The sequence below is a fragment of the Silene latifolia genome, chromosome 9, assembly GCF_048544455.1.
Source record: "Silene latifolia isolate original U9 population chromosome 9, ASM4854445v1, whole genome shotgun sequence".
NCBI classification, from domain to species: Eukaryota; Viridiplantae; Streptophyta; class Magnoliopsida; order Caryophyllales; family Caryophyllaceae; genus Silene; species Silene latifolia.
Genome location: NC_133534.1, coordinates 110,924,639 through 110,996,727, shown reverse-complemented (window position 1 = coordinate 110,996,727; position 72,089 = coordinate 110,924,639). Strand labels below are relative to the sequence as shown.

Genomic DNA, 72,089 nt, shown 5'->3' with positions numbered 1-72,089 from the left:
CAAAATTCCACCGCTTTGCTCCCAAGAACGGAACATGGTGAATCCTCCTGAAATCTTGCTAATAGGACCTGTAGGACCTATCGAAACAACACTAAACAGAAGATAAGAACCGCCTCAAGGTACTCAGCCTTCCCTTGAGGCTAAAGACAGACCAAAATAAAAACAACTAAAACTAGCGCTACCTCCCCAAGAACGGCGCCAAAATTTGATACCCGTCGTTGTGAGTACCAAAAATAATATTTATAATTCCGAGCTAAACTAACAGAAGCTAGTGGTAGCACGAGTCGAACCACGGGGAGGAAGGGAATTTCATTGTCTAAATCGGGTCTAAGGTAACAATTGTGGGGGTTTAATTGGTTTTGGTCTGTAGCTAAGAGAAATAAAAGACAATAAAATAAATAACGGATTAAACAGATAAAGAAAGGTACTAGGAGGGTCGGTTCACTATAGTTTCGGCGGCAGCATACTAAACAGGTCTAAATCAAAACACATGAGGCGGGAAATAAAGAGGTCCTCTCGGTCCACTCTTAACAAATAGCATCTTTCGATCTCGCTATAAGTCCCTAATATCACTAATACGACTCTCGTCCTGAAAAGTGACTTATAATCTAAACTTTACCTATCTTTCGATCTCGGCATAATTTAGTCATTTTAATTGGTGATCTAACAACTGTCCCTATCTCTCGATCTAATGGGTCATTCATATCCTAAACATTCAACTAGTCGTGTGCACTCGATTAGTCGAATAAAGAATTAAAACAATTAAAACGAAAGGAAAACCTCACGTGGTCATCGATCGACCAAGTATGGCGGTCGATCGATCGACATGCATCTTCAGTCCGTGTTTAATCTACGCCGCCTAATCTATAATTCCCCTACATCCTAGCACAAGCAATTTAGCTACTCATAACGGGAATGATAACAACAATAATATTAAGGAAATAAACAGAAGAATTCATGCTTGGATTAATGGAATAAACAATTAACATAAATGACAATTGCGGTTTCGGGAAAACTAACTAGCAATTTCTATACTATTAATGCAATAAAGATGAACTGAAATAAGAATAAGGGAATACCGAATTTGCGAAAGAATTGTAACGGAATGATTAAAGACCATAAACGGAAATCCAATGCGAAACAATATCCCGAACCCTAATTATTTGATATTCTAAACTGAATGAAAACTAGATGTAAAAACTTGATAAATTTCTGAATGTTCATGCTGCCTTTTATAGGAAAAGTACGCAGCTATTATTCCTAAACCTAATAACTCATGGGCTTGATAAATCTCGATCTTTTTAATTCTCGTATCAGCTCGTGGAGTGGTCGATCGACCATGTTGCTCAGTCGATCGACCAACCTATACTGAACAGTAGCTTCGATCCCGTGCTCGGTCGATCGACCACAAGCATCGATCGATCGACCAAGGTTGTTTGTCACAAAGAGTGCATTCTGACGAATTCTGCAGCGCGCACCGATCTTAAAACAGCTGCCATTTCTTCGTTCCTTGGTCAAATCAGGCGTTCTACGCGGCGTTGGAAAGCTAAGAGGATAATATTTCACCTCCAATTGGAATCACTCGATTATCAGCTCTAGAACTCGAGATATTGCCATCTGAAGCAGGCTGCAATATTGTGAAGTGCTTCTTCGCTTGTTAAACTCGTACGCACCCATGCTTTTGCTATCTTTAGGCCTTGAAACGCGCACCAAGCTCATTCCTCGAGTCAATACTTCATGTCAAATGCAATTTTAATTACTTAGGGACGGATTTGGCTTGATTTCTGCTCAATTCTTCATATTTCTGCAATAATAGACAAAAAACACGAAAGTAGAGGAAAATAGGGAAATAATGGCATATATTGCACATTTGAGCTCTGAAATGCGTGTAGAATAAAGTGTGAAACATCATATTTTGGACACGCATCAGCGAGCATAGTGGCGGCACTGAACACAAATACCCCATCCTAGGGATCTTTTTCCAAGGCATTCACTGTAACACCCCCATACTCCAAGTGCCTTACTGTGGACAGCGGGCCGCCCACGGGGGCGCTTGGTGAGAAACGAAACAAGCGTTTGCATTTTGTATGGAGTCGCCACCAATTTTTATAGGAAATTGGAACCGTTCGAATACCTCGTGTCATGTCAAGACACAAAGTAGTGACATGAACACTAAGCAATCGTTACCCTTAGCATTCTATGTCTAGAATGACTCTCGTGAATGCCAATGAACACGGGTGCTCACGGAGATCTGGAGTAAGGGGTGAGGGTACGTATTAGGAAGCTCTTTTGATCGAACACCTAATCCCGCCCGCCTCAATAGCGGCCTCTACTAATGATTAGGGAAGTTATTCGTACTCGATATATCGTCGGCTTATATGCATGCAATGCAACATCCAAGTTTTAATCCTAGCATATGAAGATTAACTAAGTCGGTTGACAATTAATTAGCATACAATAGGATCGAAATAGGAGTTAAGTTCAATTACATGCGAAACATACAAACAATAAAAGAAATACAATAATTATAAATTACAATAATGAAAATTACAGTAATTACATTGGAATAGGCGATTTATGTCGAAAATACCTTTAAAACGGATAATTTGAGAAAAAGAAATAAAAGAATGAAAACAAACAAATTAACGAACAAGAATTAGCGCGATATTACGGTTAATAGTTAGTTAATATGTAAACTAATTACACGACGTCAAGCGTAAACGAAGTTCGGGGACGAAATCATCTCGAACAGCGCAGCAGATCGCTAGCCCTCTGGAAGAGGCGCGGCGATTCTTTGCGTCTGTTCCAAGGGTGAGTTCTGGCTGTGAAGCCGGAACTGCAAATCGTTAATCTGAATTGATGAATTTAATGATGGATTCAATTATTTACTCGGATGGAAGTGATTAACATGTTATTTACATATGAATAGGTCATAAAAGCAGTAAAACATGGATGGGACGGATGCAAACGGATTATTACATGAAATTACGATGAAAATATTAATGAGTCCTCTATTGAAATAAGTCAATTAGGCTAAATACGACGGATATACAACGAATATGCGACGAACATGCGAATAAACAGATTAAACTATATCAATGACGAATTCCAGAAACTCAATATGAACAAATTGAATCTCTAAAATCCGGGTTTGAATTCAATGACGAAAACCCGCAAATATTGGATTATTTGGGATTTAAGTCGGATTTTAATGAACTAAACATGTTAATGATGATAATCAATATACATATGAATTATATACTATCATGATGAAGAATTAACAAACAAAACGAAACAAATAAAAGAATTTGACGAACAACAGAGGACGAACGAAGAAGAAAGGAAGCAGGAATTGCGGCAGCCTCACGAAGAGGCGCGGCAGAATCGCGCTCCTTCAAGAGGCGCGCGAGCTTTCTTGCGTCCTTTCTCGACGGTTATCTACTGGAAATCCGCAAAAACAGGTTTTAACAAAGGGTTTTAGAAATCGATTTTAACGGTATTTTCGACGTAAACCTTACAATGGATGATACGAAAAGTAAATACAATAAATAAAGAGAATTATACACCCTCAGACTTACATGTTGACGAAACGAGAAGAACTAAGATATCGATTAGTGATGCTCGACGCGAATGCAAAGAAAGTGCCCTCGTAAGAGGAAAACGATTGATTAATTAAGTTGATTGAGTGTAGTTGGTCAAATTGGTCGGTCATGCAACGGAGAGGCTGGTACCCGGAAAGATCCGAGCTTACGTGGTCGAAAGTTCAAGCACGTAGGCGCCAATAAGTAAGAACAAAGTCTAGAATGTAAAGGGAGAAGAGAAGGGCGGACACTCGCGTGAGAAATATGAGGAGCGAAGGCTCCTATTTATACTAATCACGTGAAGGAATTAGGGTTTCGGAGACTCTTTGGAAGTGAATCTCGGAAAGATATGAAAAAGATACGTAAGACATGCAAAGAAGGGCACGGAAAAGGCGCAGCCCATCTGCGTCTCTTGGAAGAGGCGCAAAGACTGGCTCTTTGCGTCTATTCCCGTGAGGTTTCCTCCTCGTTTGAAGAAAGATTTCCGCGTTTGAGTTATGGTAGGACGGAAATAATTCGATTATCTTATGAATATTACGGGATATTATTTGCCAAAAGATAAAATTTGTTAAATATGGAATAGAAATATCCGGAACATTCCAGAATATTCTGACTCGGGATTTAACGGTTATCAGAAAATGGAGACGGTTTTTGACCCGGACTCCGAATATACTCTAATTACTGCCAAAACAACCGTATCGGGACGTATATGACATCTAAGAGGTAGACATTTAAATATTTGAGCAATCACTTGACGATAATCTTACGAACTGTCACAAATCGTTCCGACTATCAAACATGCGGCCCAATCATCACCGGGTGGTTTGCGGGAGGTGCAGAAATGAGGTATCTACAGAGCCCCCACTTTGACTGAGGCTTGGACAAGGCGAAAGTCAAAGTATAGCCATCAGGTCAATCGAAGATTACAACCTGACGACTATGGCGACGCGAGGCGGTTCAAGGGTCCAACCAAGGACCTGTCGTCGGGAACATTTTAGAGTCTGTCGACTATCGGGGAGGGTCGTTTAAAGTCCATTAGACTACGTAAGGAAGCTCGCCAGCCATAAGAAGAAACCATACCTGAGATACCCCTGGGTGAAACGGAACTGAAGACGCTTCGACAAAACTCTTTGATCTGAAGATAACTTGGTGTCTGAAGGCATTAGGGGTCACAGGGATTATGAAGAAACTTCTTTCTCGAGATGCTTCCGGAGAATGACACCTTTGCCGAACTCCGTGAAGAATAAATATCGAAAGCAGCAGGACGTCGGTAGAAACTGCCGGGGAATCCGCTTGCGTCGGTCTCAAGCGAACTCTTGCAAAAACTTGAGGTTGAATCTGCTTGCGTCGGTCTCAAGCGAACTCTTGTTGGGAAATATATTGACGATTAGGAACATCTTGATCGCCATGGAAGAAATCTTGAGTGAGCAATACTGCAAAATACTGTTGCGCCGGGGACAAATATTTTGACGACTAGGAACATCTTGGTCGTCATGGAAGAAATCTTGAGTGAGCAATACTGCAAAATACTGCTGCGCTGGGGACAAATGAATAATAATATGCAACAGTCCGCTGCTGGCTGATAAAATGCGGGCCGGAACGAAAGAAAATCGCCGAATGGGCCAAAAGAGTAAAATAGCATCGAGGAAGAGGCGCACCAAAGATGGGCCCACAAATAACGAACTTATAATGAATTTTTGAAAATCCATGTGGAGGGAACAGAAGGAAGAGGCGCAGCAAGAGCTGCGTCTCTTGGAAGAGGCGCAGCGCCTGCTGCGTCTTTTCCCCAATTTGGCTTTCCTGCGTAAAAACGCGAAATCAGAGGGATTTGTGTTCATTATTTCGAAACACAATTCACTCATTTCTCTCTCAAATCTTCACCATTTCCACCAAGGTTTGATTCAAAAGCTTGCTTTAAATATGACTAATCGAGGTATGTGTCTTGATCTTGCAGTAATCTTCTTCATTCGTTGAATTTTGAGCCGCGAAAATTAGGGTTTTCGACCCTTTTGATCGAAAATTTGGGGCTTTTCCCCCAAATGGATTTGCCTTGCCAAATTGATGCTAGAAATGGATAGTAGGTGATGTTAGGAACATAATCATGCACTTGTTTCGAATTTTCATCAAGTTTTGAGCCTTTGAATGAATTTTGAGACGGTTTTACAGCTGAACCGTAATTTGCTTCTAAAATAGCCTTAGGATTGCCCATTGGCGATGAAATTTGATATTTGGGATCCTTGAACGATGGGTAAACTTCCTACCATCTCGTAATTTTGGTTTGTGACAACTTTTTCAGGACACCTTTCTAGGGCACAATCACCGTTATAACGAAATGCTGCCGAATTTTCGACTTGAACCCGGAACTAGGCTTTGACTTGGACTTGACTTGACCCAATTTATCACATGAGTGATCGGGTTGGTGGGGACGTGGCCAAGGATGGCACGGAAGGAGTGATTTCAGGGCCTTGAAGGCTCGAAAACTTTTTAACAAAGGCTTGTCGTCGCGTGACGCGGCCCGAATTTGCTTTAATGTTGCAGGTGATGAGGCTTCTACTTTTGGGAGGACTCCCATGGAGATAGACGCCGCTACTGTTGAGGAGGCTTTAGAGCAGGCTTTCACCGCTGCGGTGATGGCCGCTGGAGACGAGGCTCACAAGGAGGAGGCCGTCGAGGAGGAGGAGGCCCCGAGACGGGCCAACGTCGGGCGAGGAGGTCGTCAGCTGAGAGGAGCTCCTGCGTGGGCTGAGACCTGGGAGAGTAGACAACTTGTGTGGGCTGCAGAGGGTCACCTGTCCTACAGGACGGTGAAGAGCTTGGTAAATAAGAATTCACTACTCATTATTCATCCTCTTTCATTCTTTTTGTCCAAATTTCTTTCAAATTTCATTCAAAACTAAAGATAGCTTTGTTCCAAACCATAATAGGAGGCCGGGAACATCAGGTTGTTCTTGGGTTACACGACAGCGATGGAGCACTACGAGCAGCTGTCGGCGGAGGAGAGGGCCATGATCGGGCGTGGAGCGTTCGGTCCTCTGGTTCAGGTCTGGAGGGATATCGTGAAGAGGAAGTTGCGGGCTAACCTTAGCCTGGTCCGCGCTTTCTTGGATCGATTCTGGGATACGACTTCTACATTTCACCTACCTTTTGGTGAGGTGGGTGTCACTCTGGAGGATTACGGCATGATTTCTGGGCTGCCGTGTGGGACCGAGGAGATGGTGTGGCCGGAGACTGCTATGAGGGCGGATTCGGCCGAGGCGAGGAGATTGATCGGCTGGAACTTGTCGCCGAAGGCTGTTGCGATCTTCGGTTTGGTACCCAGACTTACGTTCGAGACTACTTTGCGGGGAAGACCCCGGCGCCGGTGACGATCGATGGGAGGGAGACAGCTCCTCCTCCTCAGTCTGGTGAAAGCGAGGGGCTCGTCGTGGCTTTGGTGGTTCCTGTCTTCGATTTACCTCGGAGACAAGGGCGAGAGGCTATCGACGAAGCTCCTTCCCTTTCTTTCTGACCTGAGTTCCCTAGGGCGTTGGGACTGGGTCACTGCTGGTTTTGCGGTCCTCATCCGTTTCATGAGGGCCATGGTTCGTCCGGAGCTGATGGAGAAGGGGACTTCTCCTGGCGCTGTCGGACCTGGGCTACTGTTGGAGGTATGAACCTTCCTTTAGACCAAAGTAAATTACTTCTTTTTTTTTTTTATCAAATCACGAAAGATCGTTATTGATCATTCTGTTTTACAGGCGTGGGTGTACTCTTACTTCCCGAGTCTCGCGCCCAAGAGGACGGAGCCGTTGGAGAGGGCCTATCCCGTGGTGAGGGATTGGGTTATGTGCCGGACGAAGAGCAAGCGTTCTTCTCACAATGTCTACCGGCGGGACGTGAACGCTCTTGGTGAAAGCAAACGTGAGTATCCCATTTGTATTCATTTACTCTTTTTATACTTTGCTTTTAATTGATCATAGGAATGATTTTTGCCTTTATATTGCCGCAGTGGGTGCCCAGACCTTGGGCGGAGTACGCAGGAGCGCCCCCTTTCGTCGCTGAGGTCCTTCGACCTAGGAGCCCGAGCCGGCTGTTGTTGTGGACGTCGATGGGTCCCGTGTGGTACTTGGGCGAGCGGTTGGCTCGTCAGTGCTCTCGGGACGCGTTGACGGTTCCCGTCGATCCTCCCAGGACGATGTTTAGGGAGCCTTCTGAGGTGGAGAGGGAGGCGGACTTGGCTGGTGCCAGTGGCGACGACCTTCTTCTGCCTGGAGAGGACTACTCGGCGTTCCTTTACGGGAGGTTGGCGTACTGGCCGGTAGTGGTGAGTATCTTTTTAATTTTGCTTGGTTTGATTTCGAGAATTGCGACGAAAGATCATCGATTAACGAGAGCTATTTGTCTTTGCAGGAGGTTGAGGCGGCGGGCATCGAGCCCCCAGAGTACCCCGAGACCCTTGAGTACACTGACGCGACTGGGAGGACGACGATCTCCGAGTTGCGTGACTTTGACGTAGCTGTGACGGATGCTGGCCTAGACGACTGGAAGCATCTGATTCGGAGGGTAAGCCTCCGACTTGTATGACTTTTGTGTAAGAACACATTTGATTGGACTTGTTCAATTTGCTGAGAATTTCTTTTGATAATGCAGGTTGCACCGTCTCGGTTCGTGGCACTATGGAGGGTGGCCAACCGGCTGCGAGCTACTGCCATTGAGGCACTCGTCGGTGGTCGAGGTCGTCAGGTATGAACCTTATTTGATTGATTTTTCTTTGATTTTGATTTTTTGGTTTTTTGATTTTCGATCTTGCTTGAATTGATTGACATGAGCCAATTTGTTGCTGTTTACAGGGTGACCGCGAGCTGGAGCGAGAGTTGACCCAGTCTCGGGAGGAGACGGCTCGCTTGTTGAGGGAGCTCGAGGTTCGGGACGCCGAGATCGCCGTTCTGGTGGCGAGAGTTGCCGAGTTGGAGGGCGCCCAGCAGTAGTTTTGTGTAGTTTTGTAGACTTGTACATTTTGGACATTTGATTTTGAAACATTTTTGGACTCTGTTTGGGGCGCAAGCCCCCAGTTTGCTTGGACTTTTGGACTTTGTTCGGGGCGCAAGCCCCCAGTTTGCTTGTACATTTGTATATACGATGGCCTGAGTGCCTTTGCTTTCTTTGGTTGTGTTGCTTGTACCGCAGTTAGTTCTTGAACAGTTTGGTAGACAACGGTTTATGCCGTCATGCTGCCGAAATTTACATGGAAATTACGCAAAACATACATTTTATATACATAAGGCCTTTAATCAGCGCAAAATGAGACTCAAAAGAGCACGAGGAAAAGCAAAAATTTGCCGGAAATGACCGGACAGTAGGGAGGGTTACCCCCAAAAAAAAGAAAAAAAAGAAATCTGTAAGTTAGAGATGTGGAAATGAAATTAAGAAAATAAAAATAATAATAAAAAAAAGGTAAAAGAATTATAATGGAAATTATGTCCTAAGATGAGGAATTGGAATTATTTTATAAAAATGAAAATGAAATGAATTTCCTAAAATGAAAATGTGCACATGTGGTAAAATGGCGAATTGTCGATGTCGTCTCGAAATGCGTGCCCGCGAAAATAGGAAACTTGAAACATGGTAAACTGCTCGTATTTACCAAAATAAAATCCCGTAGGAATAGGAAATTATTCGTTATAGAATTAGGAAAGATCCAAACGCGGAAATCACATAAGTGAGCCTAGGGAAGAGGCGCAGATGAGTCGCGTCCCTTCAAGAGGCGCAATGAGTCTTGCGCCTATTCCCAAGCTTGTCCGTTAAGGCGGATTTTTGGAAACAAAGAATGAGTATAAATAGAAGCATCGACGAGGCGTTAATTCACACAAATCTTCCGTCTCCTCCTCGTCTATTCACATAAAACTCTCAAAATAAATCTTCAAGAGAAAATTGTCATTATGAATACTTTGGAGATCCACTTGAAGGAATGGACCAACGAGTTTTCGAATATGGAGAAGCACGACATGGGTGCTTATAACCTTGGGTCTTTGTTGAGTTTGAAACTCATTAAGGTAGTAAAACCGTTCTTGGATGCTTGCCTTGACTATTGGGACCCGAATTATCATGTTTTCGCGTTCCCGGGAGGTGATATTTGCCCGTTTCCTGAAGAAATTGCTGCTATTGGTGGGTGGGACCCCGAACATTTACCTGCCATTCCTTCCACTTCACAAGGGTATAAGAGCAAATTCAGAGACTTGCTTGGACTGACTAGACTTGAGGTGGATCGCTTAGTTACCCCGAAAGGCGTGAGAATGTTGGACTTTGTAGACCGATTCATTAACAGGGCCGACCCTACTGTTTCCCATGTTGCCAGGAGGAGGGCATTTGGCTTTTGTTTGCTGCACGTGTATGTCTTCCTAGGACACGTTGATGAAGATTTGAGAGGTGATCCCCGTCTTTTGGGTCTTATTGAGCAAATGGAGCTGCGCAGGAGCCCAGCTTGTTTATGCTTAGGAGAGATCATCTTGGGTTTGGATAATAGGAAATCCAACCGCGATCTGCCGTTCTTGGGGAGTCCCGTCATTTTGCAGGTAAAAGACATCATCTTTTTTTTTCTTTTTTTTTTTCGTTTTTTTTTTCTTTGTTTTTTTTTTCGTTTTTTTTTTTGTTTGTTTTTTTTTTGTCTAATACCTGCTCTTGGTAGGTTTGGCTTATGGAACGGCTCCGATTGATCGAGCCCCCAGTTCATGCACTTTCCTATCATTCCCGTTCGATTGCGATGAGGACGCGGTTGTACATGGTGGACTTCACTCGGTCCGTGACTATTGGAAGAACAAGTTGAAGAATGACGATGGTCCGCGATTAGGTGGGTCGCACCGTGGTGGCACCTCAAGTCCATCACTTTGGAGTATCTTCTTTGGATCCCACTAGGTCCGTGCGCATTCCGGGATTGGAGTTTATGGTATGCATCTTTCCGGAAAGATTGATGAGGCAAGTTGGGTTGAAGCGGATGATCCCTAGGCTTGACACCGTCCCGCAGATCTGCTATGGCGCTTACTACGAGAGTCGGGAGAGAGTGGGCCATTAAATGGGCCCAAAGAAACATGTGGTTCTTGAGCTTCTCCGCCAATGCTTTGTGGGTGTCGGATTCTTATCTGAGGTGGAGAAAGGCTGCAACTCCGGAAGAGCGCGAGAGACTGAGGAAACGCGAGCTTGTTGACTACAAGGTGCGCGAGGGAGAAAAAGAGAAGGAGAAGCATCTGACAGAGGGAGAAGAAGAAGCTGGGTTTCAGGTCATTCATCCTTCAAAGAAATCAAAGACTACTCCTGTCGCGGAAATGGTGGTTGGCAAGAATGGCAGAGTTAGGCCTCGAGAAAGACCGTTGGTGATTAGGTCTGAAGTGGTGCAAGAGCGCCCGGCTCGAGGTCGGGACGGGAAATATGACAAGAATGACAAGGGCAAGGGGAAGATGGAGGAATAGCCCGAGTCTTTATTTATTATTTGATTATTATTATTATTGTTGTTGTAATAAAAAGGAGGGATTTTTAGAATCCTAGCCAATTCTATTTTTATTATGTAACGTACTATTATTATTAGAAAGTGAATGAAATAAAAAAGGTTAAATGGTTATGAAACCGTTGAGATTTTCCACTTATTATTCTTGTCGAATTTCAAATGCAATGCAAATGTCCTTCTATTTACATTTTTAGATATAATGGGTTGAATCCCGTGAAGGATTGCCTACGTATTCACTTAAAAAGCGAAATCAAACCCTTGCGCGTAGTTCGAGTAAATGTAAAAGAATAATTGTTCGAAGCAAGAGCTTGTAATGAACATAGAAAAATAAGCATGAGCTTTTGCTTACTCTGGAGGTGCGAATTTAGTTTATTTGATGATATGAGGATGACAAACTTGTCAAAATGCAAGAGCACAGTGACATTTAGCTTATTTCAGCTTGGCCAGGGGCCGTTTATTTAGTGCCACAAGAGCGACACATGGGTTTACGCGAGGCGCGTTTTTGTCCTATTCTAGGCATAGTACCGTTTCAATTGGTCGAGGTTTGTGGGGTTTGAAAACTCATTCCCATCTAGATCTGTGATTCTAACCGCACCCCCTGGGAGTATGGATTTGACTACAAATGGTCCAGCCCAATTAGGTTTGAATTTTCCCCTTGGTCGACAGGTAAAAGAGCTCTAACCGATTTGAGTACTAAGTCTCCTTCTTTGATGTTTCTTGGCCTAACCCTTTTGTTGAAAGCTCGTTTGATACGGGCTTGATATGTTTGGACATTATGTAAGGCGCGTAGCCTACGTTCATCCAGGAGGATGAGCTCTTCATATCTGTCCCTCTTCCAATCGGCTTCCGGGATTTGACTTTCTAGTAGAATACGCAGGGACGGTATTTCTAGCTCGACTGGTTGTACAGCTTCCATGCCGTAGGTCAAATAGAAAGGAGTAGCCCCAGTGCGCGTTCTAACAGATGTACGGTACCCCCATAAGGCGAAAGGTATCTTGCTTGGCCAATCTCTGTAGTTGTCGATCATTTTCTTGAGAATCGTGACAACATTGTTATTTGCTGCCTCTACCGCGCCATTAGTCTGTGGTCTATAGGGCGAAGAGTGATGATGCTTAATCTTGTATTTGGCTAGCAATTGCTCGGTTTCGGCTTGGAAGTGTGACCCATTATCGCTAATGATCTCATGTGGGTAACCATATCGACAGATGATGTTGTTTTGTATGAATTTGGCCACATTTTTAGCCGTAAGACCAGTGTAGGAAGCCGCTTCTACCCATTTGGTGAAATAGTCAATCGCCACTAGAATGAAACAGTGACCTCCTGTTCCTACTGGGGTTATTTTCCGATTATGTCGATTCCCCATGCGAGAGAATGGCCAAGGAGATGTCATCGTGTATAGCAACGAAGGAGGGACATGTTGTACATTCCCGAAGATTTGACAATTGTGGCAATGTCTCACGTATTTGATGCAATCGGATTCCATTGTGGTCCAATAATATCCCAAGCGTGTGATTTTCTTTGCCATCATGGGCCCACTCATGTGAGGGCCGCATTCTCCGTCGTGGACTTCTTCCATCACCTTTCGTGCCTGTGAATGATCAAGGCATCGCAGGACTACACCAAGAGGTGTTCTTTTGTATAATTCTCCTTGCATCAGAATGTATTGGGAAGCTAATAGGCGTATAGCACGTTGTCCCCTTTTGTCCATATCCGGCGGATAGGTACCATTAAGCTTGAAATTCAGGATTGTTTGGAACCAGGGTTCCTGTGCGATTTCTTCTTCATCGGTGATTTGATGGACATAAGCCGGCTCTGACCGTCGTTCGATACACAAGGGCATTTCCACCATGTGATCTGGCATATTTATCAAAGATGCAAGTTTCGCAAGAGCGTCTGCAAATTGATTTTCCTCCCGAGGTAGGTGTAGGTATATTACGTGATCGAAGAATTGAGCGACTTGGTCTATCCTAGCCTGATAAGGTGCGAGGCTTTCACTTCGTATTTTCCAAGATCCCGTAACTTGGTTGATGATCAGTGATGAGTCCCCATGTACTCGGAGGTTTTTGATGCCTAAGCTTACTGCCGCTTGTAGTCCAATGAGACAAGCTTCGTATTCTGCAGCGTTGTTTGTCACCTCGAAGTCGAGTTTGACAGCAATCGGTGTATGCTCACCTTCAGGAGAAATGAGCAACACTCCTATCCCAAACCCTCTTAAGTTTGATGCTCCATCAAAGTATAGGTCCCAGGAGTCTACATCTGTTTGAAGTATATCCTCGTCGGGAAATGACCAAGTATCTATGGTTTGTGCGTCGTTGATGGGATTTTCTGCGAAGAATTCGGCGACGGCGCGACCTTTTATAACTTTCAGTGGCACATATTTAAGGTCGAATTAAAGAGAGCATCGAGTCCATCTTGCCGGCGTCCGTTGAGGACGGGTTTCTCGAAGAGGTATTTGACTGGATCCATTTTGGAGTATATCTTGACGGAGTAGCTAAGCATGTAGTGACGTAGCTTCTTCGTTGCCCACACAAGAGCGAGGCATGTCTTTTCGAGTTGTGAGTATTTGCACTCATATTCCAAGAACTTCTTACTTAGATAGTAAATAGCTCTTTCTTCGCTTCCTACAGTTTGAGCCAACATGGCACCCATGGCGGTTTCCGTTACTGTGAGATATAAACCAAGAGGTTGATCTCGTTGCGGTGGCATGAGCACTGGTGGTTTAGCCAATATCTCCTTAATTCGGTCAAACGCCTTTTGACAATCATCATCCCACATGGTGTGGTCTGTTTTCTTGAGTTTCTTGAAGATAGGCTCACAAATCATTGTAAGTTTCGATATGAATCGACTTATGTACTGTACTTTTCCTAGGAATCCTCTGACTTCTTTTTCTGTTTGGGGTTGTGGCATTTCAATCAGAGCTTTGATTTTTGAAGGATCTATTTCTATACCGCGTTGGCTAACGACATATCCCAGGAGTTTCCCGGATGTTACCCCAAATGTGCATTTCTGGGGGTTGAGTCTCATGTTGTACTTTCGTAGCCTTGCGAAGAACTTGCGAAGGTTTGCAATATGTCCCTCTCTTTCCTTGGATTTGACGATCATGTCATCTACATATACCTCAACTTCTTTGTGCATCATGTCATGTAGGAGTGTAGTTGCGGTGCGTTGGTATGTAGCTCCGGCGTTGATCAATACGAACGGCATTACCGTATAGCAATATGTTCCCCATTGGGTGACGAATGCGGTCTTGTGCATATCTTCCATGGCCATCTTGATTTGGTTATAACCCGCATATCCGTCCATGAAGGATAGTAATGCGTGGTCTGCAGTATTGTCTACCAATATGTCAATGTGAGGTAGAGGGAAGTCATCTTTTGGACTTGCTTTGTTTAAGTCCCTAAAGTCAACACAAACACGGATTCTCCCATCCTTTTTGGGCACAGGTACTATGTTAGCTACCCAGTCAGAATACTCGGAAACTTTGATGAACCCCGCTTTGAATTGCTTGTCCACTTCTTCCTTAATCTTTAGAGCCCATTCTGTTCTCATTCGTCGAAGCTTCATTTCACGGGTTTGAAACCTGGCTTAATCGGAATCCTATGTTCGGCAATATCCCTGTCGATCCCTGGCATGTCTTTGTAGGACCAAGCGAAAACGTCTTTGAATTCATTTAGGAGGTCTATGAAATCGGCCCTTTCGGTTGAGCTCAAGGTAGTCCCTATCCTAAGTTCTTTGGGTTCTAGTTCGGTTCCTACATTGATGGGTTCGGTGTCCTCTATTACAGGTCCCCCTTCCCCTTCCCCTTCCTGTAGTATTTCTTTGGCTACGTAGGGAGGTATTTCGGTCAAGTCTGGGTCTTGGTCATCTTCGATATCATCGTAAATGTAATTGCACTCAAGATAACTCAAAGAGTAAGCGTAACCCGATTTATTCATATTAAGATTTGAGTAAAGTTGAAACAAAGAAGCCAACTGATCCATGGTCAATGGCGGCAAAGGGACATGGTGGGGCATTTCCCGAACTACTGTGACTACTCGAGGCTAAGCTAGGAGAAATGAAGGGAGTGGGGATGACAACGGAGTAGATTCTCTAATGACTCCTCTAGACTCCGACTCGACTCGACTCGACTCCGACTCGAACTCGTCGTCTTCTCGGTTCTCCTTTGAACATCTCTCCTTCTCCAGTGGTGAGCTTGAAGAGTCTTCCTTGGTTGTTGGTCCATTTGATAGATTTTCTCCACCCTTTCTGCTGCTTTGTGTCGATTTCTGTGATCAACGCGGTGGGGTTGAAGCGATCGTCCTGAAGTATCATAGTAATGATCTCATCCTGCGCGGCCCTAATGAATCGATCTTCTCCAAACAATAGGCTAACAACTTGTTCGTCTAAGCAAGGTGCTTGACGGGTTTTGACGGTAGGAACCGTTTCTGGAGGAATGAAGTAGCAATCGTGAAAGATCTCGATTCCGGCTAGCTTCCTCTCAAGATAATGCCAAGGTTCGGGAAATCCGTGAAAGAGTTCTGAACTTCCTTCTTGAACAAAGTACCCATTTAAAGTGGGGAGATATGGCCTCATTTGGACTCCTACGTGCTTGCGGTTTTGGACTTGGGCGAGCATTTCGAGAACTTCCTCTTTTGTGGGTTTGTACCCTAAACCAAGTGGTATTCTTGTTGAGTTGCCTTCCTTGTATGGTGTGAAGGTATTCTTCCGAATTGGGTTCAAAGGCATTCCCGGGAAGTATCCCTGAGATTTAAGTATGTGGTTGACCACTAAGTTGGAGTAGGGATTATAGTATAAGGGTGCCAACTCGCTTTCTATGACGCTTACACTTTGGAAGCCCCCAAGTTCGTATATGGGATCCGCAAGGACTTGATTGTTTGATTGCTTCTCGATTATTGCCTTGATGGGTGACGAAGTGATCGTCACTACTTTGCCATTTAGTGGGATCTTGATCTTTTGATGAAGGGTGGATGTTACCGCTTTGGAAGCATGAATCCAAGGCCTTCCCAGAAGTATGTTGAATGAAGCTTCGATGTCCACTATTTGGAAGTTAACCTTCCGTTCGATTGGTCCTGTGGCTATGGTTAGGTTAGCGAGTCCTACCACTTTTCGTCGCGCACCGTCATATGCACGAACACCTTGATTTGTAGGAGTCCAATCCGACTCTTTCATGCCTAGTTTGTATGCCGTTTTGAGGGGTATGATGTTGACCGCGGAGCCATCATCTACCAAGGTCATTGGCACATTTTTCTTTAGACAGATGACAGTGATGTATAGAGCAAGGTTGTGACTAGCGCCAAAAGGTGGCAAGTCTTCATCCGAGAAAGTAATAGGATTACTTAGCTTAGGTGATTCTTGGAAGACCAAGTTGACTATATCTTCAGGAGTAGAGTTATGTGTAATACTCCGTATTTATAAGTCTTGGGGTACTCTATCGAGTAGCCCTTACTCTGTCGAGTAAGGGCAAGTTGCGAAATAAAATAGTTTCTGACCTGTTGGGTACTCGATCGAGTAGCTGGGGTACTCGATCGAGTAGGGGGGTACTCGATCGAGTACCTTGGGTACTCGATCGAGTGTCCGGTTTTACGGGGGAGTTTTCTCGGGTTTTGTTAATTACGCGATTAAGGTATTTAAACCAATTCGTCTTTGTTCTAAATCACTTTTTACAAAACCTAAAACCTGTTTAAGAGAGAAAGCAACTTGTCTTCTTCCTAATCGCGTTCTTGACAATTCCCGGAGTTCAGACGGTCGGTTTGTATCGTAATTTGTGTCGTTGGATTCCTTGCGTCGAGGGTAAGCTTTTAATGTAATTTATATAATGTTTTGTTAAGATTAGTGAAACCCTAATTTAGGAATTGGGGGTTTTTATGAATAGTAATTGAATAGTAGTATCTATGTGTTGTATGGTAGGAGGAGAGTTCATAGAAGAGGCGTTTTGAGACAGCTGTAGATACCGTCTGCGTGTTGTGCTATCCAGGTAGGATTTCCTACTCAGTATTAGTCCCATAATGGGGTATTGGTGATGTGCTGTAGTTAGTTAATTGATTTGTTGATTGTAATTGTGTTTGTGATTGCGGTTGTGTTGTTGATGGTTCTCGAGATGCACTCTCGGTGAGTGGGGTCACTTGCGGGAGTGATCTCACGCCCTAGTTTCGCCCTTAGTGGAACCCGCCACGAAAGGGGATGTGCACATTAATGGGACAGGGTTATCGCTCGTACGATGAGCGGGGCTTAGGTGGGAAAGGCTGCGGTCCCCATCGGCGGCGGTCGGGTCCAAAGGGACATCGAGATTGAGACGATGGGAGTTGGTGGTGTGTGTGTGTGTGTGTGTGACGATTCAAATTGGCTTCGGTTTATCTTATTGTTGATATATGTATTGAATTGTGTGATTAGTACTGACCCGTTTAAATGTTTTAAAAACTGTGGTGATCCATTCGGGGTGGTGAGCGATTATTGAGCGGTGTGATATGACGCGTATGGGATAGCCGGGATGAGTCATCACGTGGCGCTTAGAAGTCTTCCGTGTGTCGGACGAAGTCTAGTAGCTTTGATAGTTTTAGTCAGTAGACCGTATGAGAACCTTGTAATTCCTTTTGTTAGTTTTGGTTTTATAATGTAATCACTTAAACTTATTTAATAAAGTATGTTTCTTCATTGTCTTATGATTATCATGCCTCGGGTAACCGAGATGGTGGCATCCTTATACCTGAGTGGTCCTGGTAAGGCACTTGGAGTATGGGGGTGTTACAAATGGTATCAGAGCGACGATTTTGGAACCTGTAACAAATGAACATAATGAACATAGGGAGTCTAATAAAATGAACCTGGTGTATGTGTAATGGGAGCCCCTACGATGCTAGGTTTTGGGTGAGTAGGCGCCCTCACTTCAAAATCTTGGCCCCATGATACTTAAGCCAGCCACATGGTATGGGAACGTGGAGTCCGTGTGTATATGTGCGACGTGTATGTTAATTGTCTTTGTATATGGTTTGTTGAAAGCATGTTGCATGATAGTTGGTTGACATGTTGGTTGGAATCGTTGGAAAAGTATATGAGAATGATGAATGATATGGTAGAAAAAGAAAGTAGTTCGTATATGATGATGTGTGATGAAGTGGATTTGTAATGTTGTTGTATTAGCAACATGGAAATAGGATTTGTAGTGTATGGGTGTGGTTTGTGTTATGAAAAGTTTTGAAAATTTAAAACATGCGGGTAATACATGATTGAAAGTTGAATGTTATATGAGCATGATAGATGGTAAAGTTTGGCTTTTGGTAAGTAGTAACATGAAGAATAGAGGTTCAATGATATGTGTTTTGTATAACGAATTGGATGAAAAGCATGATGGTCATTTTATAACGTGGCACTTAATAACACGAAGTAGATTATTTTGTTGATTGTATGAGGAGTCGCGCAGATTTGAATGCGTAGTTGTAATCATAATGTTGAAATAATAATGAATGCATAGTACGTTAGGGTATGTGAGATAACATGCGGGTAGTATTCACGAAATCGCATGACTCGATCGAGTGGGTTTGATTCGATCGAGTGGGTACTTGTCGTTATTTTGACCAGAAATCGTGTTTACGGGCACTCGATCGATCGAGTACCTCGGGCACTCGATCGAGTATGGGGTCACTCGATCGAGTAGCCGGGCTACTCGGTCGAGTAGGTCGAGATCGAAGGTCTATTTGGGTTAAGGAGTCGGGGCACTCGATCGAGCATGTTGGGCACTCGATCGAGTAGCCTCAACTCGATCGAGTAGGTTCTGGTACTCGATCGAGTGGGGTGTGTGCAGGTCATATGCGTATTTCGGGTCATATGTTTGTCTTTTGACATTCGTTGCATATTACGTTTAATTCAAAGGTGTTTTATTACTTCTTTATGCATTGTTTTACGTATGTGTTGGTCCTGAAGCGTAAGTTACCCAATCTTATGTTGTAAAGAGTGGCACTATGATGAGTATGAGTTCGGTGGGGAGGACATGAATTATGAGTGATTATGATAGATGGTGGAAAAAGAAAAGGAAGATTGGTATAGTTTATTGAGGCAAGGCGCACGTTTTGCGAGACGAGATGAGTGATATGATTGTGTGTTGAGTAATGTAGAAATAAGTGAATATAGACAAGGGATGATGTGAGTATAATGAACGTGAGAATGAAAAGATTGAAAGTAAGAATGTGGATAGTGGCAGCTTGAGATGTGTAAAGAGTTAAGGAGGGAAATGGTTAGGAGTCATGTGGGTTATGGATTTAGGTAGTGAAAGTTCGTTTAAAGGGGTTGAGAAGAGTAATATATAGTGAACTTTGTGGAGACATGTCGCGAGGTGTATTTATAGACAGTGAGTGAGTTTGGGAGGTTTATTAAAAGATGAAACTACTGTGTGAGTTCCTTGGGTAATTGGCGGTATGAAAGGAATTTTGATTTCTAGAGATGTAAGAAGGAGATGCAATTGTTGAACAAAGAACGTTGATTCTATGGATGTATTAGTGGCAAGGGTGATTGATGACATAATAAGAGAATATTTGTGGTAAGAAAGAGGGAGATGATATCGATATAAAATAATGGGATTTGAGTTTTGGAGCGATGAGAAGGTAATTGGTGCACAAAAGGGTTAGATAGAAGTAATAAGGAGTTGAGCTATTAAATTGGTATTATTGAGTGTAAAGAGAAAAGAAGGATAAAAGTAAGTTGAGGAAAATGTTCACCGGAGTTATGTGATGTAAAGGTAAGGAATCATCGAAATGTGTGATAGTATCACGAAGATGTTAGTCAAGGTTATATAGGAGTTTCAGGACAACATGAATGATAATGAGTTTCGAGGAATTAAGGAAAGTAAGAAGTTAGAAGAATATCCGCATGATATGAGATTTTGGTGGAGAAATGGATGATGATTCAATTAAGGAAAATATTGGGAAGAATGTTGAGATAATTTTGTTCATGGATTCGATGTTCGTTGTTTGGGATGTTAACCAAAGATAGAAAAGAAATCATGATATTTAGAGATGAGTGAAGAGGTTTGATGTCCTGGACAAAGTGGTAGTGTTATGGTCTTTGACTAGTGGTTAAGGAAAAGTGTATATTAGAAAAGTGGCAATTCTAAAGAGGTGATTTTGTAAAGACCGAATTGATAAAAGTATGGTTGTCAGGAAGTATAAGACATAGTCTTAGGAGGTGGTTTCTCATAATGAGTGTTAGTATGGTTATGTATGGCGAAGGTCTTTGGTGATGCGAATGGAAGAATGTGATGAGGGGCATGCGAGTTAAGCTCGGACACGGGTAACCTTTGTTGAGTGGTAACTTACGTGGTCAGGATTGACTAGTTGGTTGTGATTACGGGTCTATGATATGTGTAAATGTTTGTGTGAGGTTCTGACCTCACAAGAAGTGGTACGGTGTGATAATTATAAAGCTATTTTATGAATGTTCTGTAATATATATATGTTGGACACGGTAGTTTAATTGAATGATATCCAAAAAGGTAATAATTTGATTAATTTGACATGGCTAGTTATAATTTTATGTGTATTAATAACACATGTGTATTCCGTGAAATGGTAGAGATGATGTTCATGAGATGCTTATCTGTTATTTCATATAATATGTTGCGTTGTGATAGAGTAAAGTGGATTGGAGTAAGTTTCCTTGTCCGAAAGGTTATTTCCGAGTCAGTATTTATGGAATCGTATGTAGTTGTGATGTCTATCGATGTGGTTGTGGTGCCTCGGGTGGTGATCCGGGCTCGATATTTAGTGTTGTGATGCGGGTATTTTCGCACTACGGTGTGGTGTTGTTGGTGGCGGCGTTGTGATGCCGTCACCGGTAGTGGTGGAGTAGGCGGGGTGATTATGATTCGAGTTTCGAAAGTACATACCGATTATACATGGATTGTTGTTTTGTTTGATGTTGCTCTCTACGAGTTTCGGTTTGTCTTTGATAGACATTGTCTTGCTTATTTATGTTTTCGTTACTAGGTTAAGTTGGGAATGAGGTAGAGTATGATGTGAAATAGAGTTGTATATGTTTCGTTGTTGTCATGGGATAGTGATAATCTGTTGATGGGACGCGGTTGTAAGAGGTTGTTACGGTAATGTTGATCTTGTTTTTAGATGAGACATCGGTAGACATGGTAATGGGAAATGATTCGTGGATCATGTGTTGTAATGAGCTGAAAGCGGCAGGTAGTTCATAATCTTTTGTTGAGACAGTGAGTGTGGGGTGTTGGGGAAATTAGTGTCATGTTAAGTTGTGTATGAATTTTGCGGTAATGAAAGAAAGAACTTGAGGATCTAGTGTGCGTGTACGTAACGAGTGCGGATCGTGAGTTATGCTTCGGAAGATAAGTGCTTTACATAGCGAGGTATCTTTGGTTTGCGGTGATAATGGAGAGTTAGTATGGTGATTTTGCTACGAGCCTTATGGTATAGGTTAGGGGTGTGCGATTGATTTGAAGTATGAGAACTGTTGAAGTAAGAGAGCCTTGAGAAATAGGAGTGATTATGGAAATGAGGTTATAGGCGATTATCTTTGACATAGGGTGGTGATGAGGATAATGAGATAATATAGCTAAGGGTTTAGTATTAGCGAGTTACGAGGACGTAACATTTGTCTTAAGAGGAGTAGGATGCAATAAAAGAGAGTTTCATGGTGGTGCATGCGGTAATATAATTGGAAGTAGAGTGTTAGCGTAGCGTAAAGGAGGGATTTGTTTTGTGGACAATACTTATAAAAGGCCATGGCCGTGCTCGTAGTAGTGTGATGCTTCAGAGTGGGGGAATATTTTATATAATGTTAACAGTTGGAGGATGATGTTATGAGTGTGAGTAAACTTCGAGGACGAAGTTCCTTTTAAGGGTGGTGGAATGTAACATTCCGTTTGATGTCTATGAGTGTCTTGGTACGTTTGATGTCTATGAGTGTCTTGGTATTGGATTTGATAGTTGATGATATTATGGAGCTAGCAGCATTAGAGGATGGTAGTTGGTTATGTATGGAGTTGGTGTCGTGAAAGATATATATGTGGTAGATACGATATAGTGAGTCATGTTGTGGAAGTAAACATAGATGGTAGAATGGGGGTTAAGAGTTCATGTTCTATGTTCGGTCGAGTTCTCGAGTCCTTAGCTAAGTGGTTGTGTCTTGGTCGAGTCAGTATGGTTGTTTTTATGTATGGGTTGAACTTCGGGGACGAAGTTCCTTTTAAGGAGGGAAGACTGTAATACTCCGTATTTATAAGTCTTGGGGTACTCTATCGAGTAGCCCTTACTCTGTCGAGTAAGGGCAAGTTGCGAAATAAAATAGTTTCGACTGTTGGGTACTCGATCGAGTAGTAGGCAGGGGTACTCGATCGAGTAAGAGGGGTACTCGATCGAGTACCTTGGGTACTCGATCGAGTGTCCGGTTTTACGGGGAGTTTTCTCGGGTTTTGTTAATTACGCGATTAAGGTATTTAAACCAATTCGTCTTTGTTCTAAATCACTTTTTACAAAACCTAAAACCTGTTTAAGAGAGAAAGCAACTTGTCTTCTTCCTAATCGCGTTCTTGACAATTCCGGAGTTCGACGGTCGGTTTGTATCGTAATTTGTGTCGTTGGATTCCTTGCGTCGAGGGTAAGCTTTTAATGTAATTTATATAATGTTTTGTTAAGATTAGTGAAACCCTAATTTAGGAATTGGGGGTTTTTATGAATAGTAATTGAATAGTAGTATCTATGTGTTGTATGGTAGGAGGAGAGTTCATAGAAGAGGCGTTTTGAGACAAAGTAGATACCGTCTGCGTGTTGTGCTATCCGGTAGGATTTCCTACTCGGTATTAGTCCCATAATGGGGTATTGGTGATGTCTTTGTAGTTAGTTAATTGATTTGTTGATTGTAATTGTGTTTGTGATTGCGGTTGTGTTGTTGATGGTTCTCGAGATGCGTTCTCGGCTGAGTGGGGTCACTTGCGGGAGTGATCTCACGCCCTAGTTTCGCCCTTAGTGGAACCCGCCACGAAAGGGGATGTGCACATTAATGGGACAGGGTTATCGCTCGTACGATGAGCGGGGCTTAGGTGGGAAAGGCTGCGGTCCCCCATCGGCGGGGCTGGTCCAAAGGGACGTCGAGATTGAGACGATGGGAGTTGGTGGTGTGTGTGTGTGTGTGTGTGACGTTCAAATTGTCGGTTTATCTTATTGTTGATATATGTATTGAATTGTGTGATTAGTACTCGACCCGTTTAAATGTTTTAAAAACGTGGTGATCCATTCGGGGTGGTGAGCGCTATTATTGGCGGTGTGATATGACGCGTATGGGATAGCCGGGATGAGTCATCACGTGGCGCTTAGAAGTCTTCCGTGTGTCGACGAAGTCTAGTAGCTTTGATAGTTTTAGTCAGACCGTATGAGAACCTTGTAATTCCTTTTGTTAGTTTTGGTTTTATAATGTAATCACTTAAACTTATTTAATAAAGTATGTTTCTTCATTGTCTTATGATTATCATGCCTCGGGTAACCGAGATGGTGGCATCCTTATACCTGAGTGGTCCTGGTAAGGCACTTGGAGTATGGGGGTGTTACATTATGTGCTACATTCAATTTGGCCAAAGCTTGCAGTAAAGCTTGGCGATGTGGGAATGAGCTTACCACTAGTTGCCAGACCGAAAGATCAGCCTTGGTTTTCTGTAATTGCTTGAGCAAGTGATCAGTGGGGTCATCTTCGTTGTCATTTGGTGTGATGACGTTAGTTGGACCGTTTTGAGTAGTGCTTTGATATGGGCGACCCGAACGAGTTAGGTGATCCACATCTTGGTCTCCACCATTTTGGACTATTTCCTTGACTAGGGAGTTTTCAATGAGATACTCGTCCTCATCGTCATCGGCCCGAACCCCATTAACTGCAGCTAGTTCCTTCATTCTCATGATATCACTTTCTAGTCGTATGATTTGATCGACTAATTTATCAACCACGGTGACTACTTCTTGCATAGTGGCATTTTGAGAGAAGATCAATGGTACGCGTTCTTTAGGTATTGCGTTGGGATTGCGCAAGGTCGTTACCATGTTTTCTAGTTCCCACACTTGTCTATCTGCATTCCTTGCCCATGTGATGAAGTCGGAAATGGTGGGGGAGATAGTAGAGTAGAGCCTTTCTTTCTCAATTGCATGAATTTCATTTTCGGTGGGAGAAATGAGGTGTGAGCAATCTAAGGTATATTCGTCACTTGTAATCACTAGAACTCCAAGAGGATTCTGAGTGTTGTTGGGCTTACCTCCTGGTGGAATTGGAAGTCGACCATCTTCAATCATATCTTGAAGCACGTGTTTCAACTTGTAGCATTTTTCTGTGTCGTGCCCTTTGCCCCTATGGTATTCACAGTATGAATTTTCATCCCAAAACTTGGACTTCTTTTCGGGTTCGGGAGTAGGTCCAATGGGTTGGAGTTTACCTTGCTTCATTAACCTTTTTAGAGCGTTGGAGTACGTATCCCCAAGGTTTGTGAATTTCCTTGGTGGAGTAGTTTTCTTAGATGGCTCGAGAAGGTTAACTTCGTCGGTCTTGCTAGTAGAGCCGTACGAACGACTTGTGGACCCTTGATATCCTCGACCTACCGTTTTGGACAAGAGTCCTTTACGGATGTCATCTTCAATTCGTGTCCCTAATACGGTTAAGTCCTTGAAAGTTTTGATGTTTTGATATCTCAAATGGTTGGCATATATGGGCTTGAGATTATCCACAAACTTTTCCACAAGAGTAGCCTCATCCGGGCGTTCAACTAGTTGAGTACTAGTCTTCCTCCACCTACTTAGGAAGTCGGTGAATCCTTCTTTGTCATTTTGGGTAAGAACCTCTAGAGTACGCATGTTGACTTGGATCTCGGCATTATCCGCATATTGTTTAGAGACCTCGATTGCGGCGTCTTCCCAAGTAGCGACCTTCTTGTGATCTAAAGTGTAGAACCATTGCTTCGGGATGGTGTCAAGAGATGAAGGAAAGATCCTTAAGAACATCTCGGGTTTGATGCCTTTGATAGACATGTAATCCTTGAAGGCACGGATGTGGTTCAAAGGGTTCTCATGTCCTTTGAACTTAGGGATATCCGTCATGCTAAAGTTAGTTGGCAATTTGGAGTTGACGGCTTCATACTTGCGATTGTTTTCCCTATAAATGTCATCCCCCTTAAGGTACATCAATTGCTCCTCTAGGTATTGGAGTCTTTTCTCAGCTGCAGTTGTCCCTATGATAGGATTCTCATCCCTAGATTCGTCATCGGAGTAACGTAGTACTTCACTTTTAAGGGGAGGCAACCTTCCCTCTACATCAAAGATACGGCCTTCGATGAGTTCAAGGCGGTCATAGGTTTGGTTTTGGGTAACTTGCATTTGGGCTAGCGCGGCTAGGATTCGATCATTACTATCTTGAATTTGTTGGAGATTTGTTTCATCACTTGATCCGGGCATCTTGGAAACTGGATAAGAGATCGGCGACGAATCAAAACACGATCGACCATTCTATCACACTTGCTAAAAGAGGAAAAGTTTTGACTCGTGAAGTGGGTGTGTGCCACTTGTGTTGGGTGAGTTTTGAAGAAAGATAAGGTCTTTGAAAATGTGTGTCCTAGTCAACTGTAGTGTAGTTGTAGGAGTGGACTCGAAGTGAGGTTTTGAAATGGGCTTGTGACCCGAATTTTGACACGACAAACGGACAGAGTTTTGACCGGATTTTGCGCTAATTGAAGGCCATTTTTCGAAATTTTGTTTTAAAATTGGGTTTTGATTTTTGAAAATTCGTCATGATTTGTTTAGAAATGGTGATCACGTAAGGTTTACACATTTATACAAGCATTATAACGGGATGCTGAGTGCATTTAAAAGGATTTTGGTTTAAAGGGTGGGTTGCCATACCGAACCATCAAACCCGAAGTCTGTGGAGAGGCTCGTGCCAAACAAGAGTAAGGCCGATTCCTAATCCATTTCCTCAAGTAGTGAAGGCCCTTGATACAAACAAGAGTAAGCATCATGGTATGGATGACGTCAATCGCTATCCATCCTTAGGCCCAAATAAGAATTAGGACCGTTTAAACGGGACGATTGGTCGAATGGGTTGGGTTGGGCCTAGGAAGGCCGAATAAAACAGTCTAGGAAGACCGAGTTATGAAAACCGACAATTGTCTTGTACAAACTTATTCCCTAACCTTGTTCAAGTTTCACCCTTAGCTACACGTAAGTGTATATCCCAATGAGTCGCCAAACCGTGACGGACGCGGGCCCACGGGGCGCTTGGTGAGAAACGAAACAAGCGTTTGCATTTTGTATGGAGTCGCCACCAATTTTTATGGGAAATTGGAACCGTTCGAATACCTCGTGTCATGTCAAGACATAAAGTAGTGACATGAACACTAAGCAATCGTTACCCTTAGCATTCTATGTCTAGAATGACTCTCGTGAATGCCAATGAACACGGGTGCTCACGGAGATCTGGAGTAAGGGCTGAGGGTACGTATTAGGAAGCTCTTTTGATCGAACACCTAATCCCGCCCGCCTCGATAGCGGCCTCTACTAATGATTAGGGAAGTTATTCGTACTCGATATATCGTCGGCTTATATGCATGCAATGCAACATCCAAGTTTTAATCCTAGCATATGAAGATTAACTAAGTCGGTTGACAATTAATTAGCATACAATAGGGTCGAAATAGGAGTTAAGTTCAATTACATGCGAAACATACAAACAATAAAAGAAATACAATAATTATAAATTACAATAATGAAAATTACAGTAATTACATTGGAATAGGCGATTTATGTCGAAAATACCTTTAAAACGGATAATTTGAGAAAAAAGAAATAAAAGAATGAAAACAAACAAATTAACGAACAAGAATTAGCGCGATATTACGGTTAATAGTTAGTTAATATGTAAACTAATTACACGACGTCAAGGAAGAAACGAAGTTCAGGGACAGAAATCATCCTGGAACAGGCGCAGCAGGACTGCGCCCTCTGGAAGAGGCGCAGCATTCTTTGCGTCTGCTTCCAAGGTGAGTTCTGTTGTGGCTTTAATCGCAAATCGTTAATCTGAATTGATGAATTTAATGATGGATTCAATTATTTACTCGGATGGAAGTGATTAACATGTTATTTACATATGAATAGGTCATAAAAGCAGTAAAACATGGATGGGACGGATGCAAACGGATTATTACATGAAATTACGATGAAAATATTAATGAGTCCTCTATTGAAATAAGTCAATTAGGCTAAATACGACGGATATACAACGAATATGCGACGAACATGCGAATAAACAGATTAAACTATATCAATGACGAATTCCAGAAACTCAATATGAACAAATTGAATCTCTAAAATCTGGGTTTGAATTCAATGACGAAAACCCGCAAATATTGGATTATTTGGGATTTAAGTCGGATTTTAATGAACTAAACATGTTAATGATGATAATCAATATACATATGAATTATATACTATCATGATGAAGAATTAACAAACAAAACGAAACAAATAAAAGAATTTGACGAACAACAGAGGACGAACGAAGAAGAAAGGAAGCAGGAACTGCGGCAGCCTCACGAAGAGGCGCAGCGGGAGAATGCGCTCCTTCAAGAGGCGCAGCGATTCTTTGCGTCCTTTCTCGACGGTTATCTACTGAAAATCCGCAAAAAAGGTTTTAACAAAGGGTTTTAGAAATCGATTTTAACGGTATTTTCGACGTAAACCTTACAATGGATGATACGAAAAGTAAATACAATAAATAAAGAGAATTATACACCCTCAGACTTACATGTTGACGAAACGAGAAGAACTAAGATATCGATTAGTGATGCTCGACGCGAATGCAAAGATTGTGCCCTCGTAAGAGGAAAACGATTGATTAATTAAGTTGATTGAGTGTAGTTGGTCAAATTGGTCGGTCATGCAACGGAGAGGCTGGTACCCGGAAAGATCCGAGCTTACGTGGTCGAAAGTTCAAGCACGTAGGCGCCAATAAGTAAGAACAAAGTCTAGAATGCAAAGGGAGAAGAGAAGGGCGGACACTCACGTGAGAAATATGAGGAGCGAAGGCTCCTATTTATACTAATCACGTGAAGGAATTAGGGTTTCGGAGACTCTTTGGAAGTGAATCTCGGAAAGATATGAAAAAGATACGTAAGACATGCAAAGAAGGGCTGGGAAAAGGCGCAGCGAGCCCATCGCGTCTCTTGGAAGAGGCGCAAAGACTGGCTGCTTGCGTCTATTCCCGGAGGTTTCCTCCCGCCAAGAAAGATTTCCGCGTTTGAGTTATGGTAGGACGGAAATAATTCGATTATCTTATGAATATTACGGGATATTATTTGCCAAAATATAAAATTTTTAAATATGGAATAGAAATATCCTAACATTCCGAATATTCGACTCGGGATTTAACGGTTATCAGAAAATGGAGACGGTTTTTTACCCGGACTCCGAATGTACTCTAATTACTGCCAAAACGACCGTATCGGGACGTAGATGACATCTAAGAGGTAGACATTTAAATATTTGAGCAATCACTTGACGATAATCTTACGAACTGTCACAAATCGTTCCGCGTATCAAACATGCGGCCCAATCATCACCGGGTGGTTTGCGGGAGGTGCAGAAATGAGGTATCTACACTTACCAGGACCACTCAGTTATAAGGATGCTACCATCTCGGTTACCCGAGGCAATGATAATCATCAGACAATAACGAAACAACATTTAAAATAGTATAACTTTAGTGAAAGGTTACAATCCAAACCAAATACCAAAATACGAATACAAGTTCTCAAAACCAACTGTCTCTCGAGCTAATCGAAATGTTTATTAAACTACTAAGGCTACGGCGAAGACTTCTATCATCGACGGCGGTGGCGCATCCCGGCTATCCCGAAACTCGACTCATACCGCTCAATAATCGCTCACCATCCCCGAATGGATCACCACAGTTTTTAAAACATTAAACGGGGTCAGTACTAATCACACAATTTATATAAACCAACAACACAGTAAAACAAGCAGCTCGATCATCACAGATATTCTCCGAACTCCAAACCCAACTCCACAATCCTGCCTACACACTAAAGTGTGTAGCCCCGCCAGTGCCCATCACAACAGTCACTCCTCGCGCCGATGGGGACCGCAGGCCGTTCCCACCTAAGCCCCGCTCATCTCCATCGAGCGATAAACCCAAATCCATTAATGTGCACATCCCTTCGTGGCGGGTTCCACGAAGGGCGAATCATGGGCGTGAAGCCACTCCCGCAAGTGACTCCACTCAGCCAGGGACGCACCCCGAAGAACACAGACAGATACAAACAATCACAACTACTATCAGCAACCAAATCCAGCAATCGTCACAATACGAGTATGATAATATTCAACAACCACAAACACATTATGGGACTAATAATGAGTAGGGAAACCCTATCTGGAAGGCACAACACAATCAGACAAGCATATAATCACTACCAATCACAAAATACAACAAAACCCCCAAATCCCATTATTAGGGTTTAACCAACTTTAACGAAATACTATAAAAACGGTCGTAGATCTTACCCTCGACGCAAGGATCACAACGGTACAAAGAAAGGTAAAATCCAACCTTCCAAGCTCCGGGATTTGCCAACAATGCGATTGATGCGAAGAACGTAGTTTGATTTCTCTTTTTGAAAGTAATTAGGTTTTAAAAGTGTTTAAAGAAAAGTGATGGAAGTTATTATATACTTAATAGCATTATTAACAAAACCCGAGAAATCATCCCCCGTAAACCGGCTACTCGATCGAGTAGCTGAGGTACTCGATCGAGTGCCCCCTTACTCGATCGAGTATCTACGTTACTCGATCGAGTACCCAACAGGTCAGAAACTATTTTTAAAACGCACACCCCCTTACTCGACAGAGTAAGGCCTACTCGATAGAGTAACCAGAGACTCATAAAACCGTAGTATTACAGTCTTCCCTCCTTAAAAACAACTTCGTTCCCGAAGTTCAAACCACAACAAAACAAAGACACACACTACAACACTCCCGACTCAACAACCAAAACAAAACTCAACATAAAACATGCTACTAACCCAAACTCAACCCGACTCAACCACAACAAACATACCGACATAACATAAAAAGGGTATAAAAACTCTTAAAAACTCTCCGCGATCATCTCCTACCCCCCTAAAAGAAACAAGGTTACGTCCCCGTAACCATACATACCTGATCAAAAAGGAAAGGGTAACGCTCTCTCATGGCCTCCTCTGCCTCCCATGTAGCTTCCTCAGTCTCGTGGTTAGACCAAAGGATCTTAAGCAAAACTGTCTCACCACTCCTAGTCTTCCTAACCTTCCGGTCAAGAATCTGCTTAGGGACCTCAAGATAAGATAAAGACTCATCTAGCTCTATGCTCTCTGCATCTAACACATATGACGGATCACTCACATACTTCCGCAGCTGCGATACATGAAACACATTATGCACTCTCTCTAACGCAGCTGGTAAAGCCAGACGATATGCAACCTCTCCAACCCGCTCTAAGATCTCATAAGGCCCGATGAACTTCTGACTCAGCTTGCCTTTCTTCCCAAATCTCATAACCCCACGCATAGGAGACACTTTCAGAAGAACCTTATCCCCAACCTGAAACTCTATATCCCGGCGATGTAGATCTGCATAACTCTTTTGCCTATCCTGAGCTGCTCTCATCCGTTCCCTGATCATCTTAATCTGTTCAACCATCTCATGTACCATCTCTGGTCCTAGAACTACTGCCTCAGCACTGTCGTCCCAACAAATCGGACTTCTACATCTCCTCCCATATAAAGCCTCAAACGGTGCCATGCCAATACTAGTGTGATAGCTGTTGTTGTAAGAAAACTCTATCAAATCCAACCTCTGTTCCCAGCTACCACCAAAGTCCATCACACAAGCTCGTAACATATCCTCAAGAGTCTTGATCGTTCTCTCAGTCTGACCGTCTGTCGCAGGATGAAATGTTGTACTCATCTTCAAAGTTGTTCCCAAAGATTCCTGCAACTCTTTTCAAAACCTTGAGATAAATCTCGCATCTCTGTCAGACACTATGTCCTTAGGGACTCTATGTAACTTGAGCACATTCTTTCGATAAGCCATAGCTAATTGTGCTTTAGTCCATGTATCTTTCATTGGCACAAAGTGAGCTGACTTGGTCAGTCGATCCACTATTACCCATATCATGTTGTTACCCTGTTGACTCTTCGGCAAATCTACGATAAAGTCAATAGAAATGGATTCCCACTTCCACTCAGGTACCTCTAAAGACTGAATCTTACCTTGTGGTCGTCGTTGTTCCCCTTTAACTCTCTGGCATGTCAAACAACGGGCCACAAACTCAGCTGTTTCTTTCTTCATCCCAGGCCACCAAAACGTGTTCTTTAAATCCTTGTACAGCTTGTCACCACCTGGATGTACTGAATACGGTGTACAATGTGCCTCTGTCATGATAGTCTTTTTCAGCTCCTCATCATTAGGGACACACCACCTCCCATCAAACCTCAAACTACCATCTGTATGAATAGAGAATCGAGACACTGTCCCTTTCTCTACTCCTGCTCTCCACTCAACCATCTTAGGATCCAACGCCTGTTTACCTCGAATATCATCATAAAGATCAGGCTGTACTGTCGAATCTCCCATGGCATCTCCTCTCTGCATCATATGTATCCCAAACCTCCCCATCTCATCTCTCAACCTCATTAAAGATAAAGTTGTACACAAAGAATGTACACTCTTCCTACTCAAAGCATCTGCAACAACATTGGCTTTCCCTTCATGGTAGATAATATCCATGTCATAATCGCCAATCAGCTCCATCCACTTCCTCTGCCTCATATTCAACTCCTTTTGAGTGAAGATGTACTTGAGAATCTTATGATCCGAAAATACCTTAAAGGTCGCCCCATAAAGGTAATGTCTCCAAATCTTGAGAGCAAACACCACTGCACCCAACTCCAGATCATGTGTAGGATAGTTCTCCTCATACGGCTTCAATTGCCTAGAAGCATAGGCAATCACCTTACCGTTCTGCATCAACACATATCCCAACCCATTCTTTGAGACATCTGTATAAACCTCAAAGTTCTCGATCCATTCAGGCAATGCTAAGATAGGAGCTGTGGTCAAACGCTCCTTTAATGTTTGGAACGCCGTCTCACAACTCTCATCCCAACGAAACATGTTCTCTTTCCTCATCAACGCTGTCATAGATCTAGCAATCTTGGAGAAATCTTTCACGAACCGTCTGTAGTATCCAGCTAAACCCAAGAAACTCCTGATCTCAGCAACATTCTTTGGTGCTTCCCACTTTGTCACTGCCTCAATCTTTGCCGGATCCACAGCTACTCCCTCCTTAGAGATCACATGCCCCAGAAAAACAACTTTCTCTAACCAGAACTCACACTTGGACAGCTTAGCATATAACTCATGCTCTCTCAAAGTCTGCAACACAATCCTCAGATGCTCCTCATGTTCCTCCTTAATCTTGGAGTAGACTAAGATGTCATCGATAAACACCACCACAAACTTGTCCAAAAACTGTCTGAAGATTCTGTTCATCAAGTCCATAAACACAGTTGGTGCATTAGATAACCCAAACGGCATCACCACATACTCATAATGGCCATACCTCGACGTGAAAGCTGTCTTTGGTATGTCCACCTCTCTAATCTTCACCTTGATGGTACCCCGACCTCAAATCAATCTTCGAAAAGACTGATGCACCACTCAACTGATCAAACAGGTCATCTATCCTTGGCAAAGGATACTTGTTCTTCACCGTCACTCGGTTCAGCTCCCTGTAGTCTATGCACAACCTCAAACTCCCATCTTTCTTCTTCACAAAAAGAACCGGTGCTCCCCACGGCGATACACTAGGTCTAATGTATCCCTTCTCTATCAGATCATCTAACTGTTTCCTGAGCTCCTCCATCTCTTTAGGACCCATCCGGTACGGTGCCTTAGAGATTGGCCCCGTCCCCGGTTTCAACTCAACTGTGAAATCTATCTCCCTCTTCGGTGGCAACCCCGGAATCTCCTCTGGAAAAACATCTGCAAACTCTCCCACCACTAGTATCTGATCAACTGTCGGACTCTCTATCCGGTCATCTCTCACATGGCACAAGATCAAAGGGCATCCCTTCCTCAGATAAGACTTCAAGGTGACAGCTGCAATCAACTTAACTTTGGGTTTGACCAGAAACCCACGATAAGACACACTAACACCCTTAGGACCTCTCAAAGACACTTTCTTTTGATGACAGTCTATCTTAGCTTTATACTTTGCCAACCAATCCATCCCGACTATCATCTCAAAACCGTCAAAAGGAAACTCTAGCAAGTCTACGGGTAGATCAACTTGCCCAACTATCATAGGCACATCTCTATACAACTTCCCACATGATACAGACTCACCCGAAGGTATAAAAACTTTCTCACTTACAGACTCATATACCCTCAAACCCAACCGTTTAACATGACTCGAAGATACAAACGACTGTGACGCCCCCGAATCAAACAAAACAAAGGTATGAATACCGTTAACAAGAAAAGTACCAGTGATAACATGTGCATCATCCTCAGCTGCTTTCTTGTCCATCATGAACAGCTTTCCACTGGTCTTCTTTCCACCTCCCTATACAGTACTGGCTGATGTGGTCGGCTTAGCACCCGACCCCTGATTATTGTTGTTGTTCGTAGCTGGTTTTTGATAAGAATTACCGCCATTGCGGTTACATCCACCCTGATAGCTCTGACTTCCCCGGTTAGACCATGACCTAGACGGTCTATTGCTCGCATAACTCTGTGCAGGTCCCTGAGAATAGCTCCCCCGAGCCGATCCTGAAAAAGCCCCGGCATACTCGTGCACTCATGTCTCTTGTGGCCTACACCGCCACAAACAAAAGCAAGTCATTCCCCAACTACCACTCTACTCACACGGCCACGCCCAAAGGAAGCCCCAAAGATCAACCCCGAACTGAAGAAAACCCCCTAGCTTGATTGTGGTTGCTTTTCTTGTGACTAGATTGGCCACCACCCTCATTCTCAGCCTTTCTTTTCTCACCCACTCTCTCCTAAGCCATCTCCACCAACCTCTCAGCTCTCCCAGCCCTCTCATAAGCTTCCTTAACATCAGTAAGGACTCCCACGGGTAGCTTATCCATGATCTTAGGGGTCAACCCCCTCTCAAACCTCAGCGCCAGGTTCTCCTCACTCAAACCCATATCCTCAGCATACCTAGACTTCTCATTAAACTGCTTGTAGTACTCAGCCACTGACATATCAGATGTCATCTTAAACCCATCAAAATCTTCTCTCAACTTACTCCTCACATGTTCCGGTACAAACTCTTTCCTCATAGCCCTCCGAAACTCTTCCCAAGGTATAGAAGGTAAGCCCTGGTTCGCATACATCTCCCTAGCACTCACCTTCACCTTATCCCACCACTCGCCAGCTGCTTCCCTCAGGTAGAACGCAGCTTGTTCTACTCTCATCTCATCAGGACAGTGAACCAGGTCTAGTATATTCTCCATCTCACGATGCCACCAAAGGTTTGGTTCCCCGGTTCCCTTGTACACTTTTGGGTTAAACCTCGCTATATAAAGGCTGATCTTAGAGTGATCAACCTCCTTATCCTTTCCCACTTTCTTTAAGGCCTCGGTAAGAGCATCCTGATGCTCCAACATCTTAACGATATCATCTATGTTCATGGTCTCAGCTCTCGTATACAAAGCGTTTCTCTTGGGCGGCATCTTGAAACTATATAAGAAAGGGTAGATATAAACATACGCACCATAACCCCAAAACACTAAAACAGACTGCCCAGAACACACTCGATCGAGTGCCTAAACCTACTCGATCGAGTAGCGGCTACTCCAAGTGCCTTACCAGGACCACTCAGTTATAAGGATGCTACCATCTCGGTTACCCGAGGCAATGATAATCATCAGACAATAACGAAACAACATTTAAAATAGTATAACTTTAGTGAAAGGTTACAATCCAAACCAAATACCAAAATACGAATACAAGTTCTCAAAACCAACTGTCTACTGAGCTAACTGAAATGTTTATTAAACTACTAAGGCTACAGCGGAAGACTTCTATCATCAGACGGTGGCACATCCCGGCTATCCCAGTAACTCGACTCATACCTACTCAATAAGTACTCACCATCCCCGAATGGATCACCACAGTTTTTAAAACATTAAACGGGGTCAGTACTAATCACACAATTTATATAAACCAACAACACAGTAAAACAAGCAGCTCGATCATCACAGATATTCTCCGAACTCCAAACCCAACTCCACAATCCTGACTACACACTAAAGTGTGTAGCCCTGCCAGAGTGCCCATCGCAATAGGTCACTCCTCGCCGCCAGTAGGGGACCGCAGCCGTTCCCACCTAAGCCCCGCTCATCTCCATCGAGCGATAAACCCAAATCCATTAATGTGCACATTCCTTCTCTGGCGGGTTCCACAGAAGGCGAATCATGGGCGTGAAGCCACTCCCGCAAGTGACTTCACTCAGCCAGGGACGCACCCCGAAGAACACAGACAGATACAAACAATTACAACTACTATCAGCAACCAAATCCAGCAATCGTCACAATACGAGTATGATAATATTCAACAACCACAAAACACCACAACACATTATGGGACTAATAATGAGTAGGAAAACCCTACCTGGAAGGCACAACACAATCAGACGGTCTCACAGCTGATATCAAAAAGCTTCCTCTATGAATCCTCCTCCTAACATACAAACATATAATCACTACCAATCACAAAATACAACAAAACCCCCAAATCCCATTATTAGGGTTTAACCAACTTTAACGAAATACTATAAAAACGGTACGTAGATCTTACCCTCGACGTAAGGATTATAACGGTACAAAGAAAAGTAAAATCCAACCTTCCAAGTTCCGGGATTTGCCAACAATGCGATTGATGCGAAGAACGTAGTTTGATTTCTCGTTTTGAAAGTAATTAGGTTTTAAAAGTGTTTAAAGAAAAGTGACGGAAGTTATTATATACTTAATCGCATTATTAACAAAACCCGAGAAATCATCCCCCGTAAACCGGCTACTCGATCGAGTAGCTGAGGTACTCGATCGAGTGCCTCCTTACTCGATCGAGTATCTACGTTACTCGATCGAGTAACCAACAGGTCAGAAACTATTTTTAAAACGCACACCCCCTTACTCGACAGAGTAAGGCGTACTCGATAGAGTAACCAGAGGCTCATAAAACCGTAGTGTTACAGTTTAGGTTATAAGGATGAGGTGAGAGCAGTCCAGGGTCGGCTCATCGTCGGAGATGGCGTGGATTCCCAAAGGGTTGGTTTTGTTGTTCGGCTTAGTTGGCGGGGGTAGAGGCAATTCCCCTTTCTCAATCATGTCTTGGATGATGTGTTTGAGTTTGAAGCACGTTTCTGTGTCATGCCCTTTCCCTTGATGGTACTGACAGTAGGCATTAGGGTTCCAGAAGCGGGATTTCATAGCATCGGCCGGATCCGGGGTGGGTCCGATTGGTTGTAACTTCCCCTGGTCCATGAGCCTCTTCAGGGCGCTTGCATAAGTTGACCCTATATTAGTGAACACTATGGGGGCGCTCAGCTCTCTTAGTGGTCGGTTCAACGAGGTTGACCTCATCAATCTTGTTCGTCTGGCCATAAGGGCGAGATCCAGTTGAGGTGGATCCCTGGTAGCCTCTGCCAGTGGTCTTGGCTAGGACACCCTTTCGGAGGTCATCTTCAATGCGTGTCCCCAGAATTTGCAGATCCTGGAAGGTCTTAATGTTCTAGTACCTCAGTATATTGGCATACACTAGGCGGAGATGGTTGACAAACTTTTCCACCAAGGTGGACTCGATCGGCTTGCTGACTATCTGAGTACTTACCCTCCTCCAACGGGTTAAGAATTCGGTGAATCCCTCATTGTCGTTCTGGGTTAGGACCTCAAGAGTACGGATATTGGCTTGGATTTCAACATTGTCGGCATATTGCTTGGCAAATTCAACTGCGACCTCATCCCAAGTAGTAAGGTTCTTCGGATCAAGGGAGTAGTACCATTGGCGAGGGATCGGTTCCAAAGAGGACGGAAAGATCCGGGTGAAAAGTTCCTGTTTGACCCCTTTTATGGCCATGTAGTCTTTGAAGGCACGGATATGATTGATTGGGTCCTCCACTCCTTTGAACTTAGGCACATCAGTCAGGGTAAAGTTGTCGGGTAGCTGATCCCCAACAGGTTCGAACCTTCGGTTGTTCTCAAGATGGATATTATTACCCCGGGCTAGGAGCTGTTCTTCTAAGAGCTTTAGCCTCTTCTCAGTTTCAGTCAGAGGTAGAGTGTTATGTTCTCCAATTTCCTTGTTTTCCAGGGTGTCGATACGGGTCTCGACACGATCCAGGGTGACCTTAAGAGCACTGAGCAGGCTGGCTAGTTGCGCAGTCGTGACATCTCTGTTGTTATCATTGTTGTTGTTGTTGTTGACAGATGAAGTTGAAGACGGGGCCATGGCTCTGAGGCAGAAAAATGGCTCACATTACAACTCAATCCGACACGGCTCAAAGACTGAACGCAGACAACATGAAGGATGAGATAAAGATCAGACTCAACAAGACGAGGATGACCGTGTGTGGTACCTCGGTGCTGACTCGATTTATGACGTGACGGTGTTGGCCGAACTTTTAGCATGCGTCCAATGTAACGGCATGACGCCATTGGACAAGTCTCGTGGTGAGACGACTCATAAGAAAAGAACCATAAGTACGTTTGCTTTGACTCGATAGACACGAGGCGGAATTGGAATGGTGGACTGAAGTTTTCGAAAATAGAAATTTTCAAAAAGATTCATTTGTCGCTTTATGGATGGCTTCCTAAGATAAAGATCTCCGCAAGTCGGTCAGTTGAAAGGGTTGTCTTAAGTTTATTTGCAAAAGACGGTTTTGAGTTTGAGTCGGCTCGGAAAACAATGTACTGTTTCCCAAGACGGTTTTTGAAATTCAAAATTGTATGTTTTGAAAATCGGGTTTGAAATGTTTGAATAGGTCTCGGGGACGGTGTATGGTCCTCGTGATCTCGAAAGTGTCTCGAGAAAAGGGTGTGTGCTTTTCTTGGGTTTTGAAAGAGCCATTGTCGGCGTGAAATGGGTTAAAGTCCGTGTCTAGACGCGGCGATTATAACGGCGTAAAAAGGTGATTTTGAAATGGTTATAGGTGAAAGAAAATGTAGATTCATATACATATTAACATACTCTTATATGTCTAAATTAATTTGTCATAAAATTAAAACGGATTTTATGCATGCAAACAATAATATAAAAGAAGAGAAATAATGTCCTTACATTCAATATTTCGGCTATATTGGGCACAAGAGAGATCACCTTTCTCTTCTTGTTCTTGAGCTATTCCAATGGATGAACAAGATCTAAGAATAAGATCTCTCCCCAAGCTTTATACCCAAGGCTTAACACTTAATCTAATTAATATTATGAATACTAGTATAATATTAATCTAGTAGGAAAAATGACCCAAAATTATTATATACACTTTAATAAATACGGCTATATGGGAGAGAAGAAGAAGAGAGAGTTTTTGTCTCTCTAGAAATCTTATATTTTGATGAGTAAAAGAATGAATGAACATCCACTACCTCTTAGTGAATATTAGGCAAAAATAAGAAAAATCTCAAGTGTTTTTCTTCCCAAAAACCGGTGGGAGTGGAGGAAAGGAAAGAGCCAATGCATGAAATTGTTGCTCTTAACAATGTTCATAGGCTTGCATGGCTAGATTACTTTATAATCATTATGCTTTCTTATTTAAAATATAAACACAATTTAAGCCTAATCCCCTCCATTATTTCGGCATTTACATAATATGGAGTCCATATTATTTTTGTCAATTGTCTACATGTTACATGTCACATGTCACATATATTTGTTATGTAATTTTTAATATATTAAAAATTCAACGTATTATCAAAAATACGTCATATACAAAAATTGACTTAGTAATTTCATAATTACTTGTGCCAAAATATTTTTACCATTTATAAATCACAACAGATTGTATTTATAATAATTCATTCAAATCCAATCGTTTCTTTAAACAATAATTTCATCCGAGTAATGATACAATTCGATTACTCAGACCGTATCTCATTTAATCATATTTCAATTTGATACGTAAATTTTACTACCAAAATAGTCCGTCAATTTTTCAAGAAATTTAATTAACTCGTAACATTATACGATTAATTAAATAATCAATTAAGTGTATTGCCCTTTAGGTATGACCTAGGGGGTCAACTGATCACCACCGTCACACGACAGTAATGTCAAACTCTAGTCAGCCAATCATTACCGATATATGTTGACCAGTTGACAGTAACAATATTACTTCCCAATTGTATTCTTAAAAATGAGATTCAATAACGATATTTAAATCATGTGGTCGCACTATTGATGAGGACACATTTCCCAACAATCTCCCACTTGTCCTCGACAAGTGTGCGTCACCAATTCTCTTGTCCTATTACTATCTCCCACTCAATGCAAGGTGTCTTTCAGGTCGTACTTGCAAGTGATCATATCGAGAGTGGTTTCCTCGATCTGGAGAATAACTGATTGACCGGACTTATCTATCATAGATACTTTCCGAGCGTGGCCACGCATTTCCAGTTCATTACTCCTCGAGTGGCCCTGAGATATTGTTATAACCCTGCCTAGGGGTGGACAATTCCTATCGCACTCATTCCCTTCAACTAGCCACAGCCATCATAACCCAAAATATGCCCATTTGACCCCATTTACGAAGGTCGTAGTAACACAAATCAAAGTTAATATGAAACTGTGCCATCTTAGGAGAATAGTCTTTAGTCAAAAGAATTGACTCATTAGAATACTATAGTAGCTCTCGCCACGACCAGGCTATATAAATTTGCCAGAACTCTATAAGCGGTCATTAGGCCCGACAAAATGTTCCTAACAGTCCGCCTATGTGATCGACTAGTCATCTCACATGACTATATGGCACTTGAACTTGCCATCAATCGCCTCACACTCTAGTCGCTTCGAGACGTCACCTCATATAAGTAACTATGGGCAAAACAATGTTAATCCATGTTCACTTTAACGGGGTTCAATTGTCTCTACAACCCGTTTGGATGTAACAAAGTATAAATTAAGGATAAAAGACAAATGCGATTATGAACATGAACAAAAACAACACTTTTATTTCATTTCAAAATCTAACAAAAATTTGGTACACGTTTAAGTCCCATGGACGCAACATGCCCATCATGCTTAGCCTGCGATAAAGGCTTGGTGAGCGGATCGGCTATGTTGTCATCCGTCCCAACCTTACAAATCGCAATTTCCTTTCTTTCAATGAAATCTCTTATTACATGATACTTTCTAAGTACATGTCTAGATCTATTACTAGACTTTGGCTCCTTAGCTTGGAAGATCGTCCCACTATTATCACAATAGAGAGTGATGGGATCATCGGCGGTAGGTACTACTTTTAGACCTTCCGTGAATTGCTTGATCCACATAGCTTCCTTGGCGACTTCCGATCTTGCTATGTACTCACCTCCGTTGTCGAATCCGCGATTCTGACTTCCTTGAAGCTTCTCCACTTTTACGGCACCACCATTGAGCATGAAAACAAAACCAACTTGTGATTTCATGTCATCTCTATCCGTTTGAAAACTTGAGTCCGTGTATCCCGAAACACGCAACTCGGTGTCTCCTCCAAACACAAGGATAGAGTCCTTAGTTCTTCTCAAGTACTTAAGGATGTTCTTGACAAAGAATCCAGTGACTCTCACCTGGATTTGCTTGATATCTACTCGTCATGCTCAAGGCATACGAGACATCCGGACGTGTGCATATCATGGCATACATGATTGATCCAACAAATGAAGCGTAAGGGATCAACTTCATGCGTTCAACATCATGGGGTTCGGAGGGACATTGAGTCCGCTCAATATCGTTCCGGTTACCATTGGTACCAAACCCCTTTTGGATTTGTCCATGCTGAATCGTCAAAGAATCTTATCAACATAAGACTCTTGACTTAGTGCCAATATCCTCTTGGGTCTATCTCTATAGATCCGGATACCTAATATGCGTTGTGCCTCTCCTAAATCCTTCATTTGGAAGTGGTTACCTAACCACTTCTTAACAGAAGACAACATTGGAATATCATTTCCAATGAGTAGTATGTCATCGACATACAAGATTAGGAACACAACATTGCTCCCACTGAATTTCATGTATAAACATGGTTCCTCAACATTTCGAGTGAAACCATTTTCTTTTATAACATGATTGAATCGATGATTCCAACTTCTAGATGCTTGCTTAAGACCATAAATGGATCTCTTAAGCTTGCACACTTTGTTAGGATTTTTAGAATCAACAAAACCTTCGGGTTGTATCATGTACACCTCCTCCTCTAAATGCCCATTTAGAAAAGCGGTTTTGACATCCATTTGCCATATTTCATAATCATGAAATGCGGCGATCGCTAACAAAATCCGTATGGATCTTAGCATGGCTACGGGGGCGAAGGTCTCATCATAATGGAGACCTTGGACTTGGGTAAATCCTTTTGCCACTAGCCTAGCTTTGTAGACATCGTCATGTCCTTCTATGCCATTTTTGACCTTGAATATCCATTTGCATTGGAGGGGTCTTGCCCCTTTAGGCAAATCTACCAAGTCCCAAACTTGGTTTTCAAGCATAGAATCCATTTCGGATTTCATGGCTTCAAGCCATAAGGTGGAATTAGGACTAGAGATTGCGGCCTTGTAGGTGGCGGGCTCGTCACTTTCCATAAGTAACACATCGAGTGTTCCATCTTCTTCGATAAGTCCCACATATCGATCGGGATGGCGAATTACTCGGCCCGTCCTTCTTAGTGGAGGAGGTACAACCGCGTTAGACGACGAAGGAACATCTTCTTGCGTCTCTATCTCGGTTTGTGGCTCTTGAACTTCATCAAGTTCAAAATTTCTCCCACTCTGTCTTTTAGAAATAAATTCTCTTTCTAAGAAGACAGCCTCGCAAGACACAAACACTTTATGATCTTGAGGTTTGTAGAAGTAATACCCTCAAGAGGTCGAGGGATAACCTACAAAGATGCATTTTTCGGATCTTGGGGCTAGCTTGTTGTCGTTCTTAGTTTTGACGTAAGCATCACATCCCCAAATCTTCATATAGGATATATTTGGGATCTTACCCGTCCACATCTCACATGGAGTCTTTTCGGTGGACTTTGTGGGACTATTATTCAAAGATCGAATTGCGGTTTGTATCGCAAATCCCCAAAACGAGTTCGGTAACTCGGTTTGACTCATCATGGATCGAACCATATCTAGTAAGGTTCGATTTCTCCTTTCGGCAACACCATTAAGTTGAGGTGTTCCGGGTGGAGAAAGTTGTGATATAATACCACGACTTTTCAAGTGTGAATCAAATTCAAGGCTAAGGTATTCTCCACCACGATCGGATCGTAGTGCCTTAATCCTTTTATTCAATTGGTTCTCCACTTCATTTTGAAATTCCTTGAATTTCTCAAACGCTTCACTCTTATGTTTAATTAAATAGATATACCCATATCTACTTAAATCATCGGTGAAGGTTATGAAGTAGTCATAATTACCACGAGCGGTGATAGACAATGGTCCACACACATCGGTGTGTATGAGTCCCAATAGCTCACTAGCTCGTGTCCCTTTACCACTAAAAGGATTACGAGTCATTTTGCCAATTAGGCAATATTCGCATGTGCCATATGATTGATAATCAAATGGTGTAATCACATTAGTCGAAATTAATCTTTTGATGCGATTCTCGTTTATGTGACCTAATCGACAATGCCAAATGAACGCTTCACTTGGGTCACTTGTTTTGAGTTTCTTTGATTGAATGTTATAGATATCATTTGTCGGATTTGAGGTCTCTAAAATGTAAATGCCATTGATGGAAGTAGCTTGGCCAATAACCAAATCATTCCTAGAAATAGAGCAACGATTGTTCTTAATGACAAAACAAAAACCGTCCACGTCTAGCATGGCGATTGAAATAATGTTTTTAGAGAGTGTAGGTACATAAAAACAATTATGCAAATACAACTCAAATCCATTTGGCAAAGCTAAAACATAAGTTCCCTTGGATTCGGCCGCTACCCGAGCTCCATTTCCAAGGCGTAGATCCACATCTCCCTTGCTAAGCCTCTCCACATCTCTTAAACCCTGTAAATGATTACAAAGGTGAGAACCACAACCGGTATCTAGTACCCATGTCGTAGTGGAAGTATAATTTATATCAATAACATAAATTTCTTTAGGAATTGTACCTTTTGGAGCAATGAGTCCTTCCCTTATATTTCGCAAATACATAGGGCAATTCCTAAGCCAATGTCCCATGCCATAGCAATAATGGCACTCATCATTAACTTGCTTGAAGTTTTTGACTTTCTTTCCTTTCTTCTTGAACCTCTTACCCTTTGATGCAAGAACTTGATTGCTAGAGCTCCCACTAGCTTTGGCATCTTTATCTTCCGAGACAAAGACCCTATAGATCGTATGAGGTAGTCTTCCGAGACGGACTCACACACGAGGTCTAGTAGTAGTGGGTGGTTTAGAAGTGGTGATGAAATTAAGGTTTCCATCCGAACCTATCCCAAAATGAAGTTCTCTAGTTGTATCGAAATTATTGTTGGAGCATACGTCGTCAAGAACATGGTGATATGACTCAATGGTTATCGGTGCGGTAGCATTTGATGGATTCATTTGTAATGCACTACAAATATGGAGGAAAGGAAATATTAACATTTGTCTTTTTAAATCATACTTGTAAATTTAACAAGATATGAACATTTATATAGTGACCTCTACCCAACTATAATAAATGATTCCAAGACCCAAATTCATATCGACTTAGGCACGGTGGGGCCGATACATCCTTTATCAATATAACTCGGTGGATTAACGTTTAATCGATTCTACTTTTAGAACTCTTGGTCGATAATATTACATTAACAATTATCTATAGCCCAAAACACATCGACAAGGGCACGGTGGGGCCGATACATCCCTTATCAAATACTTTTGTTGAGTTCAATCCAAATTTCGAATAAATGTGTCCATGATCCAAACCCACATTAACTTGGGCACGGTGGGGCCGATACATCCCTCATCAACATGAATTCGGTGGATTAACATTCATCACCCACTTGCCCTACGTAACAAGGTTTGTACCCGGTGTGGGCCGAGTGCACTCCCTCACGAAATAGGTTTTCATGGTTTCTACTATTTGGTAAGGCTATGTCTCAATTGATAGTTTTAGCGAGAGGTCATGTCAATTTATTATCTATCACGTTTTAAGTGAACTAAAGCGGTGAACTACGATAATTCTAATTGACACGGTCGATAAACTCGATAAATAGACAATGCATGTTTAGTTATGGCGATTTAGCGATGCATGTGACATAAAATAAAATGCAAGCATAAAGGAAAAAATCCTAGTATGGCCTTTCCTAAAATAGAAAAACAATTAATCTATTACATATTCGGAAACCAACTCCATTGGTCCCTTGAACTTCGGTTGTGGCACGCATCTCGAGGTAACACCGTCTTTATGTATCGCCATTCTTGAAGAAATCCGTCTTTAGGAACTCCGGAATGAATAAAATTACATAATAAATTACATAATTTCCTATTATACATTTGTAACTAAAATAAAATAAATCTATTAAATTACAAAACGGTGATACGAGATCACAATAAAAATTACAACCGAATCGATATTCCCATACATTTCGGGAAATACCAATTAAAATCTAAGGCCATACTAAGTAAAATTACATAATTCAAAATTACATAAATTAAAATTATGACAATCATAAAGAAAAATGCAGCATTATAATATGTATGAACATGCTCAATTTTATGCTAAATCGCCTTTTAATTAGCCAATATCGTATATTACTCGGTTTTTACGGTTTGCGTGATTTCAACATTTTATAATCACAAAAATACATAAACTCATATTTATGCATAAGTTAATTACCCTAACCTCTTAGGACTCAAAATATAGTCTTCACTAATAATTTGACCATAATTAACTTTTATTTACAAAATTGTTCATAAATGGACCAAAATTACAAAAATAAGCTATTAAACTTCAAATAAATCACAAAATTTCAAATAAATTCAAAATTTGAAATTTAAATTCATGAACATTCTGGAAAAATCCATGACACTCATAATGTTCAAAATCTTAGGTTAAAAATTTCGAAAAATTTCCGGAAAAACAATGTTGCGGTTTATCGATATTGAATAAAATAATCATAAAAACATGGAAAAATTATTTTCATTAACTTTTCAATTTTAGATCTGAAAAATACAATAAAATGCAACATTAGACGTTTTTCCTAAGTCATAGATTATGTTTTATTAATTTTACACTAATAATGTCACTATTTATGCTAATTTTTCTTCAAAAATTCATAAATCATGCTAAAAGACTTCTTTATAGCCAATTATTTTACACACATTTTGTAAAATTGCATGTGACAACATATTAATTTTCTATGACCATATTCGAAATTTAACTCATATTAACCTATTTTTCACTTAAATCCGAATTTAATAATGAAAAATTCATTTTTCGAGCATAACAAGTCCAAAAATTATGAAAATTTACAGGTTATCTCAAAATAATATATGTAACAACATATCCAAAAACCTAGTGAAAATTCGAAGTATAGCTAATTTTTGTCCAAAAATGACATTTTTACTCATAAAATCACATTTAAATGTCATTATAATGAAATATGAACAATAAAAATCCGAAAAATTAACCAAAATATCCTAAAACACTTTAGGACCAGAAATATTAACATGCATGTATTTATTTCGTGATATATCATAATAACACAAATTTTACAAGTTTTATTTGTTATTCATATAACTCGGAAAAACTTTTAACCAATTTGCATGCAAACAACCGTGGCTCATGATACCGATTGAAAGAAAATGTAGATTCATATACATATTAACATACTCTTATATGTCTAAATTAATTTGTCATAAAATTAAAACGGATTTTATGCATGCAAACAATAATATAAAAGAAGAGAAATAATGTCCTTACATTCAATATTTCGGCTATATTGGGCACAAGAGAGATCACCTTTCTCTTCTTGTTCTTGAGCTATTCCAATGGATGAACAAGATCTAAGAATAAGATCTCTCCCCAAGCTTTATACCCAAGGCTTAACACTTAATCTAATTAATATTATGAATACTAGTATAATATTAATCTAGTAGGAAAAATGACCCAAAATTATTATATACACTTTAATAATTTCGGCTATATGGGAGAGAAGAAGAAGAGAGAGTTTTTGTCTCTCTAGAAATCTTATATTTTGATGAGTAAAAGAATGAATGAACATCCACTACCTCTTAGTGAATATTAGGCAAAAATAAGAAAAATCTCAAGTGTTTTTCTTCCCAAAAACCGGTGGGAGTGGAGGAAAGGAAAGAGCCAATGCATGAAATTGTTGCTCTTAACAATGTTCATAGGCTTGCATGGCTAGATTACTTTATAATCATTATGCTTTCTTATTTAAAATATAAACACAATTTAAGCCTAATCCCCTCCATTATTTCGGCATTTACATAATATGGAGTCCATATTATTTTTGTCAATTGTCTACATGTTACATGTCACATGTCACATATATTTGTTATGTAATTTTAATATATTAAAAATTCAACGTATTATCAAAAATACGTCATATACAAAAATTGACTTAGTAATTTCATAATTACTTGTGCCAAAATATTTTTACCATTTATAAATCACAACAGATTGTATTTATAATAATTCATTCAAATCCAATCGTTTCTTTAAACAATAATTTCATCCGAGTAATGATACAATTCGATTACTCAGACCGTATCTCATTTAATCATATTTCAATTTGATACGTAAATTTTACTACCAAAATAGTCCGTCAATTTTTCAAGAAATTTAATTAACTCGTAACATTATATGATTAATTAAATAATCAATTAAGTGTATTGCCCTTTAGGTATGACCTAGGGGGTCAACTGATCACCACCGTCACACGACAGTAATGTCAAACTCTAGTCAGCCAATCATTACCGATATATGTTGACCAGTTGACAGTAACAATATTACTTCCCAATTGTATTCTTAAAAATGAGATTCAATAACGATATTTAAATCATGTGGTCGCACTATTGATGAGGACACATTTCCCAACAATAGGAACCGAGTTTGAAAATCGTCATTACAACAGCCTAGAAAGGCGTGTTGAAATGGTTATACAAACCGGGTTTGAAAATTGTCATTACGACGGCCTAGAAAGGCGTGTTGAAATGGTTATAGAAACCGGGTTTGAAAATCGTTATTAAAACGGCCTAGAAAGGCGTGTTGAAATGGTTATAAAAACCGGGTTTGAAAATCGTCATTACGACGGCCTAGAAAGGCGTGTTGAAATGGTTATAAAAACCGGGTTTGAAAATCGTCATTACGACATCCTAGAAAGGCGTGTTGAAATGGTTATAGAAACCGGGTTTGAAAATCGTCATTAAAACGGCCTAGAAAGGCGTGTTCAAATGCAACGGTCGGCGAAAGACCGAGGTTTGAAATGGCCATTATAACGGCGCAAAAAGGTGTTTTTTGAAGGTTTGAAAATGACACGGAAAGACTTATGATCAAGTAGCACATAAGCACTCACAGTTTCATTATATTATGCATAATGCTGACACGGGTTTTGGCTTAGAAGGGTGGGTTACACACCAAGCAATCAAACCCCGATTTGCGAGAGGGATACCAATCCAAACAAAATGTGTAAGGAGGGTGCCCTAGCCTCGTGCTCGAAAGTGATGAAAGCTCTTTGACGAAACAGAAATGTGTAACGTCAATGGTATGCTTGACTCAATCGGGATTCGAAACCCGGGGATGAGAAAACTCACGCCGATGGGACGAGACAATTGGTCGAAAAGTGTTAGGTTATGGTCCCGGACAAGGAACCCGACCGTGACCGTATTATCAATTAATGCATTCCAACCAAGACCTCATTCGAGTCTCACCATCTAGGGATCACAAAGACGTAAGTGTCCTAGTTCTCCCCAGTGGAGTCGCCAAATCTGTGGACATAGCCACCTGCGTATGCCCAGCCGATCTGTGGACAATGGCAGCGGTCTTTTGAAAGCCACGCCCGGCGGCGTAAAGATGCTTTCGACCGGATCGTTTTAGATCGGTCGGTTTCGTCTCGGTAAGGGTCTCGAAACGATTAGAGATGTTTGGAGTCACCACCAAGCATTTGTGGGATGCTTGGAACCCGTTCGAATCCACTTTATACCTCGGTCAAACGAAGCACAAAGTAGTGTTTGACATAGGTACTAAAGATAAGGAATCGTCCCTCTTTAGCATCCTATCTCTAGAATGAGTCTCGTACGCCCTGGATAAGGTCGTCCACTATCCAAAGTTTCTGAGTAAGAGGTGAAGGTACGTATTGGGAAGTCCTTTAATCAGACGCCCAATCCCGCCCGCGGTAGCGGCCTCTACTGATCGATCTTGGTTGGTTGAATGCAAAAGTTGATAAAACGGTTTAAATGCATGAATGCGCATCCAATAATTCAAACCTAACATGTGAGATCTTTCTAAGTCGGTTGATTTAATCCAAGTATCAAGTATAAGATGTCGAGTTGGATTTATGGTTGATTTGCATGCAAGACGGAAATTAAACATCCATTTACCGTATTAGGTTTATGGTGCATAACGTGATCCATTTGTCTTAGTAAGGCATTTTGCAAATGTGATTTTGAATGAGCAAATTAGTCATCTGATCCGTCCTATATCCGGGTTGACCGGAGTCGGGATCGTCCTTGACTAATGCTGGAAAGGGAACAGACCCTGCACCAAGCGGCCACATGAGGCGAGAGCCTGTTGGCGGTGCAAGGGAGTCTCCCCAGGTTTTGAAAATAGGAAAGAAATGGCATGTTTAGGCGCGGGTCCGTCAACGGTTTAAGACGCATTCTGACCATTTGAAAAACGTTTATAAAACGTGTTGAAAAATGAGTATTTGAACCCGTTTTGGTTTGAAAGGGTCGTTTAGACCGTATTTGTTGATTTGAGGAATGAGACTCGAATAATCATCATTATTTTGATGATATTCGGTGTCGGGTCCGACTTTATAAGCTTGACATGAATAGTTTTGAAAGTAATTATGAACTAATTGTTTTAAGTTCATTCGAATATAATTAGTCGATACTCATCATCGTACCCGGGTTAAAATCCGGCATGGTATGTAGAACAAAGGATGACTTTGTGTTGGTGACTAATACATTTATTTTGGAAATGTAAAGAAATGATGAAAGGCTTTAAAATACCTTCCAAAATGTAAAGAAATGAAATGAAAGGTTTTAAAATACCTTTTAAATGTAATTAACCAAATATTATCACCGAAACACGGATTAAACCGTCATGGTATTAGGAACCAAGGGTGAAAAATGTTTTATGATTAAAAACTTGTAAAAGCAAATAAAATAAAAGAGGTTTGAAAATATTTGAAATGGTAAAAACCGATTACAAATATGAAAGTGAATTAATGAGGAAAGACGAGAACAAACACGGTTGAGTCTGACCTGGACACCCCATTGAGGCGCGAGCCTGCATGCGAACAAAGGGGCTTAAATAAGGCCAAAACTCAGTTTTGGCTCGTCTACCCTATGTTTTGGATCGTGTTATGCATGATTTAGCATGTTATAGTCATGAAATAAGTAAAGACATGATAAAAGAAGGATTTTTACACCCTCATACTTACATGCTTGGTTATGGCGAGTAACCGACGTAAGTGTAACAACTCGTTTGGTCGGAAAAGACTCGGTTTAAAACCGTTTTAGTAAGTAAAAAGAGTGTTTTATTAAGATTAGTGATGGTGTAGTGGTCGAAGTGGTCGGTCAAGTGATTTAATGCACGATGACGGTACCAAACAATGTGTAAGGCTTGTATTTACGATCGGTAGGTCGTAAATACGCGTCGGATTGTGACTTAGGAAGTCGAGTCGAGAATTTTAAGGGAGAAAAGAGGGGGCGGACACTCGCGTAAGTTCTCAAATAGGGGCATTTGAGGGGTATTTATAGGAAAATGAGTGGTTGTGTGAGTTTTGAGTGATGTGGCCACCTGGGCTGCTCAAAGAGGCGCGAGCCACGTCGCGGGTCTTCGAGGTGTCTTGTCGCTTTCACACAAATGCAATCATGATTTGTTTTATCCTAGGATTTGTAGTCACATGTTTGGTGCTTGACCATTCATGAATCTGGGAAATCTTAGTATAGAAGGTTTTGAAAGGTTTGTTTTTTGTGTTTGACTCAGTTTGACTCGTTGTTGGAGTCGGGATTTGAATTTTGAGTCGGTTTTTGGTCCGGTGTCGGTTTTGACTCTAGTTAGTGTCATTGCGACCCCGTCGTCGTGCATTAAACACTCCAGGTACTTTTGAAAAGTTTTGAAATGTTTTATTTTTGAAATCGTTTTAAGTTTTCCGACGTAAAGTTGTACACGAACTGTCGATCAAACGCCGTGATTGCAAAGCATGTTTTAGTCCGATAATCATCGGGTGTTTGTTGGAGTCTCAGCAGATACTGGGTATCTACAGGTTCTTGAACTATTAGTGCGTGAAGCACATGGAGGCGGGTTAGCTGGTCATTTTGGTGTGCAAAAGACATTGGATGTATTGAAGGAACATTTTCATTGGCCAAAGATGCAAGGAGATGTATACAACATTGTGAGCAAGTGTGTGACTTGTCCTCTTATGAAAAGCAAGTTCAAGCCCAGGGAATACACTCCATTGCCGGTTCCAGTTAGGCCGTGGGAAGATGTGTCGATGGATTTCATTGTTGTTTTGCCTCGCACTCAACGAGATAAGGATGCTATCATGGTGGTAGTTGATCGTTTCTCCAAGATGGCGCATTTTGTGGCTTGTAACAAGACGGATGACGCAAGCAATGTGGCTATTTTATATTATACGGAGATCGTTCGTCTACATGGAATACCAAAGACAATAGTTTCTGATCGTGATTCGAAAGTTTTGAGTTACTTTTGGAACATGTTATAGAGGAAGGTTGGAACAAAGCTTTTGTTTAGTACTTCACACCATCCCCAAACCGATGGTCAAACTGAAGTTACTAATCGTATTCTTAGAACTATTTTGCGAGGCTTGGTAAGCAAGACTCAAAAGGATGGGATTTAAAATTAGCACATGCCGAGTTCGCTTACAATCGTTCTCCCACGTTTGCAACAACTCACTCTCCATTTGAAGTTGTTTATGGTTTGAATCCTTACTTACCGTTGGACTTGATACCGTTACCTAAGGATGAATGGGTGCATAAGGATGCGGAGTCAAAGTTGAAGTCTATGATCAAGCTACATGAATAGGTAAGGGAACAGATCAAAACCGTTAATGAGGCTTACAAGAAGAAGTCAAACAAACATAGGAAGCCAAGGATTTTCAATCCAGGAGATTTGGTATGGTTACATTTGAGGAAAGAAAGGTTCCCTGGCAAAAGGAAGAACAAATTAATGCCAAAGGCCGAGGAACCTTACAAAGTGATCGAGAAAGTGAATGATAATGCATACAAGATTGAACTTCCAGGAGACTATGGAGTACATGCTACATTTAATGTCGGGGATCTATCTCCATACCTTGATGATGATGGAATTTCTGAATTGAGGAAAATTCCTTTCAAAGGGGGAGGGGATGATACGATATTGGTTGAAGAGGAAGTTAACTTAGACTTGGAGCAGCTAAATGAAATAATCCCGAAGACTGTTCAATTTCATCAGCTATTTGGTGCCAGGTCCGAGTCAACTAAAGGAGTCGTGTGTTTACTTGGGCGCAAAGTATAGTCTTACCTTGGACGCCAAGCAACAAAGACCGTGTATGGAGAACCAAGGAAACGTGCATAGGCAAGCACAAAGTCGGTTGCCATATCTTTCCTAATTCAAGTTTTCCTAATTAGTAGTCTATCCGGCTTTAGGAAAGTTTCCAATTTTCTTAAATCTAGTTTAGTTAATTATTCCATTGTTGTTATTTCCTTTAATTAATTTGCCTAAAAGTGTAAGGATTATAATAAGGCAATTTAGCCATAGCTTAAGTCGTGTAAGCTTAGGGAAGTCGTTGTTTCCTTATTTCCTTCTTGGAGTCGGTCTAGCTTAGTATAAATAGGGGGCTATTGTATCCTTATTTCATCATCCAAGAATTATCAATAAACTTTCAAGTTTCGTTTACATTGTATAAGCATTCAGGTTCGACGAGTTTCGTTCCAAATTCCGTTATTGTTTGACGCATTTTCGAACATTAACACGAGTGATAATCAATAGGTCTTGATTATAATTCACCATTGGTTGAGCTATAGGTCTAGCTCAAGCAAATATCTTTTTATTTATTTGTTTCGTTTATATCATAAAAATCACATAAAAATTACTAATTTCACGTTCTGATTCAGATAGTTCACTAAACCGTTCAAATCATATAAATCCGACAATCAGACAGTCTTCAACACTGTTCAGTTTTATTAATTCTGCAGCAACTCTAACGAATTTTATTCTTTCGAGTAATTTTTGTATCACGTATCGGGGATGGCAGGAAGACGAGAGTATAGCTTGACCCGTGGATCCCAGGGTCGAATTCAAAGCGTGCGTTGTCACCAACGGGGGATGCGGAGCTTGACATGAAGGTTGCTGATCTCATGATGCAGGGTGAGGTGAGATGGAATCATGAGGAGGTAAGTAAGCTATTTCTACCCTTCGAGGCTGACCATGTCATGAACATACGACTTAGTAATAATAGCCTTTCGGACGAGTGGTGTTGGGACTTGACGAAGGAAGGTAGCTACTCGGTTAGGATGGCGTACTAGGATCTTGCTCGGGATGGTGATGAATTAGTGGAGCAGTCGGATTTTACTCGTGAACGGTGGCTTTGGAATAAGATATGGAAGGTACTCGTTCTCCCTTGCATTAAAGGTTTTTTTTCTGGCAACTTTGTAATGACGCCATAGCTACGAAGTGAAATATAGCCCCTAGGCTAAGTGGAGTAGTTGATGGTTGTCCCATTTGCTTATGCGATGTGGAGACTTGTCTCCATGTTGTTCGGGATTGTGGGTAGGTGAGGGGTGTATGAGATGGGTTGGGACTGGAGATAATGAAGGAAGCAGAGTTTGAGTGGGTGGGGGAGTGGGGGTGAGGCCGTTATGAGAGAGTCATGTATGAGAGAATGCGTGGTGTTGAAGACTGGTTGTTAGGCGATTTGGGAAGCGAGGAACAAAATGATCTTTGAGGGTGGTAGAGTGAGTGTGAGGGATGTGTTGAGGAGAGTAAGGGAGCTCATTGAGGAGATGAGGGGTGCGAAGCCGAGGCAGAAGACGGTTGTTGAAGGGCGTACCGAGGTTGGTGGGTGGAGAAGGCCGAGTCAAGGGTGGCACAAGATTAATGTTGACGCGGGGAAGGTGCCAGGGGCGGGTATGGGATTGGGAGTTGTTTGCAGGGACGATGAGGGGAAAATGAAGTAGGGGTGACGGTGCAAGGACAAGAAGAACAGGATCCTCAAATCCTCGAAGCGGAGGCGATTCTTTTGGTAGTGATTGAAGCGAAGCGGGACGGTTTAGCAAGAGTGGAGATCGAAAGTGATTGTTTGAACGTGATCGAAGACTTGAAGATGACTAGAAAAGGCCGTAGTGATATTTTCCTTGTCTATGATGACATTTATACTTTATGTTCTTCTTTTGAGTTTGTTAAGTTCTTGTTTACTAGGCGTGCTTTTAATATGGTGGCTCACGAGTTAGCTCATGCGTGGCCATGGCAGCTAAGTAGAAGAACCTGGGACGATGTCCTACCTCACAACATTGCTAATTTTGTGGTGATTGATCTTGTTACTATGATTTAGGCCCCTTGTGGGTTTTTTTTTCTTTTTAAAAAAAATATTGTCACTTTTTTTTTTGGAACAAAAATATATACTCCCAATATAGACGGGTAGCTTCCCGCCTTATTAAGGAGTAAGGACATTTAAAACCATGATTAATACCTCTAAGCGGTTTTTAAAAATCCTCTCTTACACACAAATCTGACTTTGTCAGAATTCAGAAACGAGCAACAGCCGTTATGAATCCCCAGTCTTAATTCTGTTTAAATTTGAAGAAAATTTAGCCCAAATTATCTTTAAATTTATTACTGCACAAAGATGAACGTTGACGTTGAAAAGATTGGATTGTTGGACATTTCAATAGAAGATGATTTACTCATTGATAAACACTTGGATAATTCATCTCTCGATCTTCGGCTTTCAGGTAATCGATATATATATATATATATATATATATATATATATATATATATATATATATATATATATATATATATATATATATATATATATATATATATATATATATACATTTCCTACGTGATGATCATCTAATTTCATGATCAACTTATCTGTGTATGTAATATCTAATTTGCGTTTCTGATACAAGAATAGTGTTTGATTAAATCAGTGATATTGGGGTATAGTCATACAGTACTAATTTGTGTTTCTGATTATTGTTGGATTACTTCCCGTGGTTGTATTTTCTTAATTGTCTAGTGTTAATCCTCCCAAAAATACAAATTCGTAATGCATTCTGCCTACATCTTCCTCCTGCTTTCAACGCCCTTTTCATTAACCTTTATCAATTCCTCTATATCTCGCGCCTTCCAATTCTATGCCAGTAAAGTATAGCTCAAATTTAGTAATAATGGCCGAATCATCTCACTTTTATTTGTTTATCAAGTATTTCATCGGATTTAAATATGATAGTTGAAACTAAAAAAATGTTGGTAAGCGTGATAACAGCCGCATTTGAGACCCAAATGGAGCTAGTGTTCGATCTTAAACCAAGAGAATATAGCGACAGTGTCAGAAGTAGCTTGGCTTGGGATAATGCCTTCTTCACAAGTCCTGGTAAAACACTTTAAACCAACCATGCATTTATGTTCACCATTTCTATCTTGAACTTTCTATGATTCACTCTATAAATTTGATCAGGCTTCCTAGAACTCGAGGAATTGTGTCTTGTTAATAGGGGATTCAAGGATCCTCAACACCACCTTGTCCATGGGAATCTCCAAAGTGTGAGGAGGTATGACTGCTGGAGCTACATTCTTTCTCAATTTCGACCAAATTTCTTTTTCTCAATTTATGTTTCATGTACTTCTAAGATGTATGTATGGTTTGTGTTGCACAGGAAAGTTTGCTTGGAGAGAGATTCAGGTCATAAAATGCGCGTTACATCTAGACGCAGCCAGAATGCTACTGGTAAGTTTCAAGACCATTTTAGTGTGGTCCAAAAAAGCTCCTTTCCATGTCTCAAAACAAATATGAAAACTTACAAAATACTACTGTATGACTTTTAATGTTTTCTAGCATAAAAATTGGACGAAATACCCAAAAATTACTTTTCTTGTGTCTAAGAGCATCCGCAAAGGTGAGGCCCCATTTCCTTACAGTAGATCTGGCAATGCCTAGTAAATTGTACGATATTCCCTGCTGTTACGATTCTTTCGTTCATACGGCCTGTGCATAGTATATAAGCTAAATGAAGGCATCAAAAGCCTGCATGGAAACTTTCAGATTGTTACGGTGCATAGCTAGTAGTATTAAGGGATTCCTGAGTTTCATAACTGAATTGACTCAAGAGTCGAAATAAAACTTAGTTTATCATGGAAATTATTTCTGATGTTCTGTGTTTATCTTACATGGTTTTGAAATACAGTTCTCACGAAAGCGAAAATAGCATCTCCAACCAAGGTGAGTTCCACCAGATGGTTTTATTTCCATAGTCATTGCTCATGACTCATGACCTTGTATGACCTCTCTTCCAAATTCGATTTTGGTCGTCAAGTGATATTAACGTCGACTATAATTTCTCCAAATATCTACAGATACCATTTATAATCAACTATAGTATGTTTTAATTTCTCAAAATTCTCCAAATGTCTATAGATTATCGTACTTTGTAAATCAATATCGTGAAAAGTTGACATCATTTGACCATTCAATATCAAAGGAGGATAATATAAATGGAGTGGAGGAAATAATTACTAATTAGTTTGACATTCGGCAACTAGCATGTATGACTTGAATACTTGATTCTGTTTCTTCAACTTTCAGGTGCTGGCCAAGCAAGACAAACAACACCAGCAGGTGACAACGCGACGACCAGAGGCCTTCTCTGGTGCAACTTCAAAGTCACAAGTAATGCAGGTATAATCTTATTCGAATTATTTAGGTGGTATCATAACAATTCATGTTCTTTTTGGACAATTCACCAACAACATCATCCCTATGCTGTAATGGCTCTTGCTCGTGATGGGATAAGAGTTGGGCGGATATAGGTAACCTTACCTATTTGTTGAAAATGACAGCACAGACAGATTGTTATCGGACTACCCATAATGAAGATGTTGTCGTAAACCACTCCAATCCGTTTTCTTCATGTTACAAGAAGCCAAAGAGAGTGAACCATTTTGCTTCATTTCATTGTATTCCAAAGTAAAAGAATAGCGAGGGTTTGGCCCTATTGAAAATAGATACCAGTTTTTGGACAACTGAAATGGAATAGTACAAATATTTTTTATGAACATTAGAAAGCACCCAGTTAGAAGGATGAGCTGATAAGCACACATCATTTGATGCTTGATACATTAGTCCTGATATGCAGGAATATTTATGACAACGTTTCAAATTGAAATAAAAACCTCTTATATTGTTTGACTGAATATTTTTGAAATATATTCAGAGCATTATTAGCAAGAAAGAATGTCTGAAATCAGGCAAAGCAACAGGCCAGTTTAGATCCTCAGCAGCACATAAAAGAACACCGCCTTTACAGGGAGTCAACGGAAATGGGAAAACTAGAACTCCAGAAAGTAGGTCTAGTGTAAATTCTCAGATATTAATATTTATTTTTCTATGATTTACCATTGATGCTCAATTAACCAAGCTTAATAGCAGGACTAGGATCTATGGTATCCCGAGAAACTAATTCACGCACCTCCTTGCCTCTTCTTCCATCGTCCATGAATTTATCACCATGCAGAAGTATAGATTATGCTGGGCGGACTGTAAACATGACAAAATCACAGGATATCAAAGGTAATTGCATGGGAAAAATCGCTGCAGCTTGTTCCTTAACTATAGATATATGGAGTACCAAAAGTATAAAATTAGAGCATTGTTGTGGACCTCGATTATTTAAAAAAAAAAAAAAAAAAAAAACTGATGTACTGGAGAGAAAAATCCAATACTACTAAACTGAATAATGCTAATCTGATTCTAGTAACATCCCTTTCTTTTCCTAAATGCAGGTGGACAATATCATTCACCTATTAACCGAATGCCCCACAGTCAACAATCACGTCAGCCCTGCATCAAACAAGGCACTTCAGGAAGAGGGTTACAAAGACAGAACGCTACAAGAGCAACAAAGAGTCCACTCTCTTCAAACAGTAAATTGAGCCCTAAGCCTTCTATGCTGCCCTTGCCATCCGAAAATTTTGATTACTTTGATGTGGTTAGTTAACTCATGCTAACCATTATGAGGAAATTGAATGGTTAATCCAATGCTATTGACTTTTTTAGTGAGGTAGCCATTAAGCAGTTTTGCTGCTCATAGGTTTCAACCCCAGGTCATCAGGACCACCACTCAATGACATTAGACATCTACACAAAATTAATTGATTGGACAAATATTTTAATTTTGATTTTCTTTGGTTTGAAATTTCAGAAATCTGGGGCGCTAACTGTTGATGCATCTTCGTTGCTGTATCCTAAAGGTCGCAGCAACTGTGAGGAAAACATAGCTCCACATGCCTCTGAGTCTGTGCATACTCCAGCAAGTGAGCCAAAGCATAAGTCGAATGGTGCCAAGCTTAAAGGAACGCCACCCATATTACAGGAAAGGAACGCTGATACCAGGAATTACGTCGATATAAACCTAGAAGGGCAAAGAAGAAGAAACCACCCTTTTATTATGAAGACGAGAGATACTTTTGGAAAAGCGGACAAGGAAAATATGTTTTCTTTCGAGGTGGATACTGTGATAGAGGTTGAACCAAAGCAGCATCCACCCTTATGTGGCTCTTCCGTAACCAATATATCTACTGGTTCCTCAAGTAAATATCTCGCTGCTGCACAGATGACAAAACGGGAAACCAACTCAAGTCCGATTGGCACCAGGAAAGACTTTTCAACCAGAATTTCCGCAGTGCAGAAAAGTTCGTTCTTTTAAGTTGTTTCATACTGAGATTATAACTTGACACGATATGCCTGCTTTGAATGTTAGACAGATCAATAGTCATCTGTTTATCGAGGCATTTGGTGGAAAAGAAAACTGGAAGGAGTATTACAACAAGCAGAAATCATATACAAAAGTAGTTCATTAATTACAACATGAAGTCGATTCTGGGCTTCTAGCCTACAGCACCATCTGTCATCTCATCAGAAAAGGCTTTATGTATCTGTATTTCATACGAATGAGTCTTATATGAGACGATCTCACATACGCGGCCTGGAAACTTATATAATCCTTGCTTATTTTATACGAACGAGTCTCATATCTATATTATCATTTTTAGGAAAAATTACAAATAACCACCAGGTATTTGCGTAATTTTACGAATTACCACCACGTATTTCCGTTTTTACAAATAACCCCCAAACTTCAATGCATATTCCCCAATCACCACCGTATTTTTACCCCGAGCATCGTTTTTCTTATTTTCCGACTTGTTAAATGACGGTTTACATGAAATACCAAGATTACCCTTGAAAACTTAACTAAGTGAATCATTCATATCATTCCCTTCTTCCGTCATGTGTTTCCTACATCCCCAAAAATCCCTAAATTCCCAAAACCTTGAATTATTCAATCGATTGAAGTTTGGATGTGTTCAACTCTCTTTTTCTCACTCTCTTACTTTGTATCGCTCAATTCACTCCTTAGTCCTTAACTACTACACCAACCTCTGAATTTGCAATTACATTCCAAAATCCCAACAGATTACCATCATTATGTTTCATTATTTCCCTCTTGTAAAGATTTATACTCCATTTTTTGCATTCATGGTCGTTTATTAGTCTTAGGCATCGCCCATCACAATTCAACACTTTCTCATTTAATTAACACCTACTCATTGCACTGAAGATGTGATCTTTCTCGCTTAATTTTTTATTCTCTCAAAAATCCTGGTGTAGTTTTGCATAATTATATAATTAAAGCTTATACTAGGTCACAAAACCATGATTATGCATTGAAATTGTATAATATTATGTTCGAAAATAAAATAGAGCCTGATAATTATACGTATACTTTTGTGCTTAAAGCTTGTGCCAATAAATAGGACTTATGTTCATTATGATGTGATTAGAAGAGGCTTGGAAATGGATGTGTATATTGGTACTGGTTTGGTTGATATGTATCGTAAAATGGGTCGGCTTGATTCTGCACTAGAAATGTTTGATAAAATGCCCAAACGAAATATCGTCTCCTGTGTTGGACCTTTAGTCCTTATTAATTGTTTTGATAATGACAGTAATGATTTGTATGTGGACTTAATATATAAACATATGCGTGTAATTGTGTGCTTAAGTCTTTATTTAGAAAGGAACAATTACAAGACGCAAGCTTGAAGTTTGGACCAAGGAGGTACAACTTCAAATACATTTGATCGATGCATTCAAGCAAGATCAAGATTGGAAATCAACCACGAGACTCAAGATGAGAGACTTGTGAAGAGACGATTCGTTCTTCAAGATCTCTTTGAAGATTAGTTAGTATAGGTCGTCATCCGGTAATGATTTTACTTTGTTTGACTTAAAGGTTAGTGAAGTTATGACCTAATAGACATAACTTCATTGCTAGACAAAAATGATGCGTTAATTTTTGGAAAATATATTTTTAATGGTTTATAAAAATAAGAGAGTACTTATTTTACTTGGAATTAATTAATTAGAATTTAAGTTAAATAAACTATTGGTTTGTAACACGATATTTATATCGTCATGCAACCTAGGGCTTTAACTAAATTCTATCTCGATTTGTTGCGGGCTATAGAAGCAAGAATGGACCGAAGGAGGCCTTGGGCCGGCCGAACCCTAGGGAGGCCGAAACCCTAGGTGGTCGAACCCTAGGAGGCCGAACCCTAGGAGGCCAAACTCCATTCCTTTGCTCCTTACTTGTTCTTCAAGTTTTATATTTCCAGAACATTCCTATGCCCTAATTCCAGAACATTCCAAACCCTAATTCACTCTACTATAAATACTCTCATTCATTCAACATTAATTGTTGACACACACATCTACAAATTTCAAGAGAGAAAAATATTTTAAGCAAAAATCATTTGAGCTTTAATTCTTATTTTCATATTTGCTTATACAAAAATCACGCATCAAATTTGTCAATCACTCGAAGAAAAATCGTTATAGGATACTAAATACACAAGGATAGTATACTCACTCGCATAACGTGAGATTAGTATTTGTCGTTGTATTTTTCTTACTAACGTAAGAGCAACCTAGAGTATTTAGCGATACTCAATCTGAGTTATAATCATATAGTTGATTATACGAGTGGATTGATAATTTTTGTAATCCGGAGAAAGGTACTAAAAATTATTAATCGAGAATAGTGGACGTAGGTTTCGACTTGTGAAACTGAACCACTTCAAAATCCTGTGTGTCTCTCTTTCTCTCTCTCTTTATTATTGTTATTTCGATTTTGCATTTATTGTTAATAATTTAATTAGTTGATTTTAACCAATAAAATCAAGTAATTAATTTATATCATATATTTCGAAAAGCGGTCATCGTTTTTAATACTCAATTCACCCCCCTCTTTCGTATTCGATCAATAGACTCCACATCCTGGAATGCTATCATTGGAGGGTTGTCAAAGGATGCTGATTTTTGTAAAGCATTAATCGATTGATTAATTTATAGGGTTTTGGGGATTTAAGAAACACAAGATGGAAGAAAGGAATGATATACTGTATATGAATTATTCACTCAATGCAAGTCATTAAGGGTAATCTTGGTATTTCGCAGAAACCGTTATTAAACAAGTCGGGAAATAAGAAAAATGATGCTCGGGTAAAAATACGGTGGTAATTGGGTAATATACAATGAAGTTTGGGGGTTATTTGTAAAAACGTAAATACATGGTGGTAATTTGTAAAAATATGCAAATATGTGGTGGTTATTTGTAATTTATCCTCATTTTTATTAATAAAACAAATCTAAAATAAAGTGTTGGTAGAAATCATTGAGGAACAAAGAGTCAAAGAGTGTATTGCCTACCTAAATAGTAGTAGTACCTTAGGACCACTTCACATGGGTGTTTCATGCATTATTTTCCTGAAACAAAATTATACCACATGCTTCATTTTGTAGGTTTGACGTCATGAGAAGTTTTTGTCATCAAGGAGCATTCCATACTCATCTTCTTTCACCTTACCATTATCTTATACACACAGCTACCTAACGAAAGGCGTAGCTCATCCTTGTATTAGCCAGGCTGCCACGACACAAAAGTTTTAGTACGAGAATGATTTGAAATCGGCTAATATGAACTTTAAGGCACTACACTATGATGGGAATTAAACTTAGGAAAATGTAGAGAGACGAAGGTTGGGTACCAGAAAAAACCAATTGTAGATTTTTTAAATGTCCCCTGGAGTAATACGAAGTAAGTAATTAACGAAGATTGACTTTTTTATTTTATTTTGTGGTGGCAGCGGTTGACTTTAAAGTTGTGTATGGTCGGTCATATGATCATCCAATGCAGCCTGAAGTTAGCTTCTTCGGCTGAAATGCTGAATATGGTTGCTTATTCTTTCACCATAGCTCACAACAACAACAACATTAGAGCCTTAATCCCAAAATGATTTGGGGTCGGCTGACATGAATTATCTTTTCGAACCGTTCATGGATGAACGCACGCCTCAAAATGCGAATAAAAAAGGGAAGATGAAAAACAAAAAGGAAGAACGAAAATGTAATGGAAAGTCAAGGTAAACTTAGGGGATTTTAAAATCGAATTCCGGCTTTGTTTATAAAAACTTAAAATTTAAATCGAGAGCAAAGATTAAAACGATTTTTAAAAACCGAAATAGAATTAAGGATCCGAAATGAACCAGGTAAAATCTATAAGAAAGTGGTTGGTAAAAAAGTGTAATAAAGGAGAGAAGAATAAATAATTTAATTTCTTTAAATTAAATAAAAAAAAACACTAAATATATCAAAAAAACAACAAATACTAAAAATCCACATGTATCATTTCCCTCCATAGTGCCCTCTCCGTCACCATACTCTTCCCAAGCCGCAGAAATGTGGCAACTGGCAAGGCTTGTTGCATTCTATTCTAAATATACGAAACCGGGAATAACTAACAAGGGTGTCATAGTCTAGTCTAAACTCAGATTAAATCTCGGTCTTAGACTTGGTCTCAAAATCAGCGACATAAAACCTCATGCTACGGTTTGTAGAATCTTGAAAAGCTTGATAACTCGAACGCTCTCAATGACGATGCAGTTTTCTGACTTTTATTTATCACCATCGTCTACTTTACTGTATTTAGAGCATCATAACCCATAATTCATAAACATGTGGGCTCGGAGGCGAGTTACCCGCATGCCACGTAGCTATAGATGTTTGGTACGATTTAGATCACATGATCGACCGAGACAAGTGAAATAAGTGGTTGAATCTATAGACGATAAGTTGGGACCATAGAAGTGACTCGAAACAGTTTGAAGACACAACACATATCAGAAAATGACACCAACAAACATTTTTCCTTTCCAATTAGCTCCGCAATAACTAAGACAATCAATCAACAAAGAAAGTGAGAGAGGAACAAAAGAGACATAATTGCAGCAAAGAAACAAAAAAAAGTGAAAGAAGAATGTGACGTATAATCTACGATTGTCAATTAACGGCCCACATTTTAAATACTATAGATTCCAATTTACTCAGTTCGCTCCATTTTGAGTACATACATATCACTAATTCACTCCCCCCCAGTTATTTCCATGATGTGCCCTTAGAAAAACCCTTAAAACAATATGGAGAAAACAAACACAATATTTATAAAATTTGTGACTCCTCATTAGCAAATTCAGATAGTATGTAACAGGGGGGAAATCAATCTCTGTACAATTTACAGGGCACTTTCCGTTGTTTGCCATGGCTAGCGTTTATTTTCACATGGGTTTTCATCATCATCATCATCATCATCATCATGAATCTATATGGATAAAACATCCTACCCTGTCTAAAAAATGTACACAGACTAATTAAAGTTTGGAAAATTCTACATGATGAACAAAACTACGTTTAACTGTCTGTGTAAATATCTAATTAGCTCATTTTCATCTAATAAGAAGAAAAAGAAACCAAAGTCCTTTTCTTCCAGGCATCTATACACCAAAATCCGACACCAATCTTTTGTTGGAAGAGATCACATATTTGACGAATCCAATCTTGTTTTCATCTTGCACAATTGGATTCCATACCCAAAATCTCAAGAGTCAACATTCTTCCATTGACATTTTCCCCCATCATGTCGAAAATCTAACCCTTTTGATTGGATTTTAAACCATGTTTGTAAAATTTGGATTCATTCATTATGCCATGACACAACAATATCACCAAGACCAATTTTGAGCTCTCCCCAATGAAGCTCTTCTTGGTCCAACCCAAGACCGCCACCATCAACCACTCTAACTTCGACCACAACTACCTCAGCCGCCACCTCAATCACGGCCACCGATAAAACTAATCTCCCTTTACCCAACCAAACACTACAGCCCCCACCACCTCCAGAAGCAAACCCTTTTTCTCTCCTCTCCACCTCGTACCCCAACTTGAGTCCTGTCTCCGCCACCTTCTCCACCACCACTCCCTTGGACTCCCTCGACGTAAAGCGCTTCTCCCTCTTCCCCTTAAAATCCCCAGTCGCCAACAACCCTGACAAATCCAACCCGGACGACATGGATATAATCTCAAACGCATTCATACTAGTACTCTCCATTGACCAACTCCTCTTGTTTTCCTCCAAGGACGCCATATCCCCTAACGACACACTCCTAGGGTACACCATCCCTTGATTCTTAAGCCATGAATCTTCCATAATCCCCTCAATACTCAACCGGGTTTTCGGGTTGGGATCCAATAACCGAGTAATCAATCCCCGAGCGGGCTTGGACAACCACGACGGAAACCTAAATTCCCTCTTAAACATGCTCCTATACATGAGCACCAAATTAGCATCATCAAAGGGTAAATAACCTGACAAGAGAACAAACAGTATAACCCCACAAGACCAGGCATCAGCCTTGCTGCCGTCGTAGCCAGCACGGGTGCGACCGACAATCTCGGGAGCCGCAAAAGCAGGAGTCCCACAAGCCGTCTTCAACAAATGATTGGAATTATTCAATGGGGTTTGAACAATGGCGGAAAGGCCGAAATCAGCGACCTTAACGTTACCTTGATCATCAAGCAACAAATTCTGGGGCTTGACATCGCGGTGGGCAACCCCATTGCGGTGACAGTAATGAAGGGCGGAGACAAGCTGGTGAAAGTAACGGCGAGCGAGTGGCTCGGGAAGGCGGTGATCACGACGGCGTGTTAATTTAGCGAATAAATCGCCGCCTTTAGCAAGCTCCATAACCATATAAATCTTGTGTTTGGTGGCCATAACCTCGTGAATACGGAGAATGTTGGGGTGATCAAGGCGTCGCATGGCGGCGACTTCGCCGATGATCTTAGGGTAGATAGAGGGGTTTGTTTTGAGCTTGTCGATGACTTTAATAGCGACGGATTTGTTGTCGGAGAGGGAGCGGGCGTGGTAGACCTTGGCAAAGCTGCCACGGCCTAAAACGCGGCCAAGTTGATATCGGCCTAAGACGGTTTTTGGGGAGGTAGGATCTGCTGTTGGTGGTGGTGTCGCATCAGCATCAGCAGCAGCCATTGATTAGAATTGTATAATTAGGGGAAAGTCGGGGGGGAATATATGATGGCAGTTGGGACCGAACAAACCCTATAATAAGAGGTTGAGGAGTTTAGGGGACGGACAAAGGAGAATGGGGATTTCTGGTCTCTTTTTATAACCGATCCTTCCTGTTTGCTGCTGTCACTTTTCTATAAAAATACCGACTATGCCCTTGTTCTTTTGAACTCTATTTGCCTTTTTAATTCAGTTCAGTTCTTATAAGTTAAGTTTAGTTCAGAGCTCTTATAAGTTGAGTTCAGTTCAGTTCAGTTCCTATAACTTTAGTTCAGTTCATATAAATTAGTTCAGTTCAATTTCTATAAGTTTAGTTCAGCTCCTATAAATTTAATCTAGACAAATTCATACAACATATCTCTCTAATTCGCTTTACAACGTTGGTGATATCTTGCTATCTTGGTTGTAAGGAAAATCTTTTCCATTAACGGTCCGTCTCATTGAAGACGGCCACTATCCGTCACAAGCTGAAGAGGATAGTGATCATATCACAAAATGCAAGTGGGAGGGCAAGTGGGGGTATCCATTCCCTCTCACTTGCACTATCCATTTGCATTTTGTGAGAGGAACAATATCCGACTTCAGCTTGTGATGGATAGTGTCCGTCTTCAATGAGAATTTGTGTTCCATTAATATCTAATGTCTATGGAAAATAGTCATTTCCAAAATGCAAATTTGTTGAAATGTAATATACTCTCTCCGTTCGCTGAATTGTTATTTATTTTTGTTTAGGGGTATATTATTCAATTGTTATTTATTTCTAATTTTGGTATATTTATATAAGTGGACATTAGAACTTTAGAAGTGGGCAAGTAGATATATAAGGGAATTAATTCTTTAGTTTATCATTTTGGTTTTCTTCATTTTATCATTTTGTTAATCTTTGTGCCAAAACGAATAGAAACAAATGAGTGGGAAGGGAGGAGTTAAAAAACAACTCTAAGAATTATCTAAACTTTACCCTAGTATTAATTATACAAAATGAAAATAACAACTCTAATAGTGTTTGAAGATCCATAATCAATCTACTACTAATATCCATACTTTAGCTCTAACCTTATATATAATTTTTGTCTTTTGTTGTTTCTAAAGAACCATAATATAGGAAAATGAACTATTCAAATATTGTAAGGTTTAATAAGTGTATGAAATAGAGCGACAAATTCCAAATTATCCATCAAGGATAACATATTAACATGTAGCACGTCGTATTGATGTGTCAATTACTACAACCCTACATTTTCTCAACAAAATTTTTATGACATGTAGTATGAATTATTTAATAAGAAAGAATGTGTCTTAGAGATAATTTGACAAATTCATGAAAGAGTAGGTCTCCTGAGAGACGGTCTCTTAATAAGCTTTATTGAGAGACTATTGTACAATTTTAAGAAAAAATGGTACTAAAGGTAATAAAATAGGTACAAATCATGATTAATGATAAAATAGGTACATTTATTATGTAAATAGGTACGAAATTGTTATGTCACGAACAATAATAAAAAGGGTACGAAATACAAATAAAATGGTACGAAAGATTGGTCTCTCAATAACTTAGTGAGAGACCGTCTCTCCCAAGTTTTAGTGTTCATGAAATTATTATATGAAATTGATTGTTCAACTCTTGAAATTTTAGGGTGGATAAGATGATAAAACTAAAATTGTAGGAGGGGATGTGATTTCCATGACTAACATTTATGTACGAGGAAAATTGAAATATTCAACTAAAATATGATTGAATTCTGCAAATCTATCCACATATGAATCACCACCACCTATATAATTCGTTATCCTTTCGGATCTAAATCTGTCCTCAAAAACTTTTTTTTATTGCCTCTTCACCTAGAGTTTAGACGTCAATTAACATATAGTGATATGCATTACAACTTCAGAGCAATTCAACTTTCTAAAAATATACGTATACTTTTCTCAACGCAAATGCAAATCATAATATGACAGATCATTCCTATAATAATGAGATATGAGTAAAGTACAATATAAATCTAAATATGAGACGGTTTTATGACAAGATGATCACAAGACAGACAATATAATTATTAGGTAATTTTTTTTTATGTTGAGTTAATAATCATAATCATCAATATATATCAATATCAATCAATCAATCAATCAATCAATCAATCAATCAATCAATCAATCAATACTATATATTAATTCCAGAAACCAAAGGACTTCAATGTAATTAAATAAATCTATACAAATTAATTATACTATATAGTTTTTAATCATAGCACTGTGTGATGGACCCGACCAAGGGACTTCAATGTAAATATTATATAGTTTTGGTTGAAGTATAAATTTAGAGAACACTATAATATAGTGATTTTCCTTAAAATAACATGCCCCACTTATGGTATTAATTTGTATAAGGATGTTAAATTTAGAGAACACTATAATATAGTGATTTTCCTTAAAATAACATGCCCCACTTATGGTATTAATTTGTATAAGGATGTTAATTATTTAACAGACATGAATATAATTGATGGGGCATATTCTGCACCCGCTGACCAGTCAACATATTGAGCAAGGTCAAAGATATCCACAGCAAGTCAACGGCTTAGGCGGCCCTAAATTAAGCGAGGCTGTCGGCTGTCGATGGGTCCCGGCCGGGGCAACCACCAAATGGGGGGCACATCCGCGAACTCATATCCAAGACCCCTCGGTGAGCCAACAGGCTGGCGGTCGGCTGCCGTGGGTCCCTCGGCCGAGGGTAGATCAGTCTTTCCACCTGCTAGCCACTTGGCCACTACGTGACAAAAGGTGAAAGTCTATAAATACTCCTCTACTCTCATTGAGTAAAGGATCCACAATTTAACCTAAGAATCACTATTCATCTGGTAATATCTTCCTTATCTCTCTACAATACGTACTTTGCCAAGTAACAACAACTTACCTCTCTAAGTTACTGACTTGAGCGTCGGAGTGAGTTCGCTCGGTCCGAGCCGAGCCCTCGGTTTGTTCATCGTTTCAAGAGACCGCAAGGAGGATTCAACTAAAGACGTCATTCTACAAGCACGGGTGGTAACATATAATCGCTCGGAATTACACCCGGAACAATTGGCGCCGTCTGTGGGAAAAGATACTAGAAGCTAGTCACATTCATTCCCAAAACAAAAAAAAAAAAAAAAAAAAAAAAAAAACGAAAACCCACCCAAAAAGCTAAGAAGATGTCAAAACAACAAGAGGTATTCGTAACTGACGAAACCGAGTTCTGCCAAGATGATACCGTCCACAACTGCGGAGTTGCGCGACCCTCCACCGGCGGGTAATTCAACCGGAGTACGGGATGCCAATAATACCGTATACGCCGCCGCCATGAACCAGGTCACCATCATGGGACATGTGGTTGATGTAGCAAAACTGAAGCTACTCCTGGACCTCATTAGTAGTACGTCGGCTCACACTGTCACACCGACAAGAGCGGCGGAACCCGTCCAGGAGACCAGGGCCCAGAACGTGACTCCAAGATACATGAATGGAGCACTGGAAGAAGCTGGCCCCGTCAAGACGCCGGAGGAGCCCAGCGTGCCAGTGGTAGACCTAAGTCCTTCCCGCACCCGCGGGAGGACAGCGTCGCCGCGACACCGACGAGGCCTGCCTCAGAGGAGTGAAAGAAGTCCGACTCGTCAGAGTCGGAGAAGAAGCCCGACTTACCATAGTCGGAGGAGAAGCCCCACCCAGTACGAGGAGAGGAGCCGGACTAGGAATGCGAGGAGCCGATCGCCGCGTGTCATTCGACACGTGGTCAGACAGCCCCTCAGTGCCTATGTCCTTGACACCGCCGTGCCAACCAAATTAAAATTGCCGGCGTTCACATACAAAGGGGATAGCGACCCCACCGACCATGCCGAGCCCTTTGAGTCGTACATGTCGGTGTGGGAACAACCCGATGAAGTCTGGTGCCGAGTCTTCCCAACGACCTTGCATGGGATGGCTCAGAGTTGGTACAAAGGGCTGCCCGACGGCTCGGTATACTGTTACGCCGACCTAAGGGACGCCTTCCTAGCCCAGTACTCTTGCAATAAGAGGAGGGCCGTGGAGACATCGGACCTCCTAACTATTAGGCAGGAGGGGGGCGAGTCTCTGCAGAGCTATGTGAAGAGGTTCGATGCCAAGGTTCAGCAGATTCGAGAGATTAATCCCGAGCTGGCAGCCTTCGCGCTGATGAAAGGCCTCCCAAGGGGAGACTTAAAAAACGAGCTCATCAAGTCCGGAGGCCTGGGCTTAGACGCCGCCAGGAAGATGGCCGACCAAGCCATCAAGGTAGAGGACTATCACAAGACCTGGGTCGGCCACAGCGAGGCTGGGCACTCGGAGAAGAAGAGCCACCGGGAGGACAACCCGGATGAAAGACGCCGTGACAATAATAGGTCACGGTCGATAGATCTGCCCGGGAGCGAGCTCGGCGGGCGCCGGGGAGTTCGGGAACGTACCACCAAAGGCGGCATGTGATCACACCCCCCCGGTTGTATCTGCCGCCGAGGTCTTCGCCCGAGCAAGGGCGAGGGCCGAAAATGGGAAAGGCCCCCAAGCCGAAGGGAGACGGTGACACGAGCCAAGATCGTGAGTACCACGGCCACACCGGTCACCTTATCGACAACTCGCCGCATCGAAGAATGCCATTGAAGCGCTAATCCGGAAGGGGAGCCTCGGCAAGTATGTTGCCAAAGGCCAAAAGACTGAGGCCGGCGGATCAAATAAGAAATCCGTCTTTGAACGGATAGGAGTGATCCATGTTGTCATCGGGGGCAACGAGAATGGTGGGTCCGCTCATGGGCACAAACGGCACCTGAACGAGCTGTATCAGGCCATCAACTTTGTGCCCAAAACAGCGGTCCCCGCTTCCAACATCCCCGATATAACTATCGGAAAGAAGGACTACGAGGGGGTCATCGCCCCTCACAGCGACCCACTCATAGTCCACTTGGACATATCCAACCACCTGGTCAAGAGGTGCCTGATTGACACAGGCGCCTACACGAACATCATGTTCAGGGAATGCTTCCTCAACCTCGGTCTGAAAGTCAAGGACCTAAGCCCTTGCACCAGTCCACTGTACAGCTTCTCCGGGGCCGGCCTAGTACCCCAGGGTCAATCGATCACGGTGATGTTCGGCGAAGGGAGTGCGGCTAAGAATGTCCTAGCTGAGTTCGTGGTCATTGACGGCTCATCCGCCTACAACGTTCTTATCGGCCGAGTCACTCTGAGCGAGGCCGACGCAGTGATGTCCATACGGGCCCTGACACTGATGTATGTCTCGGACCGGGGGGAAGCGCATAAGCTCGTCTCCAAGGACGAGAAGGACGAGGTGGTCAACGTCCAGATATCTGCCAGAGGATGCAACATGCAATCCCTCAAAGCGGCAAAGAAGTCAGAGAAGGGGAAAAGCCCATCCTTACAACAGGAGGGCGACCTCATGGATGCAACTGACGGCTAACTAGGAAGGTGTGCCTTTAATAAGCCGTTAGAACACTGACGATCTCAGAGAGTACCTTGTAAAGTGCCGGAGGTGCCCAAGACAACTGTGGGTACCCCGACACATGTTTATATCTAATGAGGAATCGTCCAAGTTCTCCATCAAAGTGTTCATTTCCCAAATAGTCACTATCAGAAACAGATACTGGCTCACACTGTCATACCGACAAGAGCGGCAGTCATCATCGAGAAGCAGGCGCCGTCGCAGTCACCCCAAGTAGTAGACGCTACGGCAGTCACCCCAAGAGGTAGACGCCGCAGCAGTCACTCCAAGTGGTAGACGCCACGGCAGTCATCATCAAGAAGCAGGCGCCGTCGCAGTCACCCCAAGTAGTAGACGCTACGGCAGTCACCCCAAGAGGTAGACGCCGCAGCGATCACTCCAAGTGGTAGACGCCACATGCAGCCATCATCAAGAAGCCGGCGCCGTCGCAGTCACCCCAAGTAGTAGACGCTACGGCGATCACCCCAAGAGGTAGACGCCGCAGCAATCACTCCAAGTGGTAGACGCCACGGCAGTCATCATCAAGAAGCCGGCGCCGTCGCAGTCACCCCAAGTAGTAGACGCTACGGCGATCGCCCTAAGAGGTAGACGCCACAAAAATCACTCCAAGTGGTAGACGCCACGGCACCATCATCAAGAAGCGGCGCCGTCGCATCACCCCAAGAGGTAAACGCCATGGCGGTCACTACTACACAAGACAAATGATACTCGCAAAAGCGATCAACATTCCTTAGAACGTTAAACGTTTGAGATACGCACTCTAGACGCTCGGCCAGGCCGAGGCAGAAACAAAAGAGGCGCTCAATTAATAACGTAAGAAGACAACCCAGGCGAAGACGAGAAAAGACCTCGGCCAAGCCGAGGCAAAGTGAAAACGTTTACGATTAAGATGCTCAACTACTAGCGCAAGAAGACAACTCGGAAAAATGGGGTAAAGACCTCGGCCAAGCCGGAGGCAAAAGAAACGAGCTCTTATTAAAAATGTTCAACAGATTACAAGAAATGCGGGACGACGGCCGTCCCCATAAGGATAAGCCAAAAGACAACCTACTAAAGTTGTACAGAATACAAGGAAAAGAAAGGCAAAAGGTTACAGATATCGCTTAAGCGCCAAAAGATGGCGGGAGGAAAGGCTTAATAATTGGCCCCGAACAGCTAAAACTATCCGAGACGCCGGTGAGCCTCGGTAACGACCGCCCGTCTCCCTATGCCTGTTCTTGCTTGCCATCGCCAGCGTTAGCGCGATCGTCCTTAATGAGCGACCCGTAGGTCATCTCGGCGGAGCTCGGCCTTCTCGCCAGCCCACGCCTCGGCGGCCTCAAATGCCTTCAACCTCTCGGCTTCCTCCTT

At 41.4% G+C, this 72,089-nt stretch overlaps 2 protein-coding genes across 2 annotated transcripts; one reads left to right on the top strand and one right to left on the bottom strand.

Annotated features, from left to right (window-relative positions):
* The first annotated feature begins 54,205 nt into the window (after nucleotides 1–54,205).
* Nucleotides 54,206–58,776, top strand: LOC141598245 (uncharacterized). The gene is made up of 10 exons (XM_074418085.1): nucleotides 54,206–54,481; nucleotides 55,027–55,134; nucleotides 55,219–55,312; nucleotides 55,418–55,488; nucleotides 55,946–55,980; nucleotides 56,344–56,436; nucleotides 56,972–57,101; nucleotides 57,187–57,327; nucleotides 57,540–57,745; nucleotides 57,959–58,776. The coding sequence occupies exons 1-10, from the start codon at nucleotides 54,376–54,378 to the stop codon at nucleotides 58,460–58,462; spliced, it is 1,488 nt and encodes a 495-aa protein (XP_074274186.1). The 5' UTR covers nucleotides 54,206–54,375; the 3' UTR covers nucleotides 58,463–58,776.
* Nucleotides 58,777–63,527: 4,751 nt separating this feature from the next.
* LOC141600005 (CBL-interacting serine/threonine-protein kinase 4-like) lies at nucleotides 63,528–65,387 on the bottom strand. The gene has a single exon (XM_074420153.1). It carries the CDS (start codon nucleotides 65,198–65,200, stop codon nucleotides 63,848–63,850), a length of 1,353 nt encoding a protein of 450 aa, XP_074276254.1. The 5' UTR covers nucleotides 65,201–65,387; the 3' UTR covers nucleotides 63,528–63,847.
* Between the last annotated feature and the right edge of the window lie 6,702 nt (nucleotides 65,388–72,089).

Bases quoted from the DNA above. Each gene is read 5' to 3' on its own strand.
- LOC141598245 (XM_074418085.1), top strand. From the start codon at position 54,376: ATGAACGTTGACGTTGAAAAGATTGGATTGTTGGACATTTCAATAGAA. The intron at 54,482-55,026 runs GTAATCGATATA...GCGTGATAACAG, and splicing joins TCTCGATCTTCGGCTTTCAG to CCGCATTTGAGACCCAAATG. The intron at 57,746-57,958 runs GTTAGTTAACTC...TTGAAATTTCAG, and splicing joins ATTTTGATTACTTTGATGTG to AAATCTGGGGCGCTAACTGT.
- LOC141600005 (XM_074420153.1), bottom strand. From the start codon at position 65,200: ATGGCTGCTGCTGATGCTGATGCGACACCACCACCAACAGCAGATCCT.